Below are 50,778 nucleotides of genomic sequence, written 5' to 3'. Positions count from 1 at the left end.
GCTTTCAATTAAAATGGCAAAAAAAATAAATAAAAAAATATAGCTTCTCAGCAAAGGGCAATTTCTAAAGCAATAATTTTGCTAGGACATTCTGGGAGTGGTCTGAGTGGTGTGCTGTTATTGGCAGAGAGGTTCGGAACTCTCTTTCTTATTGGTCTATTAACTAATTTACCGCAAGGTGATTTCACCATGAATGGCCAAAACTCCATCCCACCAAAACAGGAAGAAATTTCAGGCAGTCTTTTCAAACAGCTCGTACACTAAAATTACATTATCATAATTTTCATAATTTCCCAGTATTATTCCAACCTCATAGTGTGGAAATATATATAAAACACAGGAAAATCATGTTTTTGACTGTACTGGGCCTTTAAGAGCCAGGATGAGTGTCCAATTAGTGGTATATCCACCATGACCATGTGCTTGGGTAATGTGTGTACATACTATTCAATGAGGATGCGATTGGCCAAATACCTTAAACAATACCTAGCTCCTACCCGCAAGCCCTTGTTGAGTCTCCTTGCAGATATGACACAACTGGATAGGTGTTAGCAATATGACCGAAAATCTCCAGAGCATTCCAGAGTTCAATCATTATAGCCATGGTGTTGTGAACAGTCTTATCACGTCAGATCTGTACCTGGATAAGCCAATGAGGACCTCTGGTAAGGAACTGAAAACAGGTTTGGAATTGAGCCCCTGGTGCTGAACCTCTGACCTCGGTGATGAATAAAGCTGGCAGCCTTTTCTCATTCAAACCGACTCGACTGGCTGACATATAGCAGTAATTAGCATTTGGCCATTTTGGATCTGAGGCTGTCCCCCCCGACTGCTCTGCTGCCTCCTAGATGAGTTGAAACCAACTGAGGTAGAACAGAAAGTATGTGATCTTAAAGTTGCATTTTATTCTGGGAAATCCGGAATCACACACTGTGTCACGGCACCGTTCGCTTTTTTTTCATTTGGTGGCGTTTCTGCTTCATCGTCAATTACAGTAATTCTATGGCTTCCTGTGACAACACAATAGCAACTGAAGTTCATCGTTCCATCTAAAGAGTTGTTCGTTGTTGACAACATTCCCCTAACATTCATATAAGCCACTATACGTGGTCATCAGCGCCCCCTTAAAACATCAGGGGAACAACTCTCTTGATTCAATCAATACACAACTCAGGATCAGAAAAACACACTAGGGCATCGCATTTTCTAAAAACCTTAAAATGGAAACTGAACTCATCGCCAAATTCTTCATTTAAGCACCTTCGGAAAAGAAAAAGGGAAATCTCCATATTGACTTATTTGTCCCGTCGTTCCAGAACTAAATCTGGTTACATTAATTTTCATCTCCTTGACCGTCTCCCCTAGAAGGTTCGAGGTAAACCTAACACTGTTTCTCTAGATATTATATAAATGACAAAAATCTTGGTCTTAATACTCTCAGAGGATCGTAGTGCTTTTGTGTGGTGATGACGTTGAGGTACTGTACAATTCACAAACACTTTCCTGAGTTTTTTTTTGCAGACAGAGGAACAGAGATGAAGTGTATGGATCGGGGGTCCAAATTCCTGTCACCCCCTAAGGAATACTGTTGATACTTGGTGAAATGGCAGGAGAAAATGGCAACCGCCACTCTAATTTTAATTTTGCTGTGGAAGTTTAAAGCTCATAATATCAGCACATGCCATTAATGTAGATTGTGAGGCAAACAAAATCATTATACATTAAAAAAAAGAGAATTAAGAAAGCACCACTACAGGCACTTGGTTAGCCAACTACATTTTTAGGGGACAACAACAAATGTATATATACACACAGGGTCCTCCTCTGTCTCTTCTCAAGTTGACCCCTTCTTAATGTGTATAACTATGCCTGACTTTAGCAGCGTCAAGCATCCTAATGAAATCTCTGCTCGTTACCTGCAAAACCATCAGGTATCACTCCAACCAAGTCTCTTGATGTTTCTCCACCTCTGGTGTCAGGTCTCACGTGTGGGGATTTACGTCGCCCCTCTTGTGTGCCTTCCTCTCTGGTTAGCACCACAGCCAGGTCAAAGAATTCCCAACGCCTCTTTCTTGAGGACTTTCCCCCCGAGGTTCACTGACCGCACCCAAACATTTTGTTCCACTCGGTGTACGTGTCGATCTCTTTCTGCGATATACTGGGCTGGAATTTGCAAAAAACACTGTCAAAGTCCTGGTAGGTGAGGGGTCGCATCTGGCCCGTGGGCATGATGCTCACCGAGAGGTCCAGGCCTTGGGAGGAGGTGTGCAGCATGCTCACCAGGGCCTCCTGGCACAGCCTTGCCACGTCCAGGCCGGAGAAGCCCTCGGTGCGCTGGACCAGCAGCACCAGCTCCTCCTCACTGAGGCAGTACTTGCGCTGGGACTGGGACAGCAACTGGCTCAGCATGTGGTGGCGGGACGAACCGTCTGGCAGCGGCACCAGGACCCGCCGGCCAAAGTACCGTCGCAGCCCCTCGTCCATGTCCTGGGGCTTGCTGGTGGAGCAGACCACCAGGACGTGGTTGTTGGAGTCATCGGCCGGCCCCAGGAGCAGCGCATCAAGCTGGGCCAGGAGCTCGGCCTTGAGGCGGTGAACGGGGCTCTCGTTGCTGAGCTGGGCTGACAGCAGCATGTCCACGTCGCTGATGAACAGCACTGAGGGCTGGCGGCAGCGCGCCACCAGGAAGGAGGCACGCAGGATCTTGTCTCCCTCTGCTAGCCACTTGGTGGCCAAGGTGGAGCCTCTGAGCTGCAGGAAGGGTGCCCCCAGCTGGCTTGCCATGCAGCGGCCCAGCAACGTCCGGCCAGTTCCTCTGGGGCCGAACAGTAGGACGCACCTCGGGGCCGAACCTAGGCCGCTGAACATGTCCGGACGTAGCATGGGCCAGAGAACCTCCTCCTTCAGAGTGGCCTTGGCCAGCTCCAGGCCTGCAATGTCACTCCAGTCCACTGGGGGTCCCTGCTGCAGGATCTCAGAGGTCACCATGTCCAGGAGGTGGGGGTCGCTGCTCTTCAGCTGCTCCTCAGCGGGCCGGGAGGATGAGGTCGCCCCCGTCAGGGAGAGGTGGGAGAGGTGCAGGCGGTGCTCGTCCCCTTGGTCGCTCAGGGAGGGAGAGGTGAAGCTGCCAAGGGAGTCGGTTGAGCGCGAGCCACCCCGAGTGGAGGTATAGGACGGAGGGGTGAGGGCTCCACCCGCAGACTGCTCAGAGGCCATGGGCTGCTTTTGGGTATTAAACGGCAAAGATGACTTGCCAGCGTTCCTGTCAAAACCATTCCCTCCGCCGCCCGCATTTGAGATGCTGCTGTCCGGTACCCTGTACATGGGGCTCTCTGCGGTGCTGCGTGCCTGGCCGTAGACAAAATTTCCATAAGTGGAGTCCATCTCTCCTTGCCCTGTCATGTAGAAGGCTTTTCTCTTCAGAGAGTTGGACAAGCTGCCATTCAGAGGCGTGGGCGCGATGGGGCCAAGGTTGTGCGACTGGTAGGGGTACCCGGGGAGCGTGGAGGAGGGGGGCAGGGGGGTGGGAGCGGCGATCCCTGACGGTAGGTAGGAGGATGGAGGGGGGGCTCCCCCAGGGCTGTAGCCTGGCCCCACAGAGCTCTGGGAGGGGTACCCGGCATGTGGGTAATTGTAGCCCGAAAGGTTGGAGGATCCCCCATTGTAGGCTGGGACCTGGGAGGGGTGGGGGGGTGGAGGAGGGGGCTGCAAGAGGCCGGAGCTGTGCAGCGGGGAGGTGGTGACCTGGGAGCTGTAGCCCAGGTAGGAGCCACTGTAGCTGGGGCCGTATTCCTGAGAGGAGCCTGCAGAGGAGTGGAGGGCCGTGGCGGTGTGACTACCACAGCTGCTGCTGGAGTAACCAGGTTCTGTCAGGCCGCTGGAGGCCAGGCCCGGGGATGGCGAGCTGCACATACCAGCCACCTCCGCCGCCACCCCTCCTTTCCTCATGGACATCCCCTCGGGGACGCAGTATACCCCCTCCTGCCAGGCCTCGCCCTCCCCCTTCCTGCCGTTCATCCCGGCCTCGGCGTAGGAGTTCAGCAGGGCCCTCTCACTGGGCATCTCCAGGATGCCAGAGTACTTCTCAGCGTACTTCTTGAGCAGGTTGGAGGCGGTGAGTGCAGAGATGTCGTCGTTGGCCCAGGCGTACTGGTAGGTGCTGCCGCCGCGCTGCAGGTGGCCCCGGTAAGCCTCGGCCTTGTGGGCCGGCGAGCGCGTGGTGGAGGTGATGTCAAAGTGCTGCTCCGCCCACTGCGCGTGCTCTGGGGTCCACTGCATCTTTAGGCCTGCAACGGCAAGAGCATAGAGACAGACAGGACAGTTAGGTTGGTCTTATTTATAAGACAAAGGTACAGCCACTCAAAATACAGCATCTCTTCACTTAGGCTCTCTGTCAATTGGTCTTAGCTCTGCTGTCAACGGATTGATTATAATGGCTGTGATGTGATGACAGTTTATTGGGAGTGATCAAACACTGTCATGCTTATGATAGTACACACTGTATTTTGCTTAATCATGGAGATTCACTGCTGCCATTTCTTCAATATAAAATCGAGAATACAACTCATGAATATGTATATGAATCTGAGGTTATACAGTGGGTCATTTATGAGGTTATACAGTGGGTCATTTATGACATGATTCACACATCATGATCAATAATTAACATCCACGATGACTAATGTACTACTGAGCAAGATGTGTTCTAGTTTAATGAAATTTTACATTACGTGCTACTGTATATTGAATAATAATTACTGTGAATAATGATTTTATATTTGACGTCCATCAGTTTCATTTAGTGAATGGCTTAAAGATGCAATGTGTCACTTTTTGGGCGACCCGACCAAATTCACATAGAAATGTGTTTTATAGATCTGCCATTCTCATTGAAAGCAAGTCTAAGAAGCGGTAGATCTGTTCTATGTGCGCTATTTTCATGCTTTCTGTTCTTAAGCTTAGGTTTTGTGTCTTTTACTTTCGGTTTTGTACACCTGCTTCAAACAGCTAAAAATACAATATTTTGGTTATGGAAAATATATTACACAGCGGTTTAGATCGTACAATGATTCTTCTCTATACTATACTTGCTTGTTTGGTCACATAAACTGAAATGAAACCTAACCCTAACTATTATAATTTTTGCAGCCAGGAAACGGCAAAGCGATTTCAGCAAGGTGCATCTTTAAATAAATGTAAAATATTATATTCATGAAAATGACTAACTAACGAAAATTCTTCACATTTAAGTCATCTGATTATTTTTGCCTCTCGCATTTCTTTTGTTTCTTGGAACACGGATGGTAAATATGACACGAGTAATGACAGATCACATGAAGGACACCGCCTCTCTGCCTTGGGACCGGGCTGGCTGCTACCAGGTTAGGACAAAATAATGCACCCTGCACATAACAATATGACACAGACATGGCAGGTCACTCCATAATCCCTCTCTCATCTCAGGCGGCCGGAGATGGTTTCAGAGCGCGCCTCGCCTAGTGCAGCAAGCAATCTCCCCCCGCCGGCAGTGTTCTGCTGCTTTCATCAATACACACACACACACACCAGAGCCACAGCTGGCTATGAATTACAACACCCTGTGTATGAGGCCTCCGCTATACACCGCACAGTGCCGGACTGCACCTCCACCCCGTCACCTCTCTCTCTCTCTCTCTCTCGCTCTGCCATTCGTCTCCTACCTTTCTCTCTCGCTCCTTTTCCCTGTCCACCCTCTCTCATTACCCCCTCCCATCTTTGTCCTCATCCCTTTTTCTCTCTCCCCCCCGCCTCTGGCTCGTTCGCTCCGTCTCACACACACTTCAGTCACCTAGATCCCTTTGTTGCCTCTGAGGCTCAAGAGCCACTATTTTATATAATCCCCAAAGACTATCTGCAAATACTAACACACGCACGCACGCACGCACGCACGCACACACACACACACACACACACACACACACACACACACACACACACACACACACACACACAGTCATCTCACTATCAAAGCATGGTGCTATCAAAGGCCAGACCCACATCGTCGTAGGAGCCTCCTCTCAGATCGGACTCTGTTTGATTTGATTTAACACACAGCGGATTATGAGGATCATTTATGACCATCCTCTGTCCTTTCTTCAGTCTCAGTAGCATGTCTTATGAATCCACTGTCGGAGGCCCTTTAAGCACTGCATGTCTTACAATTACCATACCACCGACGTTCCTCTTGGTTTTTTTTATAAGTGGAACTGGCGTGAACACACACACACACACTCACTAACACACATATTCACAAACACACTTCTCCAGTAGGTTCGGCGTGTCAGCGTAGCATGGTGTTTGTTTGGTAATAGAGCCGGGGGAATTCCCCAGACTCCTCTCTGATTCTCTCTCCCAGACGTCTCGCCAGACACCAGCAGCTAATTAGCAGGATGACGATGTGCTAATTGTGTTCATTTACAAGGTTTAAGCCGAGGGGAGTCTTGCCGGGGCTGGCACGCATGTCACGCTCCTTATTGTAATGACTATATGAAACTCGACGGAGAGAAAGGGCTTGGAAATACTTCAGCCTGGATCAAATTGTTCAATAAACAGCAGTCAGCTAAAATAATGGAACAGTGCGGTGTGTTTCATTGACATGACATTTCATTGACAGTGGTTTCTGAAAAATAACTGCTGCATGATGGGAATAATTGTTGCGATTGATAATTCTTCACATAGCATCTGTATTCTTTTCTTGTTTTGTAAAACAATTACATTTCTGCACAGTAAAACGTGTTTGAATATACAACTAGAATGTTTACTCAACGTATATTTTGGGCTTAGAGGTTAGACACAGAAGTAAACTAACTGCCTAAATGTCAAAAAGTTTAAGTTTAGGTAAGGATGGGAGTTTACAACAGAAGGTTATTCATTTGCCAATGGAGCTCATTTGAGAACTCTAAAACATAATGCATCCGGATTTAAATACATTTACATTTTAAAAAGCATCAGCAGCAAATATTATTCTCAACTCTGGGATTTTCCTGTTCATAATAATATTTGTCATGGTCAGCTAATGGAGAACGTTATATCTTGTACCCAGCAAGACATTACACCCGATAGCTAAGTGGGTGGTTATTGCAATATTTCTCACATCCTTTACAAAAACCTCCCTATTGCCCCATTATACGATAGCTGCAATATTTGTCCAAAGTTCTATAATACTATGATGGCATTTCAATTTTGGGGCTAAATATAATTTATTGGATGAATTACCATTTCAATTGTAGATAGCAGCGTATTAAGTAGTTCAGAGGTTATGGTAGTAACAGTTTGGGAGAGAAAAATACCCTTCTAAGAGCACGGTCTCTATACTCTCTTAAAAATATAGTATCGCCCTTCAATATTTCAACACAACAGTATATCTTCTTGAATCTTTCTCACAATACCCTGGTCTACCCTAACAACATCTCTCTCTCTCTCTCTCTCTCTCTCCCCAGCAGCATGCTAGGTAGTCTCTCTCCTCACAGTGTTATTATTAACTAGAGATGCCTCCCTCCCTCCCTCCTCCCTGCCTGTGTTGGAGAATTCATAGTCTGACTCCTAGTACTGTGTACTGGGCCTCGCTCTGGGGACCACGGTTCAGCTGCCAGCATGTCAATGGAGAGAAACACACAGGAGGGAAGGAGGGAAAGAGAGGGGGGATGAGAGAGGGACAAAGGGAGAGAGAGAAGCTATAGGGGAAATAGAGGGTGAAAGAGAGGGTATGCAGTGCCAGTCTGGCAACTTGGCAAGAAAACAACAGAGAAAACACACACACACAAACACACGCACACACACAACCTTTTACGCGGCAAAAAAACACATCTTCCAAATCTTCCAAATTCCAGCCCACTTAAAACAACCACCTAACCTCCCTTTTATCACTGTAATATTGACATAGAAAACCTCAATCACTCCTATCTTATTTAAATCCATTTAGAAAACATGGAATCTTTATAATTCCATCCTCAATAAAGCCAACACTTCTAAGAGACGTGTCAGGCTCCATCAGTGCCTTCATCTCTCCAATCAGGGGGTTAATGTAAAGCCACAGCATGCGTCTCAATGGTATCCTATTCCCTACATAGTGCACTACTTTTGACCATAGCCCTATAGGCCCTGGTCCAGAGGTGCAATATATAGAGAATAGGGTGCCATTTGAGACGCATCCACAGTGATTACCTCCACTATGCAAATGAGGGCCAAATGATAACTTGCACTATTTAAATCAGGTAACACTGATTACTCTCCCGTTATTCAGATGAGGGCATATGAGTTTGAACTCAAGGCTTTGAACCTCATGCACTTCCATAAACACATGGAATAAGGCCCTGAGACTGGCTCTTGAATCGTACATTGTAGTCCATGTGATGGTTAAAACATGGAATACACACATCTCTAATCTTATAAAAACTTTCATGCCTCTCGAATTGAAAACATTCTAAATATCAACATCTAACGCAAGATTGAATTTGGATCACCATGAATGACCGTGTAGCAAAATTGTCAAGAGCAACTAGACTTTGATCACAAACTGTCACACCCTGACCATAGTTTACTTTGTATGTTTCTATGTTTTGGTTGGTCAGGGTGTGATCTGAGTGGGTATTCTATGTTACATGTCTAGTTTGTCTAGTTCTATGTTCGGCCTGATATGGTTCTCAATCAGAGGCAGGTGTTCGTCATTGTCTCTGATTGGGAACCATATTTAGGTAGCCTGGGTTTCACTGTGTGTTTGTGGGTGATTGTTCCTGTCTATGTGTTTTCACCAGATAGGCTGTTTAGGTTTTCGTTACGTTCATTACGTTCTTTATTTTGTAGTGTTTGTATTGATTCGTGTTTTACGTTTGTTTATTAAAACATGGATCGCAATCGACACGCTGCATTTTGGTCCGACTCTCCTTCTCATATAGAAAACCGTTACAGAATCACCCACCACAAAAGGACCAAGCAGCATATCAACAGGCAGGAGCAGCGCGAGGAGATGCGCAATAAGGATTTCTGGACATGGGAGGAAATCCTCGACGGGAGAGGACCCTGGGCTAAACCAGGGGAGTGTAGCCGCCAAAGGTGCAGCAGGAGAAGAGGCAACAGGAGCAGCCCAAAGAGGAGGTATGGACATGGGAGGACGAATTAGAAGGAAGAGGACCCTGGGCTCAGCCAGGAGAATATCGCCGCCCCAAAGAAGAACTGGAGGCGGCGAAAGCTGAGAGGCGCAGATATGAGGAGGCAGCACGACGTAGCGGATGGAAGCCTGAGAGGCAGCCCCAAAAATTTCTTGGGGGGGGGGCTAACAGGGAGTATGGCTACGCCAGGTAGGAGACCTGCGCAAACTCCCTGTGCTTACCGGGGGGCTAGAGAGACCGGACAGGCACCGTGTTATGCAGTGGTGCGCACGGTGTCTCCAGTGCGGGTGCATAGCCAGGTGCGGTATATTCCAGCTCCGCGTGTCGGCCGGGCTAGATTGAGCATCGAGCCTAATGCCATGAAGCCGGCTCTACGCAGCTGGTCCCCAGTGCGTCTCCTTGGGCCGGCTTACATGGCACCAGCCTTGCGCTCGGTGTCTCCGGTTCGCCTGCATAGCCCAGTGCGAGCTATTCCACCTCGCCGCACTGGCAGGGCGACCGTGAGCATTCAACCAGGTAAGGTTGGGCAGGCTCGGTGCTCAAGAGCTCCAGTGCGCCTGCACGGTCCGGTCTTTCCAGTACCACCTCCACACCCCAGCCCTCCGGTAGCAGCTCCCCGCACCAGGCTTCCTGTGCGTGTCCTTGGCCCAGTACCACCAGTGCCAGCACCACGCATCAGGCCTACAGTGCGCCTCGCCTGTCCAGCGCTGTCGGAGCCCTCCTCCTCTCCAGCGCTGTCGGAGTCTCCCGCCTGTTTAGCGCTGTCAGAGCTTTCCGCCTCTACAGCGCTGCCGGAGTCTCCCGCCTGTTCAGAACTGCCAGTCTGCAAGGAGCTGCCAGTCTGCATAGAGCTGCCAGTCTGCAAGGAGCTGCCAGTCTGCATAGAGCTGCCAGTCTGCAAGGAGCTGCCAGTCTGCAAGGAGCTGCCAGTCTGCAAGGAGCTGCCAGTCTGCATAGAGCTGCCAGTCTGCAAGGAGCTGCCAGTCTGCAAGGAGCTGCCAGTCTGCATAGAGCTGCCAGTCTGCATAGAGCTGCCAGTCTGCAGGGAGCTGCCAGTCTGCAGGGAGCTGCCAGTCTGCAAGGAGCCGCCAGAGCTGCCAGTCTGCAGGATGCCGCCAAAGCTGCCAGTTTGCAAGGAGCCGCCAGAGCTGCCAGTCTGCAAGGAGCCGCCAGAGCTGCCAGTTAGCATGGAGCAGCCAGGGCCGCCAGTCAGCATGGAGCAGCCAGGGCCGCCAGTCAGCATGGAGCAGCCAGGGCCGCCAGTCAGCATGGAGCAGCCAGGGCCGCCAGTCAGCATGGAGCAGCCAGGGCCGCCAGTCAGCATGGAGCAGCCAGAGCAGCCAGTCAGCATGGAGCAGCCAGAGCTGCCAGTCAGTATGGAGCAGCCAGAGCTGCCAGTCAGCATGGAGCAGCCAGAGCTGCCAGTCAGCATGGAGCAGCCAGAGCTGCCAGTCAGCATGGAGCAGCCAGAGCTGTCAGTCAGCATGGAGCAGCCAGTCAGCATGGAGCAGCCAGAGCAGCCAGTCAGCATGGAGCAGCAAGAGCTGCCAGTCGACCAGACTCTTCCAGATCTGCCAGTCGACCAGACTCTTCCAGATCTGCCAGTCGACCAGACTCTTCCAGATCTGCCAGTCGACCAGACTCTTCCAGATCTGCCAGTCGACCAGACTCTTCCAGATCTGCCAGTCGACCAGACTCTTCCAGATCTGCCAGTCGACCAGACTCTTCCAGATCTGCCAGTCGACCAGACTCTTCCAGATCTGCCAGTCGACCAGACTCTTCCAGATCTGCCAGTCGACCAGACTCTTCTAGATCTGCCAGTCGACCAGACTCTTCCAGATCTGCCAGTCGACCAGACTCTTCCAGATTCTCCAGTCAGCCAGGATCTGCTAGATCCAACTACCTGCCTGAGCTTCCTCTCAGTGCTGAGCTTCCTCTCAGTGCTGAGCTTCCTCTCAGTGCTGAGCTTCCTCTCAGTGCTGAGCTACCCATCAGTCCCGAGCTACATCTGTCCCGAGCTGTCCTTCTGTTCTGAGCTGCCCCTCTGTCCCGAGCTGTCATTTAGGAGGGTAACCTATCTAGGGACGCTAAGGAGGTGGACTAAGACTATTATGGAGTGGGGTCCACGTCCAGCGCCAGAGCCGCCACCGCGGACAGATGCCCACCCAGACCCTCCCCTATAGGTTCAGGTTTTGCGGCCGGAGTCCGCACGCACCTTGGGGGGGGGGGGGGGGTACTGTCACACCCTGACCATAGTTTACTTTGTATGTTTCTATGTTTTGGTTGGTCAGGGTGTGATCTGAGTGGGTATTCTATGTTACATGTCTAGTTTGTCTAGTTCTATGTTCGGCCTGATATGGTTCTCAATCAGAGGCAGGTGTTCGTCATTGTCTCTGATTGGGAACCATATTTAGGTAGCCTGGGTTTCACTGTGTGTTTGTGGGTGATTGTTCCTGTCTATGTGTTTTCACCAGATAGGCTGTTTAGGTTTTCGTTACGTTCATTACGTTCTTTATTTTGTCGTGTTTGTATTGATTCGTGTTTTACGTTTGTTTATTAAAACATGGATCGCAATCGACACGCTGCATTTTGGTCCGACTCTCCTTCTCATATAGAAAACCGTTACACAAACTATGTGTTTGTGTGTGTGCGCGCGTGCGCTCTCTGAGAGAGAGTGAGATTGTGTGAGTCTGGCCGAGCATTAACGCACTCAGCTGCAACAACATCCAACAAAATTTGGATGCGTCCTAAGAGCATCAAGTCCGTCATATAGAAGGTCTAATCAAACTCATTTCTGCTTCTGGACATTGGCATCAACGCGGCTGCATATTAGAAAGGGGTGTGTGTGTGTGTGTCTGTGTGTGCGTGTGTGGGGGGTAAACAGCTCTTCAGAAAGCACTAATGAGCTCTTTGAAGTCCGTCTGCTGTGTGATTCTACACAGAGTGTGTTTGAGCGGGCGACCTATTTCAGCCCTGTCATAATTAAGATCCATGCGTTTACAGAGACAGACATGTGAACAAACGCACATCAAAGATCCTTCTCTTCCGACGAGTCATCTCGCATTATGCACGCCAAAACAAGGTGTGCCGCAATATATTCAGAACATGTTCGGCGGCGGGTTTTGAACTGAAATGTGGTGAAAGACTGAATTTGTGGCAGCAACTGATTGACAAGTGATCTAACTTCATCAAATGAGAATAAGAGACCAATTCAATTTCACGAGGAAATGGTCCAAGCAATTACTGATATCCTCGTCCGATAGAGCAGAGGGCATAATTTAACCTCGAATTCAGCGAGATATTGTGTGTGTAACGTGCGCGTGTGTGTGTGTGCGTGCATGCCGGGGTATGTGTGTCACCTTGTTAATGAGGCTGCCACATTGACACTGTTACTAAGCCAGTGGCGATGGCGTATTGGCACACACTACCTGCCGTGTAAAATAATGTGATTAAGCCCTCTAAAATGCAATTAATTAAGTAATTAGTCGTGAATGAGTGTCAGACACTGCAATCAAAATTGCTTCAGTGTTTTGGTTAATTGATTGAACCTCTGCACTTACAAATACTGATTTGTCAGGTCCCTAAGCTAAGAAGTTAGTTTGACTCTTAGCGTATGACCCAACTATAACATTGCATCAATGTTGTCATCTGGATTCATAAATGCTTGTGTACTTCTAATGAAGGTAACTATTGTGTGGTGGCCCACTAATACTCATAGTGAGTGCTGTTCAGAAATGTGGGTAGCTGTATACAATAGATTGTCAGGCAGAAAATTCCACTTAGAATCAAGCTGCCTGTTTATAGAGCTTGAAACGGAAGAGAAAGCGAGGACTTGGGAGTCTGGGGTTCAACCTCAAAGACGACAGAAACAAATGAAGTTATATTTGAAGTATTCGTTTCTCTTCTGTTGGTATGTAAATGCAGATTTAAATAGGTACTTTGTGTCTGAGAAGATGGAGCTGGAACACCTCGCGTGAATATTTACATTCCAATGTCTGAGGATCAGATCATTTCATCCCCCCAAAAAATATGATCTGTCACTCCACAGATCCCTTCCAAAACAGAAATATGTATCAAACAAAATTAAAATAAAATAGCTTGAACCCAAAGCCTGACAAATTAGTTCCGAATCCCCACAGACCAAGCAAAGACCAAGCATCCCCTCATTTCTTCTGAAACTGTAAAGATAAACAAAAACCAAGCATTGCAGTCTTTGAAGCATGCATTTTGAAGCCCGACCGCTGTTCGGTGGCCTACCATGACAACAACTCCACTGAGGGAAAACAACAACAACAAAAACAGAGCAAGTTGAAAGCGCAGACAGCAAGCAGTAACTTTCCACTTTCAATACAGACACATGACAATACAGACACATGACAATACAGACACATGACAATACAGACACAAAAGATAAGCTGTCATCAATGAAATTGAGATTTTATATTAAAAAAAACATATAAACCAACTGGAATTCAGGAAATTCAGAGTGACAGGTAATATTAGGAAATCCGACAGATATCCTTTAAATATTCCTAGTAATATGGGGATCCCTCATCCCTACTAATAATACTTGGACCACGTGTTCTCCCTCATGTATGGATTTGCTCGACAAACTATAACCTGCCGGCTTTCAGGGATAGTTAAAGTGATAGTTCACTCTCCAGTAACAGTTTGCCAGATGCTTTCAGGGATAGTTAAAGTGATAGTTCACTCTCCAGTAACAGTTTGCCAGATGCTTTCAGGGATAGTTAAAGTGATAGTTCACTCTCCAGTAACAGTTTGCCAGATGCTTTCAGGGATAGTTAAAGTGATAGTTCACTCTCCAGTAACAGTTTGCCAGATGTTTTCAGGGATAGTTAAAGTGATAGTTCACTCTCCAGTAACAGTTTGCCAGATGTTTTCAGGGATAGTTAAAGTGATAGTTCACTCTCCAGTAACATTTTGCCAGATGTTTTCAGGGATAGTTAAAGTGATAGTTCACTCTCCAGTAACAGTTTGCCAGATGTTTTCAGGGATAGTTAAAGTGATAGTTCACTCTCCAGTAACAGTTTGCCAGATGTTTTCAGGGATAGTTAAAGTGATAGTTCACTCTCAAGTAACAGTTTGCCATATGTTATCAGGGATAGTTAAAGTTATAGTTCACTTTCCAGTAACAGTTTGCCAGATGCTTTCAGGGATAGTTAAAGTGATAGTTCACTCTCCAGTAACAGTTTGCCAGATGTTTTCAGGGATAGTTAAAGTGATAGTTCACTCTCCAGTAACAGTTTGCCAGATGTTTTCAGGGATAGTTAAAGTGATAGTTCACTCTCCAGTAACAGTTTGCCAGATGTTTTCAGGTATAGTTAAAGTGATAGTTCACTCTCCAGTAACAGTTTGCCAGATGTTTCAGACCTTAAAAGTGATCTAATGTTACGAAAAGTCCATGTCCCATGACAATACAGACACATGACAATACAGACACATGACAATACAGACACATGGCAATACAGACACATGGCAATACAGACACATGGCAATACAGACACATGGCAATACAGACACATGACAATACAGACACATGACAATACAGACACATGGCAATACAGACACATGGCAATACAGACACATGACAATACAGACCCTTTTTATTACTACATTGAGCACAAACAAATCTACCTAGGCAAATATAGTGACACTTTCCCCTGAGCTGTATAATAAATTGACACTGGATAAATTGCCTTTTACTAGACATACTATCGGAGCTCTGGGTTAAACGGAGAGCGCAGTTAAACAAATGCTCCGGATCAAGGAAATTGTGCATGGCTTCACGTGTCAGTCAGGGGGGAAATTGAGAGATATTCAGAGTGAGCTCTAAGCCGCCGCCGCGACGCTAACGCCCTAGCGCCTCGCCATTCATCTTTAATGCAGTCGGGCCCGTCCTTTAGACAGTCCATTTCCTGTGACTGGCGCACCGCGCCTAATCACCCGGTTATACCCACGATGGTATTCTCAAAGACACAGCACACACATACATAAACACACACCGGGCCTGTAGCACACTGAGACAAGACACCAGATCATTTTAACCCAGCGTTAACACCGACAACGCCTTTCACTGCTGTTAGCCAACATAATCTTACTCCTCCTTCATCTCCAACACACACCACACACGAACACACACTAACTGCAATCCTGCAGATTCATCTTAACAAGCATGGACATGTCCTAATATGTCCCCAGTATGTGCTGACATTCTCAGGACGGTAGAAAACAGTAAGCCACTGCTGAGGGACCTCATCTACATATATTCTAAACCTGTTAGAGGTGATGGGATCCTTCTGGTGACGTAGTCCAGGACTTTGTTCCAAATGGCACCCTATTCCCTATACAGTGCACTACTTTCCACCAGTGCCATATGGGCCCTGGTCAAACATAGTGCACTTTATAGGTAATAAGGTACCATTTGGGAGAGGCCCAAGATATCCTTTCTTTGGGGGGCCTGTGGGGTTAACACAGGGCTAGGTGGTATTGATACACTCCAGACGCCTGGATCTATACCGGCGGTGCCACCGCGACTTTGTTTACCTGTTGGTTAAGTAATTAAAATAGATTTCAGACTGAAGGCCCTAATCCTTTTAGAAACCACATTGATTGGACAACCGGCAGAGGAGAGTCATTGTGTCATTTAGTTCAACTATTATTTTTTTCAACACAGGTGGAGTGTGTGTGTGTGTGTGTGTGTGTGTGTGTGTGTGTGTGTGTGTGTGTGTGTGTGTGCGTGTGCGTGTGTGCGTGTGTGCATGTGCGCGCGCGCACATCCGTGCCTACATGTCTATGTGCACTGTGTGTGCCTCGTGAAATCGAAACTTGGAAAAGTTCTCGACGAGGAGGACGTCATTAAGGGACTGTGGACTAATGAGGGGGTGTAGTTGAAAGACAGAGAGAGAGGCCCACCTACAGATAATGGAGGGGAAGCCTCTCACCTCGTCTAAAGCTGTCTGTCTGCGTAAATAAAATGAGATAATTATTGAGTGAACAAGCGGCGAGGCGCACTCTTTTTTTACCGTTGCGGTCAGTAAATCAACGAGAACAGGTTGCTTTCAGACATTAAGTGCCTGCTAAGCACAGAAGATGCATCATATTTCAAGAGCGCTGCATTTGTGTGGGTGAGGAGGCAGGGAAATGGAGTGTGATAACCATCCATTACCTTATACGGTGTTGGACGATGAGCATTTTCAAGTGACTCATTTCTGGAAGTACCATCTATTGGGTGCTTGGGGAGAGAATACTTTGATAGGTCATCCAAAAAGAACTATTCACGGGGTCGTTACCGCGGCAGCACAAAGAGACACACGAAGAGAAAGGCTCTTTCCCCGCTCATTATTCTAATGTAGTAGTCAGAGAATAATCCACACGACGACGCGTACAAACACAACGAAATCACAGAACAGGCCATTAGATTCACGGCCCGTAGGTACTAAATAAGACAGAATATCAGCATATGCATACACCTCATGGTCAAATCAAATCAAATGTATTTGTCCCAAACACAATTTACAACAGGTATAAAAGGTGCAGAGAAATGCTTATGTCCTAGCTCCCTCAACAATACAGTACATTAACCAGTGATCAATACTAACAATGCAGTACATTAACCAGGGATCAATAATAACAATGCAGTACATTAACCAGGGATCAATAATAACAATGCAGTACATTAACCAGGGATCAATAATAACAATGCAGTACATTAACCAGTGATCAATAATAACAATGCAGTACATTAACCAGTGACAATCAGAAGAGTCCAAAATAGCAGAAGTAATCGAAGAGTTAGTTGCATAATGGAATGGATTTACACTGTATTTACTAATATAAAGTGGGTAGTGAGATCAATAGAATTTAATAGAACAGCAGCGTTGACTGTGTGTGTGTGGATGCGCGTGTGTGTGTGTGTGTGTGGTGTGGTGTGGTGTGTGTGTGTGTGTGTGTGTGTGTGTGTGTGTGTGTGTGTGTGTGTGTGTGTGTGTGTGTGCTTCTGTGTGTATGTTTATGGGTGTTTGTGTGTATGTGTTTGTGTTTGAGGGTTGGATATGTGGGTAGTCAGTACAATGTTCCATATATAGTCTATATCAGGGGTGTCAAAGTCAAATGGACGGAGGGCCAAATAAAAAAATCAGCTACAAGACGAGGGCCGGACTGTTCGAATGTTCATTGAAAAATTTTTAAATGACGCATATAGTCTAGTGAACCTAATTGAACCTACTGAAAACCTAACAAATATATTACAATATGATCAGATAAATAAAGCAATATTTTCTTATGGCTCTGTCAGTAATCTTTAATTTTCAACAGACACAAAAGACAAATTTCCTTTATATAAATATCCCCATAACATGAACATTAAATGAAAGAAACCGGTATTCAAGGCACCATCAGTAGACTATATTTTCTATTTTAGCAAAAGTGGGCTAAATTTACTTCAAAGAAAAAACAATAATAGCAATTTTCTATCATCCACTCAACTGAAATATTTTTAAAATATAATTGGATTGAAATACAAAAAAATAAAGTGCAAAAATCTATTAATCAAAAACAACACTTTGTTTAAGGAGAAGTAACATGCAGTGAAAACAAATATTAAATTTTAACTTTTAAACTTGAACTGAGTAAAAACTCTAAATATGTGATTGCACAGTAATGTTCACTTGTTTGAGGTTGAGGGTGATACTTGGTGGTGTCCCATCTTTTCCACAAGTTCATCAATGTTCGGGGTAAGGCTCTGAGCTGAAGAAATCCTCAGAATTGAGTGGAGGTGTTCAGCAGTAAGTCGACTTCTGTGTGATGTTTTGTTCAGGTTCATCAAAGAAAACAGTTGTTCACACAGGTATGTGCTGCCAAACATAGACAACGTTTGAGCAGCCTGGATGCGCAGCTGGGGCATTGTGCCGGGGAGGAAACGGGCGAACTCCGCAGCACCCACTGCCGCATATTTTGCCCTCAGTGCATCATTGCATTGGAGGTCAATCAACTCCATTTGGAGGTTTGGTGGTGAGCTTTCCACGTCAACAGCAAATGGGTTACCGAGCAGTTCCAACCTGCTTTTTTGTGCTTCAAAGTCAGCAAATCGGCGTCGAAAGTCAGCGGCAAGCATACCTATTTTATCAGCCAACTGTGTGCTCGGGAACGCACTGGTAGAGAGCTTCTCTTTCATGGTCTGGCAGCTGGGAAAGTGGCTCAAATTTTCTTTCCGCATCTGCGTCTCCCACAGAGTCAGTTTGGTTTTAAATGCCTTCACTGTACTGTACATATCAGAGATGACACGATCCCGACCCTGCAGCTGCAAGTTTATTGCATTCAGATGACTCGTAATGTCACACAGAAAAGCCATTTCACACAGAAACATTTCGTCTCGGAGTTGTGTTGTGTCTTTCCCTTTGCTGTCCAAGAACAGACAAATCTCCTCACGAAGCTCGAAACATCTTTGAAGCACCTTTCCCTGGCTTAGCCATCGCACCTCTGTGTGATAAGGCAAATCACCATGCTCCGTTTCTAACTCCGTCAGAAATGCCTTGAACTGGCGGTGATTCAAACCTTTGGCTCTGATAAAGTTAACTGTGCGCGTGATGATGCTCATTACATGCTCCATTTTCAAGGCTTTACCGCACAACGCTTCCTGGTGTATGATACAATGATAAGCTGTCAGCTCACCTGTCGCGTTTTCCTCTTGCATCTTTTCCCGTATCTTCGCCACCAGTCCGCTCCTGTGTCCACACATCGCAGGTGCTCCGTCGGTTGTCAAACCCACGAGTTTTTCCCAAGGCAGCTCCATCTCATTTACACATCTTGACACCTCTTCATACAAATCATGCCCCGTAGTTGTGCCATGCATAGGACGTAAAGCCAAAAACTCCTCTGTCACGCTTAGGTTGGAGTCCACTCCGCGGATGAAAATTGACAACTGGGCAATGTCAGAAATGTCGGTGCTCTCATCCACAGCCAAGGAATATGCAATAAAATCTTTTCCCTTTTTCACAAGCTGCTCTTTTAGATTGATGGACAACTGGTCTACTCTCTCGGCAATGGTGTTTCTGCTCAGACTCACATTTAAAAAGAGTTGCCTTTTTTCTGGGCAAACTTCGTCACAAACTTTAATCATGCAGTTTTTGATGAAATCCCCCTCCGTAAATGGCCGGGCTGATTTAGCGATCTCTTCTGCCAAAATAAAACTGGCCTTGACAGCAGCCTGGCCTTGTGATTTGGCTTTTTTGAACAGAGCCTGTCGAGATTTGAGGCCTCGTTTTAATTCCTCTGCCTTTTGTAGCCTTTGTTCCATGTCCATATTCTTGTTTTTGTCCGCGTGTTTCGTTTCATAATGTCGTCTCAGATTATACTCTTTCAGTACCGCCACACTTTCTCCACACAGAAGACACACAGGTTTTCCAGCTACCTTCGTGAACATATACTCCGACTCCCACCTTGTTTGAAACCCCCGGTTCTCAGTATCCACCTTCCGTTTTGCCATTTTTGATGGGTATCTGAAAGTTAATTTTACTGTGATGCTGACGACTGCTGTGCCAATAAATATTGAAATGAAGCAGCCTACTGCTCGGTGCGTCACCTTTGCATTGTGGGAAATGTAGTATTGGTGCGTGTAAAAGATCTGCGGGCTGCCGGCTTGCTGCGGGCCGGTTCTAATAATAAATCAAGATCATCCCAGGGGCCGTAAAAAACCTTCTTGCGGGCCGGATGTGGCCCGCGGGCCTTGACTCTGACATATGTGGTCTATATAGACCTCCGGTGCAGGTCTGTCCAGGGAGACAGCTAGGTTGAGTTTTTCAGCAGTCTGATGGCCTGGTGGTAGAAGCTGTCTTGGAGCCTGTTGGTTCGGGAACCGATATTCTGATACCGCTTGCCAGATGGTAACAGAGTGAAAAGTCTTTGGCTCGGGTGACTGGAGTCCTTGATGATCTTTTGGGCCAGGCACCGCCTGGTGTAGATGTCCTGGAAGGCAGGAAGGTCGCCCCCTGGGATGTAGTAGGTCCTCTGTATGGCCTTCTGGTTTTCTGCGAATCAGTTGCCGTACCAGGGTGTGGATTGTGCAGCTGTAGAACTTCATTAGGATCTGAGGGCCCATGCCAAATTTCTTCAGGTGCCTATGGTGGTAGTGTAATTGGACCATGTCATGTTCTCTGAGGAACTTGAAGGTTTTGACCCTCTCCATTGCAGCCCTGTCAATGACAATAGGGGAGTTCTCCTCCCCCTGTTTCCTGTAGTCCACGATCAGCTCCTTGGTTTGGCTGACGCTGAGGGAGAGGCTGTTTCTCTGTCACCACAGTGCCAGGGTTCTAACCTCCTCCCTGTAGGTTGTCACTTCGACGATGAGGCCCACCCCCGTCGTGTCATCGGCAAACTTAATGATGGTGTTGGAGACATGCGTAGTCAAGCAGTTGTGGGTGTACAGGGAGTACAGGAGAGGGCTGAGGATGCATCCGTGGGGGGCCTCTGTGTTGAGGGTCAGCGTGGCAGAGGTGTTGTTGCCTACCCTCACCACCTGGGGTCTGCCTGTCAGGAAGTCCAGGATCCAGTTGCAGGTGGTCCTCATAGCCAGGGCCTTGAACTTAAGTGTCAAGCTTGAAGGGGACTATGGTGTTGAATGCTGAGCTGTAGTCAATGAACAGCATTCTCACATAGGTGTTCCTCTTGTCCAGGTGGGACAGGGTAGTGTGTGGCACAATGGCGATTGCATCATCTGTGGATCTGAGTGGGTCCAGGGTGTCAGGTAAGGTGGAGCTGATATGGTCCTTGGCCAGCCTCTTGAAGCACTTCATGATGACAGAAGTGAGTGCTACAGGGTTTTAGCTGTTGATGTTAATCTTCAACAACACAGACCCCACAGCAAATCAGGAGGAGAAAAATACATTTATTCACAGAGAACAAATCATTGTTGTTATGCTTGAAAGTGGATGTTCGATGTTCGTTCAGTCCTCTACAGCAGCGGGGGGCCTTGTAGAAGGATCAGTGTTGATTGCCTCGAAACGAGCATACAGTAGAAATTGTTTAGATTGTCTGGGAGAAAGGCATCTGTGTTCGCAGTGCTGCTAGTTATTCCCTTGTAGTCCGTAATGGTTTGTAGTCCTTGCCACATGCGCCTAGCGTTAACGTAGGTGAAATGTAATACCCGTACTGTCTTTTTTCGTCTTTTGATTTATCTCTGGAGGTCGTAGCTGGTCTTATTGTATTCATCCATATACCCAGATATCCAATTTGAATGCGTTGGTCCACGCTCTCAGTTTTGCACGGATGTTGCAATTGAACTACAGCTTCTGTTTTGGATGTGTGTGAATAGTCATTGATGGGATAACATCCTCTATGCATTTCCTGATGAACCCCGTGACTGAGTCTGTATACTTATTGATGTTATTGTCAGAGGCAAACCAGAACATTTCCCAGTCTTGTAGCATAAATTCTGATTGGTCAGACCAGCATTTAACAAATCTTACCATGGCTTTTTCCATGGCTGCTTTAATTTTTGCTTGTAGACTTGCAGGAGCAGGATAAAGGCGTGGTCTGATTTTCCGAAGGGGGTTAAAGGAGGGCTTTGTATCCATCTCGGAATGGAGAATAACAATAGTCCAACTTATTTTTCTTGTAAGAGGCAAGAGATGTGTTGGTGGAATTTTGGGAAAATTTTCCTTCAATTTATTTTGTTAAAGTCCCCGGCTACAACGAATGTGGCCTCAAGATATGCTGTTTGCTGTTTCCAATTTGTTCATATTCCTGTGTAATTCCTTGAGTGCCAGTGTGGTGTCGACTTGGGGGGTGCACAGCCATGATACAAACAGCAGTGATCTCTCATTAGATAATCCATCAACATCATAAACACTAAAGCTATTGAAAAATATTTTTCATCGAAATCAAATGTCAATTAAAGCCAATTTGGTACATTTAACGGACAGGAAATTTCTACAATTACTATTATCTTTGTTACGTTTTGTCACATAACTTTTAACCTTCGGACAACAGTGGAACCAGAGTTTCCTCTTAAATGGTTATACAACACCAGCCACTGATATCCTCCTGAATGTTAGAAAACGCAAGCAGATTCCCAACAATGTTTCACTTTCTCAGTTGTCACTGGCTTTCTGTCTGTGTGAGTGAGTGTGTGTGTGTGTGAGTGTGTGTGTGTGTGTGTGTGTGTGTGTGTGTGTGTGTGTGTGTGTGTGTGTGTCTCTGTGTCAGTGTGTGTGTGAGTGTGTGTGTGTGTGTGTGTGTGTGTGTGTGTGTGTCTCTGTGTCTGTGTCTGTGTGTGTGTGCTGCGGCAGACACGGTGACGTTAAGCTTTTGACAGACGAGCCAGGCATGGCTGTCAAAGTGACACTGCTTGTGAATGAATGTGTGTGTGTGTGTGCGTGCGTGCATCAAATGCATGCCCTTCTTGATAGTTGTTTGTGTCAGAATAAATTCTCCACTGCCATAGCCAACAGTGCAAACCCCTCCAACACAGACAGGAGTCACCAGTTAAGAGTTCTGCTGCAGCTAATTATCTGACGATAGCCACCCTGACAATCCTCCAAAAGAGGAAAAGCCCGGGCGACCGCGTGTTGGTGAGATGGGGGTCAGAGAGGCCCCGCTCCAAACAGGAGTTCAGCTCAGATTAAAAACTGCTGTCAGCAGAGCACAGCTTGTCTCTACTACTGAACAGCACCGTTCTGAAATAACCCCAACATCCATATTGAACTGTAAATGCATGGGATCGTCAAAGGTGTCAAGTCTTTCACACTTCACATCAGGCACTGCCAGCTCGGGCGGGTTTCTCATCCAACAAAAATCTACATGAAGGGATACAGACACACCAAATAAAAGGACATTATTGACCGTTTGCAATTCTTTCATTCACATCTGAAATTATACTGAATAAGAAAAATGTGTTTACTTTATTATTGCTCATAATATTTTACAATTTTGTAAAATGTGACGAAGCCATTGGTTAATTCCAGACTCCTTTGTAGTCTAAAATACCTCTACTTTGAATTCAATGTGGATTTCATTCTGGTGGAATTCACACAGGTTGTCTAAACACTCAAACAGTGGATCAATATGGCCATCGATCTGTGGCATTGAGACTGAGCCAGACGTGTCGGGGGGGCAAGAGATTCTCACTAGCGTTCCCCAGTCTACCGCTGAGGAGCCGCAACACACACACACACACACACACACACACACACACACACACACACTCAAAATGTAAATAACACCAACCAAACTACAGCACACATATTTCAGTCTCTTTACTCCCGAGACATTTGTGTCTTTGGAAGTTGGAATGAGCTGTTCTTTTGACTCTATGAGGACATCCATTTCAGTTCTCTGAGTGAATATCAAGCCGGCTAGGCAGTCAGCGTAACATCATCACAGGTCCTGAGACTGAACTGACGCAGTCGATTCCTTTGAATAATTCATTGGGACTGAGTGATAAGATGGCTTCTGATACAGCTCTGAGACCGAGGGGTAGATTTGGAAAAGTCCAAACTTTAAAAGAACCAGCCCGTGACTGACGGATCCATATTTCAGACAACTCACTCGTGATATCACACCACAGAAAGAGGAAAGACACAGATACTTGCTTCATTTTTAAAACTATTTTCTTAGTGTCAATGTGTCATTAGTCATTATTTAATCTCCTATCCTCTATTTTCCCTTTTGTTGAACAATGACTAATGACATCAAATGAGTTGGAAGGAAATCTAAAAAAAATCATTATTGTAAGTTTGGAAAAAGTATAATTACAATTGACAAAAAATAATATCAATCATCGCTTATTTCCATTTCACAGAGAGACCAGGCTAGTCAATTCCTCAAACAATTTCCAGACAGGTATTTGGAAGCATCGAACTAAACAGTCAAAACCGCAGCGATTACAAAATACCTACCTCCTCCTTAATATGGCATCTAGAAGGTTGGAACGTGATGGGGGGTAGCAATAAGCCAGACGGTGTCTCAGAGGAATAAGAGAGAGCAGATTTAATGTAATCATAAGGGAAGCTCATCTTTCAGGGAACAGTAATAATGAGCAATCAATAAGGGCCCTAACAGAGTTAGAGAGAGTGCCTGACAGCAGCTGTAGGCCTGTTAACAGGCAGCGTCTGCTCTCCCATTACTGGGGTTGGGTGCACCGTGACACACACACACACACACACACACACGCACAAGCACACAAACACAAACACACACACACCTCTGGTGACACCCACCAGCAGTGTGTCAGTCTCTATCGATCTCTGGCTTTAATCACATTCACTGTTAATGTACCCAATAGATGTTAGAGTGGTCTAAGCTGTACTACAGATAAACCAGTATAAAGCGGATATTCGAAATACACTTTTCTTGTGAGCACCATCAAACAGTTGACCAGTATCTCACTTCAAAAAACAAGGACATTGATTTGAATGAGAACGTCTGAAATGGCTTCGCAAGGGTCAAAGTGAAAGAGTGTAATGAAACTTAACGGTGCTGAGGAGATGACATCATTAGCTTTGGTGAAAATAACTGACCCAAAATCAGTTGCTATGAGCCCCCTTCCTCTGGACAACACAGTACTGCAATAAGTCAGTCATCTCCTTCACCTTACTGTGATCACACTTTCAGACAATCAGTGAGAGAGAGAGAGAGGGGGAGGCTAACAGAAAGAGAGAGCATGAGAGAGGAAAGTAAAATAAAGGAAAGGAAATGTGACACACCACACTGACACGCTCACTTGACTGACCCTCGAAGACAAGGTACACATTAACCCAATTAAAACATGCTAGCCCAGCTAGCCTAGCTCTAATCATTAGCCCAATTACAACAGGTTAGCCCAGCTACCCTAGCTCTACACATTAGCCCAATTAAAACATGCTAGCCTAGCTCTACACATTAGCCCAATTACAACATGATAGCCCAGCTAGCCTAGCTCTACACATTAGACCAATTACAACATGATAGCCATGCTAGCCTAGCTCACACCCAATTACAAATCAAATCAAATGTTATTGGTTGCTAGACATATTTTGCAGATGGTATCGCAGGTGCAGCAAAATGCTCATGCTCCAACAGTGCAATATACGTAACAATACGAAACAATACACAAAAATCCCCAAAATAAAAAGAACGAAATTAAGAAAAAGAAAGAGCAATGTCAGAGTCGGGAGTATAAATATATACAGTGTATATGTATATAATGTCGTGTATAGACAGTATGGACAGTATATGAATAGTAAAGGTGTGTACGGCAGTAGTTATATAGGATGAGCCTTGACTAGAATACAGTATATAGATATGAAGTGGGTAAAACATTACGTAAACATTATTCAAGTGACCAGTGTTCAATGACCATGTGCATAGGACAGAGGTCTCTAAGGTGCAGGGTAGAGTACCAGGTGAGCAAGGCTCGCTGGACTAGTATGTTGCTCAGCTAGCTTAGCTCACACAGGTTCCTGTGTCATGTAATAATCTTCCCAGTGTGAAATAGTTCTCAATCGTTTTGATTGTGTCCTGATTGTGACGTCGTGCTGTACTATTTCTCCCAGCGCGAAAATGTTCCCAATGAAATAATTGCATGCGCATCTCTTTATGTGGATGGCTGAGCTCATCTCTTTTTGTGGATGGCTGAGCTCATCTCTTTTTGTGGATGGCTGAGCTCATCTCTTTTTGTGGATGGCTGAGCTCATCTCTTTTTGTGGATGGCTGAGCTCATCTCTTTTTGTGGATGGCTGAGCTCATCTCTTTTTGTGGATGGCTGAGGGCATCTCTTTTTGTGGATGGCTGAGCTCATCTCTTTTTGTGGATGGCTGAGCTCATCTCTTTTTGTGGATGGCTGAGGGCATCTCTTGTTGTGGATGGCTGAGCTCATCTCTTTTTGTGGATGGCTGAGCTCATCTCTTTATATGGATGGCTGAGCTCATCTCTTTATGTGGATGGCTGAGCTCATCTCTTTATGTGGATGGCTGAGCTCATCTCTTTTTGTGGATGGCTGAGCTCATCTCTTGTAGTGGATGGCTGAGCTCATCTCTTTATGTGGATGGCTGAGCTCATCTTTTTATGTGGATGGCTGAGCTCGTGTGGATGTTTCTTTCACACCCTGCCTCGGCCTCTAAAACTGTTCTGTGGGCATGCACATTTGCTTCACACATCTGCCAGTCAATGGTGGCCAGGAGTATTGACTTTGACCAATCAGAAGCTTGTTGAGGCGTGAGGTCAGCATATAAATACCCGGACTCACATGCCAAAGTGCTGAGGGTTGATGTGAGGAGAGATTTTTTGCGATTGCAAAGACTTGGGGCCTACGTTTTCGATTGACAGTGCATATATTTGTTTGTTAGTTAGTTAGTTAGCTATACAAACAAATTAAAACTGCACATCTCTGAGAACAAGTCATTTTGACCAGTTTACAGCTAATCAAGGGCGAGGAGGTGTGAGAGAAACATATGCACGAGCTCAGCCACCCACACAGATGCGCGTGCAATTATTGACTGGGAACATTTCCACGCTGTGAAAATGTTTACAACATGACTTCAGAATCAGAACGATTGGGAACTATTTCACACTGGGAAGATTTGTACATGACAACATGTAGTGAATTACAACATCCTAGCCCAGCTAGACTAGCTCAGACAGGTACCTGTAGGGAATTACATATAACATTTTGCTATGGGCCTTATTATAGGGGCGGGGGCAATTTTGAACTGTGTATTAAGTTAGCTATCCAAACATAGTCCTAAATTGACTTCAGCCAAGTAAAATGAGGCTATGAGGCCGTGTCCAAATGGGAATCTGTTAAGATTACTTTTGTTTTCTATCCCACAGCAACACACATCACTGAGCCAGTGTGTGTGTGTGTGTGTGTGTGTGTGTGTGTGTGTGTGTGTGTGTGTGTGTGTGTGTGTGTGTGTGTGTGTGCGTGTGCATTAAGCCTGGGTAAACTACGGCCCTCTCTCCCTGGGGAGCACTTACTCACTCCAAGAAAGCAGAGCTGGAGGATGGAGCTAAACAAGGGTTCATTGGCCAAAATATCTCCTCTCTCTCCACACACACACACACACACACACACACACACACACACACACACACACACACACACACACACACACACACACACACACACACACACACACACACACACACACACACACACACACACACACACACACACACACACACACACACACAAACACAAACACAAACACTTTCCGGTAAGCAATATCCCCTGAAGCACTCATCCACTGAGAATAGCCAAACAGTGGTGGAGCGAAGAAAAGACAGAGAGAATGAATGGAAACAGAGATAAGCGAGTCTAGTAGCTGGACTAAGTCCAGGGGAGCAGGGGAACAAACCACAGCCTGCCTCTACGACCACTTCTTACTGCGTCCGTAACATGTCGACCTAATGGCATGGACATGCAGCCAATTGATTTGTAAACCAATGGGCCTGTCCCTCTTGCACATTCAGATTACTTAGTTCACTGGTTCGGCACGAAATGAATAGTCTTCCCCAACACTCACTCTGACCACAGAGATGGTACTGGGGGGCGTGGGGTGGGGGGTACATGAGGGCAAAAGGGGAGGGAATATGCATATCTTTATGTTTACAGATTGCTCGTGTACATTAATCAGACATAGACAAATGCAAGTGCACACAAGTATGTAGATAACCCATTCAACGTCAAATGAGCCTCGTTTTTCTTTTAATCAAAATAATGATTTGACTGCTCACCATACAGCAATCTTTATGATATTTAATGGAAGCTAGGGATATTTGACAGTCTGAAAGATATGTTGTGTTCCTCAATGTAAAAATGGTGGAAAACAACGACCCCGGGACTGAAGTAATGATCATCTCAGGTTATTTACAAGTGATGGAGTGTGGTTGATGACTGATGTGGCCGCACACAGACACTAAGCTCTAAATCTAATATCTATTAAATACAACCACAAAAGATGCCTGACCAGCAGCACAGTACACAGGACTTCAACTATAGTTGCGAGAGGTGAGAATAATTTCATATTATCCACAGTCCGAGCACATTTCACTCATGTCTGTGTTCAAGTGAATCGCCATGAAAATCCCTTTATCTACGAAGGCACTGTAGTCCATATTGGACAATGCTGCTATTATGGTCTGTCGAGGTCTGTCTCCCCCACACTACGCAGTCCTCTCTTTTTTTCACTAACATCTCCACACTGACTCCTCTGTCTCACTGTTAAGTGGGGAAACATTCATTTGAAATGCTTGAAGATATGAGAGAGACTAAGATTGATTTGCCTTAGGTGACCTATAAACTTACTCTCCAATGATTTCACCAGTGAACCCCAAATGAGAGAATTAAGGATTCGATGTAGTCTTTATCGAGTTATTCAGCTGTGGCCTAAAAATCAAGACGTCGCAAAACAGATATTGGGGTACTGTCATTTCACACATGTGCGCATGCACGCGCACACAATGGAACACCTTCCTTAAAGATAGCACTCAACTACTATAATCTAATACACATACATTTTCCCTCGTGTCAGGATGATTTCACACCCCTGTAATCGTTCGGGGGAGGGCTGGGAGAAATACGGCGTTGTGAGCGTTGTGCTTGGGAGACAGACCACAATGGGCATACAGATTACAGAAACAAGCCGTTTAGCAGGTAGACATCTCAGAGTTGAACTCTATCTCAGCTCGGCAATAGCAAGTCAATGGAGAGTCTTGATTGTGCTGACAGAACACCACATAACCATATTTATTATGATTCTATTGAAATCTACACGTTTAAGGTACAGAAGCTAACTGTTTGTCTTGTCTAGACCCTGATCTTACCAATCTTATGTCTGAACCAACTCGGCATGTAATGTGCTACTAATGAACGAGCAGGACCATTGGCAGGCAGGCGGGCAGCTCTAATTCTCCTTCACAGGCGATCATGTTGCAGCGGAGAGCCAGATCAATACCATTTGCTCGATCCACGGGAGGACTGGAATCCATAAAAGCGCTTTTATTGAGTAATTAAACACCCATTACAGTCCCGGGCAGCCAAACAATAAATTTGATAATCCTCTAAGACGTAGATCCACAGTGGTGATTAATACCCGGGTGAATGCATGGCCAGGGTGACATAAAGGCCCTAGACTAGATGACATTATGCTAAGGCCTATAGCCTAGCGAGCTAATTCCGTACTGTAAACAGGACTGGACTGCCTTCCAAGGGAGCAGGGATTCTAGTGCTTACAGAACAAATTCAAAGGTGTGGTACTGTACCCAGCTAGCACAGAACATTCCCGGAACATTCCCTAAGGGTTCTCCTTTGGTTTTCCTACAACGTTCTTGGAACCAAAATGTGTTAGCTGGGTAGTACCTTCTAAAGGTTGTTAAGAATATTCTGCTATTAGAATTATCAGTGGAGAATGCTGAGAAAAGTGTTCTGTAGCAAATAACTGGGTTACATTGTAAAATGTATGGAAAGAGAGGGATAACTGACATTGGCACAGGACAAATATGGGTCAGTTGAAATGTTGCTGTATCACTAGCTTCAATAAAACCCATTTTGGAGCAGCAAACAGTAAGTGAACCTTTGCTTACTTAACAATACATTGTGAATTTAATGTGGTGATTTGAAGATAAACCATAAAATTATCACCTGTAGCCATCTCTAAAATGACAAATATGTTTGACCCTAAGATAAATCTACAGTTACCAGTTAGTGATGGGGGGAAAAAATCGATAGTTACTGTAGATATCGGTATATTATTTTTGACGATATTTCGTGTCATATCGTTTCGACAATATTGCAATATTATTTTTGCGCTAGTTGGCTGTACCTTAACTAAAACTACATTTTCCCAATATAGCTTGTTCTCCATCTTCTTCCCATCTTCCAATCGCAATACATATTGTATCGACACCTAAGTATGGTGATAATATTGTACCGTGAGGTCCCTGCCAATTACCAGTCCTATCTACTACCACTTTAAAAATACTCACACTCCCTTTTCATAATATTGCAAAAATGATTTTATTCCGTTCATACGGCCCACCGCAGTTCTTTTTAAAACTTTTTTAAGGACCCATGCCTTTTACACTTTCACAACTCGCCAAAATACCCACAATGTCGCCCTTGTTGGAGAGCGTTTAGCCTTGTTGCGCCAACAATATGGCGTCTGGGTAATTCTTCTTAAATATGAATGGTCCATTCAGTCTGCTCAATGGACTCTTCTGGCAAAACCCCCCCTTTTCTTTCCTGACAACAATATTCAGCGCAGCGCTCTTGGCAGTTTCCCGGCCAAAGTAACAAAAGAGGAACTCGAATACGTCGCGGATGGTTTCAAAAGCATTAAGCCCTCAGTGAAATGCCTAGTTCCTGGCGAAAGCAAAGTGATTTGACAACAATGGGCAAATCATACAGTGGTTTATGAGCTTTGCAGGACACAACGGCAGTCTTTTTTTCCAAAGCACACATTAGTAATCATGTCATTGAGACCCCCCAGGGTTCTCATTGGCCCGGAGGAGTGTGGAGAACAGGATGAATGTGTCGACCGGGTGGAGGGTGGAAGTTGGCCAAGTCTCTCAATTCAACACTCTGTCTAAATGTGATGAGGTTCTTTTGCCATACACACTCTAAGAACAGAAACACATACAAGAAGAACACACACTGATTTTATGCATGTTTTCCATCTAATAAGACTAAAACAAGCGAGTGGTGAGTTAAAAGTATAAGAGAACATATTTCCTACATGTCAAACAAAACCTTTTTAAAATAATGGAAGCAATTGAATCGGTTGTCTTAAAAAAAGATTCTGCCTCTTTGACGCAAAACAACTCCCACGACTAATGCACACCCACTGAAAAGTCAATACCACGCGTGTATCTGCCTATATGGATAATGTATGAAACCAGGTTGAGGAGCTCGGAGCTGCATCTCATTACCCAGCGCATACAGTACCATCCTACATTAGCCAAACCATTAGCCATCCATGCAGCCAAACCCTGCACCCGACACAAAACACACAAAAGCTGATAAGAGACTCTAACACATAAATAGGCACGCACACCCACAAAGATACAAACATGCTTTCATACGCATTGCCACACACAGACACACGCCCTTCTCCACAGGTCCCCCGCAGATCAACCTGATTATGCACACGCTTCTGCTGGACGCGGCACTTTACAAAACACTTTTCTCCTCCGTCCTCGCTGTCTGATTCTCACCCTTCCCTCCCGGAGACAGGCCACAGGCTGCCGTGCTGGCCGTGCCGCACACACACACAACACACCCAGCCCAGCCACTCAAGGTCCTTTGTGCCACCCCCTGGCAACCTGCCAAGCTGTCAGACACACACACACACACACACACACACACACACACACACACACACACACACATACACACATACACAGCTCTGCGGAGAGAGGGGCTGGGTGAATGAAAATGCCAGACAGGGACTTACTTGACCGCGGCTGACAAGAGAAAGACAGAGAGAGAGAGATTGCGCGATTCTCCAATGATAGTCTGCCTAATCAAGCTGTACACCAGCCGAGACACACAGAGTAAGATATAAGATCAGATCACAGGCAGAAGAGAGATGAGAGATGACTCAATTCCCTCTCTCTCTCTCTCGCTCTCTCTGCTGCTGTCTTTTTCTCTCCCCCCAGCAGCCCTGAAAAAAGCAGTCATCGTTTAATAACTGGTTCCCTCATCAGGCAAATGAACGCGAGGCCGCTTCGCATATCAATGCACCGTTTAACTCAGATGTCCATATCAATAACTTAATTAGAATTGCAGAAGGTCTCATTTGAAAATACAATGTACAGGATAAGCCGTGGTCTATTGTGGATCTAACGAAGCCGAATATCCGGTAGTGGGACGTTAGCTTTAATAAGTCTTTAGCATATTTAACTTTTCCCATCATCCCGGTAGAATGTGTTAATATCTAAGAGAGAATCTTAGCCATGGGTAGTATGGAGAGATTGAGCAGGAGAGAAGCCACGCGGGGTGAGAAATTACTGATTAAAATTCCAAATGAGCAGTGAAAAAAAGAGAGGAGAAAAAAATCCATAGCTTCGATTTGATTAAACCTATGAAAATGGTGCATGACATCAAAAAAACAGGTGAACTTCAAACACTTTGAGCACTTGCCCTGCACAGGGAAGATATTCTTTTAATTCCTGTATTCACACCAAGGTGAATTTAGCTGAACTCTGGATGAAGAAACAGTGCGATGTTCCCGAGATGTGTGCTGTCTGCCTCGGTGTTCACAGATGAGTATAGTTGCATGATGGGTAAAGTGTTTTAAACGGTAGATGGTCACTAGTGGACTGTTGTCTGACACTGCTTCCCTTCTAGGCCACACACTGATTTGTTTACTTGTCTACTAATTTACAACCACAAATCTCAACACACACCTGAGCTCTCACACTTGTCTTTCTGCACCAATTGCAAAGTCAGAAAAAAACCTCCCTGAAACTCACTTGTAATGGATCCATCACTATGTGAACATGTTGAATGTATTTTACGTTAAAAAAAATATATATAATAGATTTGACAATAATGGGGCCCACTCAAAATAGCATACTCAAAATACTAAATGAATACAAAGTGCTGACTATCGTCCCCATAATGAAAACATCCACACATACAAAAAAGACATCCCTCCCCTTATTACTGGGTATATGGTGATACCTAAAGTACTGTGCCTTCAGAAAGTAGTCATACCTCTTGACTTATTCCACATTCCGTTGTGTAACAGCCTGAATTCAAAATATATTACATTTATTTATTTTCATTTACACAATACCACATAATGCCAAAGTGAAAACATGTTTTTAGACATTTTTTGCAAATGTATTGAACATTAAATAAAATAAATGTCTGATTTACATAAGTATTCACACCCCTGAGTCAATACTTTGTAGAAGCACCTGCAAAGATTACAGTTGTGAATCTTTATAGTGTAAGTCTAAGAGCTTTTCACACCTAAATTGTGCAGCATTTGGCCATTATTCTTTTCAAAATTATTCAAGCTCTGTCAAATTGGTTATTGGTCATTGCTAGACAACCATTGTTAGGTCTTGCCATTGATTGTCAAGTAGATTTAAGTCAGAACTCTAACTTGGGCACTCAGGAATATCCACTGTTATCTTGGTAAGCAACTCCAGTGTAGATTTGGCCTTGAGTTTTAGGTTATTGTCCTTCTGAAAGGTGAATTCATCTCTCAATGTCTGGTGGAAACCAGACTGAACCACGTTTTCCTATAGGATTTTGCCTGTGCTTAGCTCCATTCCATTTATTTTTTATCCTGAAAAACTCCCCAGTCCTTAACGATTACAAGCATACGCGCAACATGATGCAGCCACCACCATGCTTGAAAATACGGAGAGTGTACTCAGTAATGTGTTGTATTAATACAAAAAAAGGAATTGCTTTGCTGCATTTTTTGCAGCATTACTTTAGAGCCTTATTGCAAACAGAATGCGTGTTTTGGAATATTTTTATTTTGCACACGCTTCCTTCTTTTCACTCTGTCAATTAGGTTGGGGTTGTTGAGTAAATACAATGTTGTTGAGCCATCCTTAGTTCTCCTACAACAGTCATTCAACTCTGTAACCATTTTAAAATCACCATTGGCCTCATGGTAAAATTCCTGAGCAGTTTCCTTCCTCTCCGGCAACTGAGTTTGGAAGGACAGCTGTATCTTTGTAGTGAGTGGGTATATTGATAAGAGGTCAACCGATTAATCGGAATGGCCGATTAATTAGGGCCGATTTCAGGTTTTCATAACATGCAGTAATCAGCATTTTTGGATGACGATTATGGCCGATTATATTGCAATCCACGAGGAGACTGCGTGGCAGTCTGACCACCTGTTACACGAGTGCAAGCAGCAAGGAGCCATGGTAAGTTGCTAGCTAGCATTAAAGTTATTTTATAAAAACAATCAATCTTAACATAATCCCTAGTTAACTACACATGGTTGATGATATTACTAGTTTAACTAGCTTGTCCTGCCTTGCATATAATCAATGCGGTGCCTGAAATTGTGTCACTTCTCTTGCGCTCAGTTTAAGCAGAGTCAGGGTATATGGAGCAGTTTGGGTCGCCTGGCTCGTTGCAAACTGTGTGAAGACAATTTCTTCCTAACAAAGACCGCAATTAATTAGCCAGGATTTTACATAATTATGACATAAAATTTAAGGTTGTGCAATGTAACAGCAATATTTAGACTTAGAGTTGCCACCCATTCGATAAAATACGGAACGGTTTTGTATTTCACTGAAAAGATAAATGTTTTGTTTTCGAAATTATAGTTTCCAGATTTGATCATATTAATGACCTAAGGCTCGAAATTCTGTGTTTGTTATATTATAATTAAATCCATGATTTGACATTTGATAGAGCAGTCTGACTGAGCGGTGGTAGGCAGCAGCAGTCTCGTAAGCATTCATTCAAACCACACTTTCCTCCGTTTGCCAGCAGCTTTTCGTAATGCTTGAAGCACAGCGATGTTTATGACTTCAAGCCTATCAACTCCTGAGATTAGGCTGGCGATACTAAAGTACCTATTAGAACATCCAATAGTCAAAGGTATATGAAATACAAGTGGTATAGAGAGAACTAGTCCTATTAATCCTACAATAACTACATCCTAAAACGGGGAATATTGGAGACTCATGTTAAAAGGAACCACCAGCTTTCATATGTTCTCATGTTCTGAGCAAGGAACTGAAACGTTAGCTTTTTTACATGTCACACATTGCACTTTTACTTTCTTCTCCAACACTGTGTTTTTGCATTATTTAAACCAAATTGAACATGTTTCGTTATTTATTTGAGACTAAATAGATTTTATTTAGGTATTATATTAAGTTAAAAAATAGTGTTCATTGTTCATTCAGTATTGTTGTAATTGTCATTATTACAAATATATATTTTTTGGTCCTCCAATAACCGGTATCGGCGTTGAAAAATCATAATCAGTCGACCTCTAATATTGACACACCATCCAAAGTGTGTATCAAATGTCTGCTTGTTTTATTATGTGACTTGCCATAGCAAAGGGGTCGAATACTTATTGACTCAAGGCATTTCAGCTTTTCATTTTGTACTAATTTGTGAAAATGTCAGAAAACATCATTCCCCTTTGACATTATGGGGAGAAAAAGTGAAGGGGTATGAATTCTTTCTGAAGGCAATGCATATCTGCTCTTAGCCCAGATACAGTAAAAGTTGTACTGTGCTAAACCAGATACTGTACATCAGGAGACCTCTTTCTCTCCTAAAACCCCCACAAGACACAGGGCTGTCAGCACTCAGAATGATAACAGCATGATGACAGTCTGAGGGAGGGGAAGAACAAACAGATCACTGTTCAAATGGCTAGAGGAAGGATTTAGGCGTTTGTCTCTGGGACTATCATACTTTCCAAAAGAATGCCTTTGCCCATACACTGTCAGTCAGAGGAACACCAAACACACACAAAAAAAACATCTAAACAGACAGCCAGAGCTGACAGACTGATCCAAAAGAAATGAAGGAGGAGGAAGAGGAGGAGGGGGTGGAGGAGGAGAGCGAGGAGGGACAGGCTGGATGTCAAGGATTTACGGATTGGCGGCCGTTCATCTTTGCAGCAGCAGAACGAACGCTCCTTCGTCTCACAGACAGTGTAGCAACAGACAGCTGCCTCCCGTTTCCAGCGCTGTGTGCCTCTCTAACTTAGATCACTGAGAGGGTTGTCAGCACACACAGAGAGACACGCACAAAGACAACATAGCCAGCTGCCACAAGTCCAGGGACTAGTTTTTGGGGACAGAGAGAGAGAGAGAGAGAGAGAGAGAGAGACTCAGAGAGGGATTTGCATGAGCCAGGCTCCCTTGGGGTCATTCCTCGCTCGCTGAGACGGAGAGAGCACAAAAGACAACACTTAACATATTTGCTAAAAGATGACAACCCTGCCTAGATCTCATTTGAAGCCGGCCTTTGTTAGGAGCGGCAGACGAGAGAAGTCCACTGATATTTGCGAGAGAGAGAGAGCGTCTGACAAGTGTCTCTTTCCTTAACATTACAAGGAATCCATCTGCATACATCTTCCACAGCAGTAATTCCCCAGGGTTCAGTATATGCAAGGGAGTCATTTTGGAAGAGAGGGGGCTTCTTTAATGGTAAACATTACAGACGTTTTGAAACTGTCAGGCTAATTCCTGTCTTTAGTCCCACAGGGAATAGTCCAGCTAGCCTTAACGCCAAACCACTCTCTGTATTCACTCTGAGTCAGAGGGAAAATCACTAGCTAGATAAACAAAGTAATCGTGAGGAGACTGTTGTTTATTAGTGTCTCTGTTTGCAAAGACCGTTTTCTTTAACCCTCTCTAATATCTCTACTATCCCCTTCATTATCTCTTTGAGCAACTATTACGACGCTTCTGACAAAGACATAAAATGAGACATAAAATACGTACACAATGAGGGGAATCATTTGTGCTGTCAGTTCAGTTTCTAATATAGTAGGGATGTGTAGTGGATAAGTGAACTTTCGTGTTTAGATCTTTAGTACAACATTATAATACTATGTGAGAGTGAATGCACACACACACACACAAACACACACACACACACACACACACACACATACATCCAACACACCTACACACACACACACACACACGACTCTCATTACATCAGCAACAGCCAGTATAAATGACACAGGGTATAAGTCACTCTCTGTGCCTGTAGCCTCCACAACTTCCCTCACTCTATCAATTTATCAGGAGAACCACCGGGTAGAAACACACTGTTAGGGGACTGCTCAGTGCATACCAACTATCCATCACTACACTAAACAGCGTAGAATGTCAACTTCCTTATTTAGGAAATAACCAAATGAAATCCAGTAAATATCAGTACAGATAGTTGGGCTGATTTTTTTTTTAAAGGAACAAATAGTGTTTAATGTTCACACAGGCTTTTGCCTTGACTTATGCGACAAGAGACCACCCCTCTGTAGGGGCCCACACTGAGATATTTGGATTTGCCAACAGGCTCCATGATGTGCGTAATAGAATCGAAAACAGAATACAGATGTGCTGCATATATCGAGCAAAATACATTTGAGAACGAATCAAGCAACTGCATTACAGCAAGGGACATTTTTGCAATACAACGGAATACCTTGATCTGAAACAGTCTTCATCTTTATTCCAGAGAAGTTCTTGGCTGTATTAGCCTACACTATAACAAGTTGCATTATGTGGGCTAATCTAATGAAAACAAATCTATTCTATCATTCAGCAAATATACAGTGGATTTACATGAAATGAATGAATTGGTAAAGTAAGGGCGTGGAAAAGGATAGTCAACCAACATATGTGACTAACTACACCCCGAAATGTGATGCGTTTCTAAGAGAGAGCAAGAGAGAGGGAGAGAGAGAGAGGGAGAGAGAGAGAGAGAGAGAGAGAGAGAGGCTAATATTAACATTCATCTCTATACCACGTATAAAACAACAAGTGAAAACATAGTGACAAATTAACAACATGTTGACGTTGAAGACAGTAGGCTAAGTCCTATTTGAACATACAGGGAAATACAAATTAGAGTTGATGCATAAACATTCTATCTGGCCTACCCTGCGATGAATGTTATACTACATTACCTAAAGAACAAACATTCTTTTTTTGTGTGACTCACTTTAAAGTTCATTCATGTCCCTTTTGAATTGCACACCTCACACAACAGTGTGTACGATGCACACGGATCAATGTCACAAAGCCAGTCCAGAAATGGGATAGGCCTAAATCTTCTATGTTCATATATTCAGGATGAAGTCAAATTATTGTCATGCTCATTCAGGATATTTTGGTTTTGATGCAAAATATCTCAATATTCTTTTATCAATTTTAAATATGTGTCTAATAGCCTAACTAGGCTATATATTTCAGTGTTCCATGTTGATAAAAGGCCTAATGGTGACAAAGATGGCCTCTTAATGTGCTATTAATAACTGCTTAATTACTGCTGTTTGCCATTTCTGATGAGGTTAATAATCAATTACACTCTATAATTCTTATTTGTAGGGTAGGCTTCTGGTATAAGAAAATCATTATCTTAAAACAAATTACTGATCAATGATTGATATATTTGGATAACATTACAGTTTGTTTGCCACACCTGAGACTAACAAAAGCTAACCTTGCAGTCTATTCTTCTAATAATTTGATAATACTCTAGTATATTATATCCGTAATAACAACGTTTGAAGATTAGTATAACACGTTTACCGGTATATTAGTCATAATTTAAGCAGACTAATATATTCTGAATATAGCCTACATAACAAGTGGACCTGGGAGACATTCCTGTTAGCCTACTATTGCCCAAGCTCTGCGCTTGAAAGGGGTTCTGGGTGCAGCAATTTCCGAAAACATATCGGCATCATAATGATGTGCATTCAAAGCCAGCACAGACAAACGCCAAGGGTCCGTTTGCATTCACAGCGACCATCTGATGCGAGGAATATTCCATTATGTATACTATAGTAATAATTTGCTTTCCTGAGAGTGGCAACAATTCGGCCTAGATAGAGTATGATACTTTTATTTTATTGTTTTAATTTGGACACAAGCCTGAGGATGATAGCATGGAAAAATCAACATGTAGGCCTTCATTGCTAAACTCTCACAAAACAATGTGCACGCGTGCAACATATCTCATCATACATCAGTTATATTTCCTGTCATTATTTTAAAGAAACTGACACAAAACGCATGCTTAGAAACGAGCACGGTCAAAACAAACACAATTTTAAAAATAACAACAGTTAATCAAATGAAAGATTGAAAAAAATAACCTACCATAGACGCTGCTGCTACTGATCATTTCTCGCTGCGAATAACGGGGAAGAAGAGGAGAGAGCATTGGAATTGGAATTTGGACGAGGAGGAATTCCAAAGGTTGTTTTACATAAGAAGCACTACTCCCCACTCTCACATTTCAGTTTAACGTGAGTCGTTCTAGTCAGGGCTACTAAATACTCATCTAACCTACACGCATACTATTACAAGGAAAGTGGACCCTGGCAGCAAAACGCAGTTGGATAGCGCTGTAGAGGCGGGAGCAAATCATATGATGGTGCAGCCACTTGGTTCACACCAGATAATTTGCGCATTGATTGCTGTTATTATGTTATCGAGAAAGTTACCTGTGGTGATATCGCTCTCGCCTAATAAAAATACACAAGCTCTAGCATAGGCTACTCTCGTGCTTTAACAATCGATGGTGTGTCACAAGGACTGTGACATTGCATCCGCTGATGCGACTGATATGATGCATAGGGATACTTGTTGTAATCACCGTATGCATGTATAAAAGTTGTCTACTTTGAAACAATTCAAATATCGGCCCAGCACCCCCCACACATAAGCAGTGTCATTCGAACCCAGCAATAGCAATTGGATAGCCTACATAAGAACACAACATACCCATGCGGTTTTAAGTGACACTAATCCAAAACGCAAATGCGCTACTTTACGATCCTAAAACGAACAAACTCGTTGATAAATGCATTGCAAAAGCAATACAAATTGTTTTTAACAGTGCCTGCTTAAATCCCTTATGATTCATTGCGTCTCGGAGGGTGGTGGTGTCTTTACGGATAAAGCGCTTGGGTTCCCTGCTAAGGCAAGACTCGCCTAATAACGGCTACTTTAATTGCGGACATCTCGAATCCAGTTCTGGAAAGGCTTACCTGTATGTGCGACAGGTCGACCTCTGGGGTTAGAGCAACATCGATCCACGGTAGAGCTTGCTGATGAATGACTGTGCGGTGGGTTAAGTGAGGCTGCGTGGGATTTAAAACCATTCCAAGTTAGCGCAGGCAACACTGACCACAGCCACTGCCATGTTGGAATTTCAAACCCTAAAACAGCTGCTTCGGAGACTGACCAGTATGCCTCCCAATGCGCATGCGTCTAGCTGTAAAGACCAGAAATTCAAAGTCCCGCGTAAAGGGGTAATTATGCAAGGTTATTATCTTGTTATGCCAACAGACATCGAGGCAACATTGTATTGGGAAATAAGCAGAAGCTCGTGATTGTGTTCAAGTAAACGCTACCTACAGTAGACTATTGTAGGCTATGAGATTGGATCTGTCTAAGCAGATACTTTTAATCTATGGATTATTTGTAATTGCGCGCTGATCTTTTTTTTTTAAACAATTGCAAATAAGAAATCAATAACCATTGTCCCATATTTAAAGAACAATCTGGGAATGTAGCCTATTGTGCGATTGCTGTGTGACACACGCGCGCACACACGGACACACGCACTCATTCCACTAGTCCTAGTTCTGTATTTCCCAATGATAATTATAGAACCAACGTCGAATTATCTATCTGAGTCCTAATTAGAGCTGAACTGTCCCAGTTAACACACTATCAGAGCATCAGTAGGGAGATCACATTTAAACAAGACATCAAAGATGGAACAACTGTCAGATGAAGTTCAGTGTGTCAAATAAAGGCTCAATTGAAATATCCCAATCGTCATGGCTGATATCTTTTATTAATTTACACAATCAAAGTCCTGGTAATGAGAGCCAGGAATTTGATTTGTATACAGTTGAAATAAAGGGAATAAATAAATTTAAAAAATAGTGAGATATCTGAGATGGTCTACACTTACCCGCGCGCGCGCACGCACACACGCACATGCACAACGCACGCAAACATTCACAGGCGCGCATTTGTGAGTGTGCACACACACCTAGACACACAAAGAGGTTCAACTGGGAATTATTTTTTAAAGTGCTATAAAACTGTCCCCGAAAGGGATGGCTATTTCGATGACCATTTTGTACAGAGAATCACTTCAATTCCCACTGTATGCTCCCATCTGTTCCACTCTGTTCCCTTTCAATTTAACCCCTGATCACACATGGCCTGGCTGGCTGACTGACTGGCTAGGGCTGGCTCTATACTGTAGGGTTTCACTGGCCTTTTACGGGGACCTCTGGTTTGGACATCATCAGTTCAGCATGGAGCTATTCCAAATCCCAGTGCTCCAGTTCCCATCACACCTCCCAAAACAGGTTCCAATGTAGGTCTACCACCTTGTGGTTCCCAGGTATACCTCCAGACAGACAGACACAGACAGACAGACAGACAGACAGACAGACAGACAGACAGACAGACAGACAGACAGACAGACACAGACAGACACAGACAGACACAGACAGACAGACAGACAGACAGACAGACAGACAGACAGACAGACAGACAGACAGCCAGACAGACAGACAGACAGACAGACAGACAGATATTTACACTGAGTGTATAAAACATTAGGAACACCTGCTCTTTCCATGACATAGACTGACCAGGTGAATCCAGTTGAAAGCTATGATCCCTTATTAATGTCACCTGTTAAATCCACTTGAATCAGTGTAGCTGAAGGGGAGGAGACAGGTAAAAAATGATCTTTAAGCCTTGAGACAATTGAGACATGGACTGTGTATGTGTGCCATTCAGAGGTCAAAGTGCCTTTGAACAGGGTATGGTAGTAGGTGCCAGGCACACCGGTTTGAGTGTGTCAAGAACTGCAACACTGATGGATTTTTCAAGCTCAACAGTTTCACGTGTGTTTCAAGAATGGTCCACCACCCAAAGGACATCCAACCAACTTGAAGCATTGGAGTCAACAAAGACCAGCATCCCTGTGGAATGCTTTCGACATCTTGTAGAGTCCATGCCCCGACAAATTGAGTCTGTTCTGAGGGCAGAAGGGGAGGTGCAACTCAATATTAGGAAGATGTTCCTAATGTTTTGTGCACTCACCGTATTTGCATGTTTTGTTTACATGTTGAGTAAATCTCACCTTGATTTTGTTGCAAAAAAGTATTTGACAGATTAAGAGAATTTCCCCCTCCCCATTATGTTGAAATCTGGACTCTAAACTGGACTGCGGCTGATAGGAGGCCACAGCTGAATGTGAGTCACACTGCTAGGAGTGGTACTGCTGTGGTGATAGAAAGTGACGCAACAGAGACAGAGGGTTGAATCAGTAGGAGGGTTTGGGGGCTGAGAATGGAGGGGTTTTTGGCTCGCCCCTGTGTGTGCCAGCCACTGTGATGGTGTACCTACGTGGCTGTGAGGTCCACACAGCTGCTGACTGGCTTGGAGGTCATTCTGAGATACAGCCACGCTGTGATTCTTGATGGTACCATGGGTGTGTAAACACACACTCACACCCACACAAATGCACACATATACAAACACACATGCGTGCACACAAATACACACAAACAAATGCATGCACATGCAGAGCACACACACACACACACACACACATGCAAACACGCACACCTTGTGTCCGGCCTTTTGTCCTTGTGTCAGCAGGCAGGACACATGGAATTATTTGACTTCTTTGACGTCTCCTTTTCTTCCCCTATAATATCCACATTTCACATACACTCGGAATTTCTTCAGAATCTTGTTGGTTCCTCTCTACTTCTGTAATATTTTTATCCCTTTCTGTTGGATCTACCACGTTGTAATTTTTTTTTGCATGAAATGGTGGAGTACCTCGATTGTTTCAGACTTGATGTAGATAGTACTGTGTAGGCTCCACACATAAATTATCCTCCTGTGGTAGGCAGAATATTTGCATCTAATTTGCAAATTGCAGTAAAGACAGCAATTCAGGTGATACTGAATATTCAACGTTAGCATGAAATATTTGACACTAATCTGTAAAATACCACCTAGTGTACGAATCCCTCAAAGTCATCTATTATTCGGATTTAGTTTTCAAATGAACCACAAGTCCAATTTGAAAGTGAATTTGCAAGGGAGCTCAGTCTGCCAACACCAATATTATTCGCTAAGAGTAATGGATATGCTAGATAGACTGTGTGTGTGTGTGTGTGTATGTGTATGTGTATGTGTATGTGTGTGTGTGTGTGTGTGTGTGTGTGTGTGTGTGTGTGTGTGTGTGTGTGTGTGTGTGTGTGTGTGTGTGTGTGTGTGTGTATACTATATGTGTCAGCATGGCCTTGTTGAATTTGAGCAGGCCTCGCCGTGATTTAACTGCTACATTAATCTAAATGGATTTGAAGTCATTAACCATTTCAGAGGTAATGATGTGGTGCTACCACTAATGAGCTTTAGCTCTTAATTGAATAGGAGGGGGTGTACAGTGATGCTAAACCCACAGTAGACGTTTGCTCCACCCTCCTCGTTTCCATCCTACCACACACACACACACACACACACACACACACACACACACACACACACACACACACACACACACACACACACACACACACACACACACACATGCATGTGACATGTGGTGACGCACGCACACATACACACCCTCGACGTTGACGCCGTTTTTCCTGCCACACACTCACAGGGGTTAGAGAAGGGGTTTCTAGTCACATGACTGTCTGGATTACAGCCCCTCCGTCCGAGGACTTTGATGTCACCCTTCATCACTTCAAGACCACAATCTGTACTTTTGCTTTACAGCAATTACAGGAAAAATAAATGTGTTTTCTTTTCCAGTCATCATAAAAATGAAAAGAAAAACATTGTCTGGTGTCACATTATGATTGGATTATGCATTATTTAGTAGGCCACTGAAGTGCTGGATCCAAAAACATCTTAAAAAGCTTAATTTGAGATGCATCTCGCCCTTAAAGAACAAAACAAGCAGCTATATATAAAGGTAAAGTAGTTCTATCAACTGTCACACAGATCAAACATTTAAATTGAGAGAATGTGTTTTACATACATTACGAATACAAATCTATTTTCCTTCCTTGATGTCTAGAATCCTCAAATCACAGATATAATTGGACTCCTCGCTTATAAATCATTATGCAAACATTTAACCTGCAATATTTATTAACAGACAAAGATGTCAAGTACAATTTGAATAAATACAAATCTCTCCTTTCTAAATTCCCTACAATACATGTGCAACACAATACGTTCCCTTGGTAATAGTACCTATGTGAAATAAGATTGTCTTGGTGTCTCTTATCAAGTACAGCTACATTGCATAGAAACCCCCAGTGAATAGAGAACACTGATATAAATATAACACCCTCAAAAAGCAAGGAAAGCCTAAGGGAGAAAAATGAGAGTATTTTTCAATGAAACACAGTCACTGTTCCATAATGCCTAGTGTTCAGAGAATCAGGAAGGAAATAGACTGAGTTGGCAGGCTGAAAGGCCTGTGTGTCTCTGCTGGTGTGTGGTCTGCTGTCCTTTATGGACTGAGACTAAGACCCAGATGGGTCGGAGCTTAGATTGAACGGAGCCTATTGAGAATAAGCTACTAAATCTGGCAATAAAGGCAATGTGATTTACTGTAAACGCCACTGGGCCCACGGAGTCATGGCTAGAGGCGCAAACACATAGGGACACACACACGCGCGTGCTGGCACACACACACACACATACACTCTCACTCTCTCCCGCCTGGCTGGTTTGCCTCTGTCTGCTACGTGAGTCGCACCACACACTCGCTATGTGCACCCAGTCATGCAGCTCAGCAGCAGTGACTTTGACAAATAACCAGGAAGTCCCACTGTTGGCTTAAAACTCCAAGTTGTTCAGTTGCATTTCTGCATTTGTCCTGCCTTAATGGCTGTGGAAGTGGCTTTCGTGGTAATCTGTCATTGATTGATTAGGTGCTGGCCAAATCCCCTCACCGAGTGCATTGGTAGGCTGGCCGCCCGCTGCTGCTGCTGTGTGAATGTGCTATGGAATGGCTATATTAGGGGAGTGTGTGTGTGTGTGTGTGTGTGTGTGTGTGTGTGTGTGTGTGTGTGCGCACGTGCGTGCGTGAGCGTGTGTGTGCGCGCGTGTGTGCATGTGCGTGTGTCATAACGCTGCCTGCTACACAAACACACACTTACATCCACTCAGGTGGACAGGCTCATGAGAGGACTCCCACTGCAGTGGGCAAGGACACCAGACATGCTGCTGTTTGTTGTTGCTGCTGAATAGAAACATGCTTTAGGCCTGCGAAACCAGACAGACAAAACATGTCCTTTTCATAAACATGCAGACATGTCGTGTCAGTCAGATTTCAGGTGGTAGCTAATGAGTGTCGTTGTATCAACTGCTGTTGATTGGATTATTTATAATACAGCACATGATATCAATACAGCACAGTGGATCACTCAGAGCATAGTGGAAAGATGATCACATTGAGAAGTGTTTGACAATTAGATTGCAGTCTAATCTATACATGATAAGGTCAGACTTGTTAAGCATGCATAGTGTAGTCAATACAATGCATTCGGAAAGTTTCCAGACCTCTTCCCCTTTTTCCACATTTTGTTACCTTCCAGCCTTATTCTAAAATGGATTCAATTATTTTTTTTCCTCATCAATCTACACAAAGCAACAAATTGTGCACAATTCTGCACATTTAAAAAAATGAAAAAATTCATCTATAGAAATACCTTATTTACATAAGCTCCAGAGTTACTCTGTGGAGATGGGAGAACCTTCCAGAAGAACAACCATCTCTGCAGCACTCCACCAATCAGGCATTTATGGTAGAGTGGCCAGACGGAAGCCACTCCTCAGTAAAATACACGACAGCCTGTTTTTTGTTTACCAAACGGCATCTAAAGGACTCTCAGACCATGAGAAACAAGATTCTCTGGCCTGCTGAAACCAAGATTGAAACCTGGCACCATCCCTAAGGTGAAGCATGGTGGTGGCAGCATCATGCTGTTGAGATGTTTTTCAACTCCCCCAAATACAGGTGTGCCAAGCTTGTAGCGTCATTCCCAAAAAGACTAGAGGCTGTAATTGCTGCCAAAGATGCTTCAACAAAGCACTGAGTAAAAGGTCTGAATACTTATGTAAATGTGATATTTCTGTAAAAAAATATGTATATAAATTTGCAAAAATGTCTAAAAAACTGTTTTTGCTTGGTCATTATGGGGTATTGTGTGTAGATTGATGAGGGAATTTTTTTTTTTTTAAAGAAGATTTTTGAATAAGACTAACGTGACAAAATATAGGGAAAGTCAAGTGGTCTGAATACTTTCCGAATGCACTGTACATCGTAGACCGTTAAATAGTCAAATGTTTTCAATGTGGTATGCTTTAATGATTCAATTACATTCATTCATACGATATTTGATTTAACACTATGCAATACTTGAAATGTAGTCAAATGAAATCAACATAAAAATCACCTGTCCATTTCACATTCTTCCTTCACTCTATATCAGAACCACAACTAAAGAACATCCTCTTAACAGTTCTCAATCAAAGAATAACATGTTAGTCTCAAAAAAAAGCCAGAGACGTCTGGGCCATGAACTATTTTACATTCATTTTAATGGAGACACTAAAATGGTAATTATTCCAACTCGGCTCAAATGTGGAACTAACAAATGGAATTCAATCAGTGCTGGCACATAATGACCATCATTAGGCCCCCCCCAAAATTATAATGACATCCTATCTGCATTTCAACCTGACGACTCTTTTACGTTGGGATATCGAAGCCAACTCACATCTCCATGGTGATACGCCATTTTTTTTTTTTTTTACCATGACTGGTCACCACTTCATTGTTTGTGGCGTAGTCTTCCTCTGAATGAACGCCCGGCTTCATCTAATTAACTACTTGAAAGGTCTATTCTTGAGTTCTCCCTTAATTGAGAGTGGGAGAGTGCTGGCATTGTTGACCGCTATGGCTCTCTGTCTCCTACCTAGGCCTTTTCACATGGTGCAGTCCTGCTCTGTCCTTTTCATATGATAACAACAGTAATACATGCCATTTAGCAGACGTGGTGCAGTCCTTTGAAACAGTAGGCGCCTTGTATATTCCCTGTCGGGTGATGAGTCAAAATCTCAAGGGATAAAACAAAGTGTGAGTGAATGATTGTCCTGATAGTATCACACTCAAATTGTTCAATTAGGGGCAAATCCTGACTTGCCTCAAATGTATGTGCAATTTCAACCCTTTTTTTTAGGTAACGTTTGAGTACATTTCTAGGATTGTGCATCTGGGTCCTTAGAGATATAGTATTTCAGTGATGCGTTATTACAGGTGCACTGCAGGTCTAGCTCATACAGTATGGGAATGTGTACCTCCTGTTGTTACAGCAAGGGGGTTGCAGGTCACAGAGAGCACAGTATTATATTTACTTTGCTCGGTGCAGCACAGGCAGCAGCACTCCACAACATCTCATGGTCACCAATGTGCCCACACAATTAGCAGGCGACTGTGTATGTTCAGCGTGTGTGTGTGTGTGCGTGCGTGCATGCGTGCGTGCGTGTGTGTTTGTGTGTAGCTGGGTGTGCTAGACCATGTCCCTGAGGTTTACTCTCCTGATTCAATAGCGCTCCACTTGGATGGACTCAATCAGATTGCCGAGGCCCAATGAAGGCCGCTGTTCAACAGTGCTGCAGGTCCACAGCGGGAAGGTACCTGGTTTTCAGATAGTTTCCTACTACTGTGTCCACACTGTACCATGTGTATACAGACACAACCACAACACCAATGGTGTTCCAACAATAGGAGTAGATACAATGTGATTAAATAAAGAAAAGGTATGTTGCTATAGTGATAATCAGTGATATTACGTTACTCCTTGTATGAGTGGAGAGTGTTCCAGTTGATTCTATTTTCATTTGTTTCTGATTTTTAAATAACTCACATTCTCATAATGATTATCATGCTGCCATCAAGCTGTCTGTAGAAAAGGACCACACTGTATGCAGTCTATGCTACACCTTTTCACTTCGTGGTGCTATTGGATACCCAGAGACTCCATTCTAAAAAAAACACACTGGATTTAATTCTCCAATCTCGCTGCAAAATGACTTGTGAATTGCATCTGTGCTCGCTAAAAACATTCCTCTCAGAACCTGACCATTAATAAAAGAACCTCGGAGAGATAACAAAGAGCTCACCAAAACAGTTGAAATGACCAAAAGATTCAGAAGCCATTTCTTCCAGAATACCTTGAAGATAATGGTATCTTGGCCTGGGTTACAGAGTGTAAAGAGAGAAGCAAAGCTGGGCTGTTGGGGCGCACTGAGGCATTTCCAATTTCAGTTTGAACCCGTAACATTGGCCCGCCGCTGTCTGACAAATGACTGCTAATACGAGACCACAGGCCACTTATGGGAGATTATTGTGGGTTAAGGTGAGGCCGTCGGGAAATCCCCGTCCAGACAATGTTTTGGAGGATGAGCACGGCTTTGAGCTGATTTGTCTGCGGAGCAATCACCGAGGGTGACGTTTTTCACCGTGCAAAAAGAGTGCAGATCTGTGAGAAGACACCGTAAAAACGTCTGCAGCACAAATTCACTTGAAAGGCGACGATGCACTTTGTGAATACAACCGTCAAAGCAATCATTTGTACCACAATCAAGGGTGAAATCATCTGTGATTTGGCTGATTTGAGGAGACATGGTTTTGTAAAAGGTTGGCCGCAACATCCATGAGCTTCCACGGTCGGGTTCTTTAATCTAGTGGCTGATGCCAGATTGAAACAGAGAACTTTGTCTGTTTGTCCTGACCCCCAGCACACTGTGTGTTCCTGTTCTCCCGTCTTACGAGGAGAACATCTCATCAGGCATGAGAGTGTGTATGTAGCGCAATGCCTTCAGGAAGTATCAGTAAACAATGCTGTAGAATTCCAGGGGTTATATGCTCATGAAAAATGCAGTGCTTTGCTACAGAGCAAGCTACACCAGGAGGCCAGGAGAAGCCTGCCTTAACTAGGATAGCTGCATTATTACAACCACATGTAAATGTGTAGGAACTTGACCTTTGCAATTCAAACAGATGTAAATAAATTCCTCAGTGACACGGATCGGAAAGTTCAGAGTAAGACAGCCAGTCTCACCTCGCACCGGCTCAGTCCTCTGCCGTTTTCTCTCCCTCTTTCTACTGAATCCTTTAATGGAAGAAAATTAAAACGACCCTCAACTCCACACAGCTTCCAGTTGTAAATCTCTCTCCCTACGGCTTATAGTTCAAATTAACGGCCCAACATAAGTATTTGAATTTCATGAATTGTAGTAATACTTACATCACAAGATTGTGAAGTCATGTCTCGAACAGCGATGATATGATACATTCAGAACAAAGTGGTCCCCAGATAGATCCGGATGCATTATAATAGAGGTTATTGGCCAACCCCTGAGTGCAGATATTCATGTTTCATACTTGAAGGCTTCGCTGCCTTCCTCAGTGTAGCATTTAGTTGGGAGCATTAAGTTGTAAAGGAGATTAAAGGACTGTTGGCTTTTCTTAATAACTGAGGCACTCACTCATGGGGTGAGACATATTTTCAGTCTGATAGCAGTCTGCCGACTACGCCACAGCCGTTCTTAAACAATTACATTCATATAAAGGCCTTAAAAGCGTAGTGATTTACTGTGAAAATGGCAAAAGTAAAAGTGAAATACTTCTGATTCATCACGGCATATTGATGAGGTATTTCAAGCCATTTATATTTGTATTTTGATAGACAAAGTAAAGGTGTTTGCGTACGAGTTTTGCCTGCGGGTTTCTTGTGTGCATATGTGTGTGCTTGTCTGTTAGTATGTGTGTGTTTGGGTGAGACGTGCATCCGTCCATGCATGTCTGTGTGTGTGTGTGTGTGTGTGTGTGCCACTCACGCCCGTGCCTGTGTGTGTGGAGCAGAAGAGGACACAGTTGATGATTCTCATCTCCTTCCTTGTGACTGTGTGGAGTCAGTGAGCCGTGGCAGGGCTGCCATAACTACTAGTTGAGCACTGTCAGCCACATGACCCTCTCCTCTGTACCAGGAGATGTGCTTCCTTGACAGACAGGCCTTTCCAAACAACAGACGTGGACATTGAATGTCCCACAGAAATGGCAGTGCTTCTTAACTGAGTACTCAACCTCCTGTCACATAGAGTGACTATAAAGTGCATAGATTGCATTTTAAAGAGCATCTTCACGTAGTTAACAATGTTTCAGCTTTTAGCATAGCAACATTGTCCTTTATAGGCTGCACTCCACAAGCTCTGATCAATATGTCGGCTGAAATGTATTGGCCGTTCTTTGACAAAAAAGCTTCTGCAACACTAGCTGTAGCATATATTTCCTAATGGCCAGATTGAGTCTATCTCTTAACCTTCATGTACCTGCCCTCTCCAGACCAATGCCACCTCGGCTAGAGCTGAACAGCCCTTAATAGCATACTGGTTCCATATAGACAAACAGCTCAGTGTTGTTCTCCTGCTACCTAGCTTCCTGTCCTGTCCCTTCAGTATCTGGGCCCAGCATCTCTGTTTGTGTCTGTTAATTGGGGAGTTAATTGATATGTACCTGAGTTCGATCCTGTCGTGTGTCAGGCTCCACCGCTAGCACCGGGGTCACGACCTGCATCCGGGTGCCGGTCCCCTGAGAGCCAGCCTGCAGCGTGGAGTCTACAGCGCCGGGCCAACTAACACCACAAACAATTAAAACAACTACACTGTCTCTCTGAGTCTCTCTCTGGGTCTCTCTCTCTCCGGGCCTAGAAGGAATGTTCCATCCATCTACTGCTGTTCTGAAGGAGCCGGGTAAAGGTTTGTCCATCTGCTAGGCTGTTGGCTGTGCCCGATGGTCGTTCCCCTGGCC

At 44.2% G+C, this 50,778-nt stretch overlaps 1 protein-coding gene across 2 annotated transcripts; it reads right to left on the bottom strand.

The window, feature by feature from the left end:
* Positions 1-439: 439 nt before the first annotated feature.
* LOC139372510 (fidgetin-like) lies at positions 440-40,052 on the bottom strand. Of its 2 annotated transcripts, XM_071112237.1 has the most exons (3): positions 39,881-39,994; positions 38,988-39,018; positions 440-4,286 (listed from the first exon to the last, which is right to left on the bottom strand). In XM_071112237.1, the coding sequence occupies exons 1-3, from the start codon at positions 39,992-39,994 to the stop codon at positions 2,095-2,097; spliced, it is 2,337 nt and encodes a 778-aa protein (XP_070968338.1). In that variant the 3' UTR covers positions 440-2,094. The 2 variants fall into 2 exon arrangements, with proteins under 2 accessions (XP_070968338.1, XP_070968339.1); XM_071112238.1 differs by lacking the exon at positions 38,988-39,018 and having other exon boundaries at positions 39,881-40,052.
* Between the last annotated feature and the right edge of the window lie 10,726 nt (positions 40,053-50,778).

Source organism: Oncorhynchus clarkii, chromosome 18, assembly GCF_045791955.1.
Source record: "Oncorhynchus clarkii lewisi isolate Uvic-CL-2024 chromosome 18, UVic_Ocla_1.0, whole genome shotgun sequence".
NCBI classification, from domain to species: domain Eukaryota; kingdom Metazoa; phylum Chordata; class Actinopteri; order Salmoniformes; family Salmonidae; genus Oncorhynchus; species Oncorhynchus clarkii.
This window is presented reverse-complemented; position numbering and strand designations above follow the sequence as displayed.

Coding starts and splice junctions, on each gene's coding strand:
- LOC139372510 (XM_071112237.1), bottom strand. CDS start 39,994: ATGGTTTTAAATCCCACGCAGCCTCACTTAACCCACCGCACAGTCATT. Junction 39,019..39,880: donor TCGACCTGTCGCACATACAG/GTAAGCCTTTCC, acceptor CGTTATTCGCAG/CGAGAAATGATCAGTAGCAG. Junction 4,287..38,987: donor CAGTAGCAGCAGCGTCTATG/GTAGGTTATTTT, acceptor TTGCCGTTGCAG/GCCTAAAGATGCAGTGGACC.